At 33.6% G+C, this 72,089-nt stretch overlaps 1 non-coding gene across 1 annotated transcript; it reads left to right on the top strand.

The window, feature by feature from the left end:
* Positions 1-38,736: 38,736 nt before the first annotated feature.
* LOC112999468 (small nucleolar RNA R71) lies at positions 38,737-38,843 on the top strand. The gene has a single exon (XR_003264655.1). It is a non-coding gene; the product is annotated as a small nucleolar RNA R71 (small nucleolar RNA).
* Positions 38,844-72,089: the final 33,246 nt, after the last annotated feature.

Below are 72,089 nucleotides of genomic sequence, written 5' to 3'. Positions count from 1 at the left end.
TCCAAGAAAACTCTTCATCAGTATCACACATCCAAGCACAGTCATGCTAATTGATAGTAAGACCTATGTTGTTCTAGAGCCAAAAATCAGAACACATTTGAGCACGACCATGCTGACCTCTGCACTGCTTTTTAATTTTCATTAGTATAAATAGAAAATGAGAGGCATTTTTAGGTTAGCTTTTACTTATTTTTGAACAACAAGGGTTTCTGAGTCTTAAAGCTGCACTAGAAATAATTGGGGTTCTAATCTGTAAGGGTTTTTGATCTCTTTCATTCTCAATATTATTTTGTATGGTGTTTGGCTATATTGTAAACATGATTGGCTAAACCTCTAGAGCTTAAATTATGATGTACCCTTGTACTCTGATTCCATATTCAATTTAGTTCTTCGATGTTATTTAGTTAATCATGTTGTTTTACTGTTACCTCTTTTACATTGGAATTGATAACTCTAATTAATATTTAATTACGTGTTAGTGATCATCTATTCATGATTAATTGACCTGCAAAGTAATAAGGTTCATAAAACTTGCATGATCAAACCGGTGGCATGAATCTCCTTTTTACAAAAGTATCTTTTAGTTATCCTTAATCCTAAATTAAATCCCAAATGGCCAATTAAGAATTAATTTAGGGGGAAGAGTATTTTTAGACCTTGACCACAAGCTGACGATTAACTAAAGAGGCAATTGGTGATTAATCATTAATATAGGGTTCTTAATTAAAATTGGAATCGGGGAAAATAGGTACATGCGAAATCATAATCCAAACTTATCTTTATTCATACATTTCTTTCTTAGAAACTATTGCTTAGTTTAATTTATATTTCTTTAACACAATTGTTGAACCAACTTCAACACAAGATAAAACACCCAAAATTATTTAGTTCATGTAATTCGAATTATTTAGGAGCACAATTGGTCTCTAGGGTATGATATCTGGACTTTCGAGTCTACAATACTATTCTGTAGGGTACACTTGTCCTTGTGAAACATTATTTTACACATCATTCGATCCGCAGAACCGCGGCGATGCCGCTACCATTGAGGACCTTGACTATAGCATATGGTAGAAGCTAGATCTACAACAATGGATGATGATGACACCAAGATAGATCACTGCATGTGTTGACAAAGTGATCGTGAGAGCACAAGCGCACCATGTAGAATTCACACACTTCTTTATCATCCCAACTCACTTCCTTGTATCGTTTTCTCTCTTCCTTCATCAAGTTGCATGCTGAAAAAATTCAGCCCGTGACAACAAAAAAAAGAATTGTCAATTAGGAGTAGTGGATTTCGTGAATTGAGAATGCAAAAAAGTGTAATGCATACTTACACCCATGAGTTCATAGACTCTGAGCATCCATGATGAAATGAAGAGAAGTGGTGGATTTGAAGGGGTGCGATGGGAACTTCCTTTCTTTTCTCAAGCTTCTTTTGTTTTATTTATTTTTTCTCATTTTCATATTTTTTCTTGTATTCTATTGTATTGCTACAATATTCTATCTTATGGATTAGGCTTTTTGCTTAATTTGCACACTTCTAGACTGTGAAGGATTTATCTTGTGCATTCATTAATCCCGAAGTTTGGAGGCATAAATTTCCTTGAAATTTTAATTTATTTTGTTTTAGCTTTTAATTTGAGATTAGATGTAGATCACCCATTCCTTAATTTGTAAACTCATAGATTATGAATTGTTCATCTTGGTTAGTTTTCATATCCAAGTTTGGAGGCACAAATTTCCTTTTCGTAATTTTTATAATGTTTTGTTGGAGAGTACTTGTTGGAAAGAGAATGTTGACGAAGAGGGTGAAGAGAGTTAGTTGTGACTAAATATAATGGTGGTCATGAATCAGTGTGTGGATCCTTTGGTCAGTTGGTGGGGTGGGGTGAAGAAGATGGGACCATGTTGTCATTTTTTTATTTATTTTATTTGTTAAAAAATATTTAATTTTAATCTGAATCATTGAAATTTTTTAATAATAAATCTAACGGCTGATAATTATGTTGCATTGGTGCGACACTTAATTTGATATTTCACGGTAGACGAAACCGTTTGTTATACTAATGCTCTAGATGTGAAAGGAGACAAATTGGATCATAAGCCATAAGTTGACATTTTTTGGGGGTTATAATAATATCTCCTAAGGATACAAGATATACAATTTGGAGACCAAAATAAATTTTGTTGGTAGATGTGTGAAATTTGATGAGTTTCCAAACTGGAATTGGCAAGAATGTCAAGAAATCTGATGAGTTTCCAAACTGGAATTGGCAAGGATGTCAAGCAAGAGGCTCAATTAAGATGATAATTTACAAGAGGAAATTCTAAATTAAGATGATAGAGAAAATTATGATTGTTGACATTGATTTTTTAGTGCAAACCTTGAAAGTTATTTATTCTATATTTGCAGAACATGAAGAATGACTTCTCTGTTTGTAATAGTTAATGTTGATGATGAGTTTTATATGTTTGTAATAAGCTCCATAGTGATAAACACCTATCATAACTGTCCTATTGGAGAGTTGTTTGACATACCAACAACGTTTAAAAATAGCAAGTGAAATGAATGCAACCATACTTATAGCCAGAGCCATGGAAAAGGTTTGTGCGTGTTGCAAATTAAAGTTTTGTTTTGTGCATGTATAACTTAGGTTTGTATGTAGGGTGTTTGTTTAACGCCTAACTGTACTAGAACGTGTGTGATCATGCATCATAGACTAGGAAATACATTTCAACTTGCTCATATAGTTATCATAGTATTGAGTCATGGTTATATTCTGGTAAGAAATGAAACCATTCAAAACTTTGTTAAGAAATACTTAAGGTCTCGTTTGGGGTGATTGTGAGTTTTTGATTTTTTGTTTTCGGTTTCAAAATGGAAACATGTTTAGCAAAATTTGAGCTGAGTTGGTTTTTTAATTGTTTTCAAAATAGTTTTACCCTTATCTATAAGACAATATAAATTGGTTTGTGAGGTTTTGTTGTTAGTTTTACCCACACCCCTTCGTGTTGCGCTATCTCTCTCGATTCTGGACAGCTTTCTATCTCTCTACGACCTCTCTCTCTCTGATGCTTGTTCTCATTTGATCTACATCAGTCATCGTTGCACACCCGCTAGTCGTTGCTGGCCTTCGCCACTTGCTCTCATTGGATTTGAGGATTTTAAATTCACCAGCGAGGTCCCAATTTTAGCTTGATAAGTTTTGTGAAATTTGTTGAATTTGAGTGTGGAAGAAAATAAAACATGTGTGTTGTTGAAATGGTAAAGGAAATAGAATAGAAAATTTGGGGCTATTTTTAACAAAAAAAGTTTTGGAACAAGGCTTGGTTTTGTCTATGTGTGGGGATAAGAAGGGGGCAATGAAGATGAATTTTCTGCTTTTTACATAAAAAACATGGAGTTGAGTAGATCATGTGATTTTTTTTGAAAATCCCTACAGTTGGTGTGCCACAATGATTTTGATTTTTGCAACAACTTTTTCCAATTTGAAACTAAAAAAACAAAACTGAAAATTCAAAATTAGTTGTGTTATTCAGGAAACTTATATGCTGTGATTATTTGGTTGATATAATCAATTATGTTGAGGCTTCTATTTCTCAGATTTGAGAATGACTCTCACTCAATTGATTATTGCAAGTAAATAATCAATTATATTGGTCTGAAGTTAATTCAATGACAATATAATTAGTTGTGTTCAAAACTTTCATACACTTTTCACTTCATTTTTCTCTGAGAGGAAGCTAGAAACCCAGAGTGTCAACACCCTTTTAATCCATTGATGCAAAATCTTTCTTACCCAAAGAATCATTGGATCTTTGTCATGGAATCATGAAGACAAACTGATTTAATATAGGAAGTGCTTTAACTTTCTCTCACTAATCTAATTAGGTGCATTCTTTCCATAAATTATTTTTGTAATTTTGTTTCTTGAGTGTCTTGAGTGGGTTACTCAAGTTTGCATGATGAAAAGTAGTTTTTCCTGTAGATTTTCAAGAGGTTTGCATGTGCATTTGAGTTTGCTGACACCTTCTAAAACGGTTCTAAAAAAACTGTCGTCGTATTTAAGACAGTCATATTTCAACAGATGGTTTTTAAAAACCATCTTAGAAACTACCATTTCAAGACGGTTTTGTAAAACTGTCTTTACTGATTGCGTTCAACGATGATTTTGCACTTGAACCGTCGTTGTCTATTTCTTTTTTCATGCATCGTATGGAAAAGGAATTATGTCCATCTCTCTCTCTCTCTCTCTTCATCGGCTCGAAAGATGTTGACGGTATGGAGGAGCATTAGTGGCGCCACCTCTAGAGGCTCCACGCAAAGGGAGTGCTCTGGAAGCCACCATCGAGGGAGGAGGAGGACTGGTCGTTGCCGCTGTTGCCTTCTGCCCTCAGGTTTGTTGTCTTGCGGCTCTATCACAGCAGTGAAGTCTCCATCGATAGAAACTACATGTTCACAGCGTCGTTGAAGGCAATGGGCGACGAGGGCATTGACACGGACGAGCTGCAGCGAAGGACAATGGCACGTAGAATGGAAAAGATAGACTCTATCTCCGGCCACAGCTCCAAAAGGCACAACATGCATACCGAGCATGCAGAACGGCTTCTCTGGCGAAGATTTCTTCATTTTGGCAACGAGTTCAGGGAATCCAAAAAGGACAAAGACTCTCTCTTGAAATCTCGATGAAGCACGATTCTCTTCATTCTTTCTCTCTCGCGGTTCCCCCCAAAATTGAGGCTATTTTTTAATTCTATTTTTCAAATGTCATTCTTGATTGGAACTCTTATTTTTCATGGATTTCTCGCAAGACTCAAGAGCTATACGTGATTGTGTTTGGGGCTTGTTATTTGGACCTATTCACGAACTTCATTTTTGTTTACAACACAATGTGGTGTTCATTGCAATCTCCTTAGCCATTGTTTGGTGCATAGGTTTTAATCTTGTCTAAAGATAATGTCCTCTATTTGTATATCTCAATGATTAAATGTAACTGCAATCTCTTCATCTTGTTCTTCTTCTTTGCTTTACTTCAATTTGTTCTTGTTCCTTTTTTAAGGTTCCTTGAAGCAAAATGTAATTGTGGTTTCAGGTTAACATCCCCATTTGCTTTTCAATCAATGCCTAAATCCTTAAAAAGTATTCTGAATGTTCCCCACCGTGTTCTCAGTGATGAAATCTCGTTAATCTATATGTCAGATTCCCAGTGGGGTCCAACAACCTCAACTTTGACCTTTTTGTTCTGTTGATGAGCATTCTTCTTAGTGCTTCTAAATTGTACCAAATGCAAATTTAGTTGATGGGTTTCCGTTAGTTAGTTGTGTTGGATTGCCCTCCATAGCTATACATTCAGAACTGAATTTTGATTAATCTTAGATTTGAGTGTACTAATTAATTGTGCCATGTAAATGAATGTTGCCAATTTGCTTCTACTGTGTTGTTTCTAGGAGTTATTTTGGCCTCTATGGATAGCATATGGAGGGTAAAGTAGAGAAAGAGGTGGTTTTGGATCTAAGATTTGCCATGGTTGAATGCTCGCCTTCTTGGGGAGAGTGTCTCTACTCTTGTTCAAGTCATGACTATAGCATAAATTCTCTAATATTCTGAGTTTCTCTTGAATATTTAAAACCAAGTTCTTTTTGTTTAATGACTGACTTGTTCTTTTGTTACTTATAACAATACATCCAAAAGTGGTTCATAAATTATTTGAAATGTAAATTAAAAAAATGAGTATACCTTCTTCCACCTTTCTTGTGTTTGAATGATATGTCGGATTTTGGTATCTCTGCCCGGAGTTATATTGATGTTTTCACATATGCATCTTTGATCACTATGTAAACCTCCAGAGCTCGTTCCAAGTACATATTTTTCTTTTTCATGTTCCTTTTTGTTACCCTTTAGACCAAAATTTAAGATCAATATCAATTCCTTTGTATACCAAGACTTTCTTGGAAGAAACCTTTGTTCCCTTACATGGGATTAAGAATGATATCAAAGCAAGAATTTCGTGCTACAAACAAGATTGGACCATTGGATTTGAAGCTGAAATCAGGTTTGTGCTATAGATTTGCTGATATTAATATCACAATTATAATCAAGTTTTAAATTGTGATCACAGTTCCCTGATCACTGATATGGCTGGAAATTGAAAATAAATGCAATCGATGGAGAAATAAAAAACCTTCATGTTGCAACTGAAATTATGGTGGTGGACCTTTTTTCAAAACCTTGGTTATAATACGAGTTGTTCTAATTAGTTTTGAACCAAAAAGTCTCCTCAAACTTAATAATACATTTTGTGCGCAAAGTTAAAGTTTTCCTTTTGGAATAGCAGCAAGAAAGTCTGCCTCTGAATTTATTATTATTATTATTATTATTATTATGTTGTCTTATATAGAATCATTGCCCCAACTACATACATATTTTTTGCTTCTGCAATTGTTCTTATCTAGTTCTTTCGGAGATTTGAGAAAAATACTGAGTGATGTTTGTTTCCTCATATTAAAAAGATGGAAGTCTCACTGTTGTGCATACTCTTGCATCAACTACTCCACTCAATCTTTAGAGGGCAGCCTCTCCTCATACTAGGTGTAGCTGAGCCAACAGTTTGTGAATTGTGCTCTGAAAATTCAGTCCAAATCCATGGTATCATGGTGAATACTCAAAATGGGTTGTTGCTAAGGGATTTGATTTTTGTTATATAAATTATTATAGTTTCCATCCATACTATATAAATTATAGTTTTATTATATATTGAATTTATTATTTTCTTGATATAGCAAATTTAATTATATTATACAATACAAAATCTAGTTGCAAAATAGAGAGTTGCCTTAAGCGCGGTGTAATAAAGCTACACACAAACAGTGATACACACCAAATGGCTGCTACTATCCTTTAATTTGTTTTTGAGTAAAAATTGCATCTCATCTTTAAATACATAAACTATGTGCTATGTTAAAATTATAATAAAAAACTATATAACATAAACTTTATTAGACGCATTACATATGCGCATTGTGTTGTTATGATTTTAACTAACAACTAATAGTCTTGGCTAGATAATATCTATGACAATTCATTGCATAAATAATTTATAACCATTTCATTTATTATTTTTATTGTTATTATTATTACTATTATTTGGGACTTTGTATCATCGCATGTAAGTACAAATTATTTGGTTTTGATTTCAAGCATATTGGTGCTCCTCATTAAGTAGGTCTAGGGATCCCTAGAATCTATAAGTATTATAGGAAATGAGGTAAACTACGATCTAGTTTGTTTTTGTCCGGTCTTGTAAAGTATTCTTTTTTCTTTTTTTTTAATAAGACATTTGAAGATGGTTACTTGAAAAACCGTCTTAAATGTGTATATTAGAATGGTATCCTTCTAAGATGATTCTTATCTAAAAACCGTCTTGAAATGATACCCTATTCTAAGATAGTTTTTTATGAAACTGTTGTCGAAAGTCTTGACTCTCGACGATGTTGACTTCAAAGACAATTTAGAATCGTCGTCGTTGTAGGGTTTTTCTTTGCAGTAGAGTATCTTTTCTCTAACCCTCATCTCCTTGATTGTGATATTTGCTTTGTATCTTAATGGAACCTAAAATTGTGTTTAGAAGTATAAGGGTAATTGAAGAAGCATCTCATCTTTTGATTCAACTTAATATTAAGGATGTAGTTATCAGCTCGATGAAATCTGGTTGGGCTCCTCAATACCAAAGAAACAAACTTGGATTAAGAAAACATACAAAGTGCAAAAAAGTGTACATATTCAATTCAGTCCCTCTTGATTAAGTTTTCTCTAGTCATTACATCTAACAATACTCGGTATAACTAACTTACAAAGTCTACATAGGTGTATGCTAAGCGGCTGAAGTTGAAAGTTAGAGAGCTATTCTTTATCCATTAAAGATGGTATAGAAAAAATAAATCTTGACCACTCGTTAGACAAGTATCAAGAGGAGGTAATGAGTGTTAAGTGGTTATACAAAACTAAAGTCAATCCTAACAATATTATAAACAAACTTAACTGAAGCAAAATAGTGTCAAAGAGTTATTCTTAACAACATGGTGTTGATTTTTGAGATATTGTTTCGCTTATTGCAAGGCATGATGCAATGTTGGTTTGTTTAAACTACAAAAATAATTTTTTAAGAATGTATTATTTTTTAAAAAATATTCTCAATAAAGATGAAAAATGCTTTTAAGAAGGAAAAAAAGCAATTTAGAAAAATCATATCAATGTAATAGAAAACTGTTTATTTTATTAAAAAATGTTTTTTTTTTCTATTTTTTCGCAGCAAAATTTGTTTGTTTAATTAGAACATATATGTTAATAAACTTAAGTTCTTTAAGTTTTAGGAAATGACGATAAAATTTGGAAGCTATGATGAATTGTGTAAATTAAAATGTACAAGTAATTTTAGATTATGTTGAAACTAAACAAATTTTATCTTCTTATTTTTTATAAATATTATAGAAAAAATTTATTCAAGCAGGATTTCAATTAAAGTATGAAATATATGTTAAAGTGTTTTTTTACTATGCCCAACGTCGAAGGTGATCCAAAGCTACCAATCAACGTTGATCCAACAAATAAATATGCTCAATGGCCTCTAATCCTATGTCCACATGTATAGTGTGTTGGGAAATGTATAGCGTGTGTACCTCAACAAAATCATGTTAGATTGAGATAGAAAGTTAGAAACACAAAAGTTATTGTGATTAGATCATGCAAAGCTTCACCTCTTGGATTGTTTAATTAAAAATTAAATTTCTTCTAGATGATCCCACCAGCTGACTATCGGAAACTTTATGAAGAACCACGATAGCATTGGAGAATACGATTCTCACCCCTTTGAACTCGTACGTAAACAAGTAAAGATGAGTTAATAATCATTAATAAAAAAAAAATTAATGATCAATATTATGATAACAAAAATAATTAAATTTTTATGATCAATAATAACAAAAATATTATGAAAAAAATTAATAACTGAAGTATATGATTTTAAAACTTATTGTCCTTGACTTTTAAATCCTTGATCAATCATAAATTATTCACAAATCACGAACCAATTATTCACAAACACATTTTACAAACAAATAGGATGACGAACATATTAAGCCTAAGACATCTTTTAGACACACTATCCTTAAAGATTTATTCGCCTAATGCACAAGTCCTCCAAAATTTAACAAACTCCTCCCCAATAATCAAGACATGAGAACTCAAATAGTAAAATATGCGAATAGATAACCCAGGAAGAGATAAGAGAATAGATGATACATCTCACTTGGGGAAGGAGAGGGAGCATCCATTTATAGAGAAAAAAAATCATATAATAGTAATGTGTAAAAAAATTAAATAAAAATAATGAGTAATTATTATGTTTAAATGAGATATTAAAATTAATTTAAAATAGGAATTATGACCAATTAAAATAATAATAAGGTGTGACATAAAATGTCATTATATTGAAAAATATTCCAACTTAAAATAATAAATAGTAACCTTTTATTAAAATCTACAAAATATATATACAACATTATACACATTCAGTTAATAACACTTTATTTTTAATTTAAAGTACATGCCACAGTTTAAAGCGGGGAAATGGAGCTATCTGAAGATTAATTATAGTCTAATAAATTGAAGCTTAACGCTTTATTTTTGGAAAACATGTGAAATTCTATCCACTAGCTTCGTGTGTACTAGACATTCCATGTGAATCCACGAGAAGGTCGTGTTCCTACTCTAATAAAACCATCCGAGTCATATATGTCAAATAATAAGCAATTAATAGATATATTCCTAAATTTCCTTTCCGCATTTCTGGTATTTATAGTTGTGCATCGCTAGATCATGAACAGGGAAGGGATGCCCCAGAAATGAGTGCCTATACGTTTCATAGGCACATGAAGCGTTAAATGTTAGGCCTAATACGGACGGTGGAGTACAAATGGAAATAATTGTGTCAATAGCTAGCAACTTAGAATATTTGAAAAACTAGCGTGACTTTTAAGGAGTTAAGCCTCTTTAGACGGGGTGAACTCACATCGTTCTTGTTCTAGATTTCATGTTTATTTTTGTTTAGGAGCACCTCCATGGGGAAGCTGCTAGTAACACAACAATTCATGAGAGGTGAGGTTATGTACAATAATAGACTAAATTCAAATAAGTAATAAGAATCTACGATACATGCATTAAAAACTTTTTAAAGGACAGATGGGTAAGAAAAACCCGGAAGAATAAGTCAATACAAGATGTATCAGGGTTGTTTTGGTATAACATTGTTAAACTTATATTAAAATTTTAAAAATATTATTTAATTATTAACAATTTAACGATAATTTAACTATTATACCTAACCAGTTCAATGGTCAATCCAATCTTCAAAACACTGGGGAAACCATTATAATTGTATTGAAATTTGTGTTTATATTTTGTAAAAACAAATTGTCATATACTAAAATAATTAAACATAAATTTCAAAATATGAATATTTTGGATGTTTCACCGTTGTTTTGCATTCAAATAGGCTTCAATCCCTTTATTTCCTTCTCCAATAATGTTGACAAACATCGTATATTTAAGTCCTTAATTTGTTTTGAAAATTTAGTATCAATTTTTTCCTTCTCACATATGCACCAATCACATTTAACTTTTCATCAATTCAACAAAAAGATTGACTCGTAAAACATTTTGCCAGATAATTCCTCCAGAGATAGAAAAGAACTGCCATCCAAAAACCACCTTCATTGATATCATTAATCGATGAAATATCTTCTGTATGATACACCAAGAATTAAAGTTGAAAATATCTTCCACGATTTTTCCTTGTTGATTATAATGGAATAGACAAAACGATTTATCTTAATTGTGATTTCTTTTGAGATGACTTGGGATTGGAAAGTCAATGATAACCCTCCCCACAACCTTTTACTTTTCATCATACAAGAGCATGAACCCGTTTGATGCATGAGAAAACTCTGAGTTAAGGTAGAGTATATTAAATACTTTATATATGCTGGAAAATATTTGGAAAATATTTGTTATAACTTGTATATTTTAAAATATGATCTCAATTTAGCAAATTAACTCTAAAAAGGTATATTAATTTTTTTATATTATAATGTTGTTAATCGTGAAAATTATATTTACTCCTAGAAATGAATATATTTCCATAATAAATTGAGTAATTTTTATTAAATTATTCTATTAACAAATAAATGTTTAAAAATGAGACATATAATTCATTCTCGATTATAAGTTCTTTTTAGTCAAATAAAAAAGTTCATAATTTTTAACTTATTAGTGAATTGTCTAATACTTAATACATAAAATAATAATAATTTTGACAAAGATATCCATTTTTAATTATAGTAATATTGTATAATGGTCTATAAGATGATTTGTAAGAAAATTTTATAATAGTATTTTCGATTTAAAAAGTTAATTTGGAAAATGGTTACTTTGATAGTAATTTCAATAGTAACCAAAAGTAGAGATTGGAAAAGTAAAGGTTTCAATAAGAAATGGAGATTAAAAATATAAAGGGTTTAGAAAGATGCATTAAAGTAAAAAAAAAAAAAGAATTCGTAAAAGGTGAGAATAAATACATACACAATGACCTTCTGAACCAGTAGCTAATTTCGATGTGAGGCGTTGTCGGTGTTTGGAGAGTTAAGTGATACAATTTAATCCACTGAAAATTGACAGTCAGAGGTCTTAATTATAGATTTCTAATTCTAATGGTCGAATTCTACGATTTCAACACGTGTACAATAATATTCTCAAATACACAGATCTAATGTTATATGTCTTTGTGTAATTTCTTTGTAACTGCTTCAACTAATATTTTGACATTCAAAATAACCTTTCTCTTGAGCTCCTTTAAGTTCCACGTGTGCTTTGATAAAGTTGTTGAAATGTTAATAGCTTTTGAATGTATTCTTCTATCTTTCTCGAAAAGAGTTCATTGAAACCATATATAAGTTCCATAACTTAGACAAATTTTACATAATAGAAATAATAAATGCCGCCCCAAAATAGTGTGTTCGCGTATTACTTTTCGAGAACATATTTTTTTTGTATCAAATATTTAGATGTTACTATAATATCTTACCTAATTGAAATGCTAGACATCATTAAATGTCCTTGAGAACAAATTGGACTTTAACTTTCTACTTGGTAGGAATGTTTATTTCAGTTATTGTTGATCTGCATGTTTTTAAATACTTTCCATTTATTGAACCAATATAACTATTAGCATTTATTTCTCGAATCACATAAGCATTTCTCGAAAAAAAACCTTTTCAATAACATATGGTCCATCCAAGTTAGGTGACCGTTTACTAAGCACTTTGGATTTCTTATCCATTGGTAATATAACTTTCCATACTAAGTCTCCAATTTGAAAAGATTCTTTCCTGACCTTTTTATTATAATGTTTAGCAACTTTTTCTTTTTGATGAATAATGTTATCTAGAGCAATTAAACATTCTTCATCCAAAGTATTCAACTCATCATGTGGCGTCCCTAAATTAATGACTGGTTTAATAGTAATAATTTAAATAACAAAAACCATGGTAAAATTTTTTTTTTCTTCTTTTTCTTTTTCATTTATTTCTCTTTTTACCATAACTAGGTTTAGAAGGAAAATCCTCACTACAGAGTCCTGAATGGCCAGTTCACAACTCTATTCGGAGTCATTTCTTTCTTACCGCTCATAATCTCTAAACTATTTTGCTGTTTCAAAAGGAAGAATGTACCAGCCATTACTTTAGGTCGTCACATGAAAATAAAAGAATAAAATACGGTCGATAAACTCTTTTACAAATAAAGTTGCTAATGCTTTCTTTTCAAATAACAAGATTGATCATAAATACCTTCATCATTTAAAGTTGTCCAAAATATGGGAGTTTTACAAAATACCTAGTGTCATCCAGAGCAAAGGTGTCCATAGTGGTGGCTTCAGCCACATGTATACAATCATCAAATTCCTATTCATCAGGTCTACCCATACAAAAACAAAAGAGTAAACCTAACAGTCAGTCCTAGATACACCCACCCTCAAAAAGTATATAAAACTAATCCAAAAAGCTGTCCACTAGGATGAAGAGCCTCCGCTGATCGCCATCTCCCTCGGGCCACTATCCTCCGTAGAGTCTGCCTCAGATGCCGACATGACTTCCTCGGGAGAATCCACCTCAAGAAGTGGATCCTCATCACCCTCTAGAAAGTCAAGGGCATCCACAGCGGGCTCAGGAGGTAGCTCCTCCAGATCCTCCTCGGGGTCTTCCTCGGATGACGTTACCTCGATCACTTGGACGGGCTCCACTAGACGATATGGTGTAGGCGTGGGTAGTATCCACTCCACCGTGCGCTGAAGCGTCCGTGCAGGTTCATCTGGATGCACCAAAGAAGTAGCCGTGAATCGAATGGTGCCCCGAAATCGGCACCTCGTGTTGCCTTCGAGGGTCTCCCAAGCTCCCTCTAGGCACTCCATCTCTACTCGATCACGGATTAGCTGTACCGCCATCCCGATCTACGAGGAAGGAAAGAAAGGGGTAGACTCTTTCACAAGAATCTAACTGCGCTGCACTCAATTTGTCTCATAACCACTACATGCAAGTAAAAGGAGTATCTTAAGACTTTTCATCTCTGGTAATCGATTACACAGCCTTGGTAATCGATTACCAGAGGCTAAACTTGAATTACACAGCCTCAGGACATGAAATATGCAAAAATGCACTGTGTAATCGATTACACATACCTGGTAATCGATTACCAGTGACCCATTCCTCTGTGTAATCGATTACATAGGCTGGTAATCGATTACCAGAGGCCTCTACCATCTCCCAGTTCCCTTTTTAAGCCTGGTAATCGATTACACCCCTTGGTAATCGATTACCAGAAGCCCTCATGGCTTCCTGACCTCGTTTTCAAGCCTGGTAATCGATTACACCCCGTGGTAATCGATTACCAGAGACCATCTTAGCCTCCTGTCTTCATTTTTAAGCCTTGTAATCGATTACCCACCCTTGGTAATCGATTACCAGAGACCATATCTCACATATCAATCAAGTTTCACAGCTGGCCAGCCACCACAAGCCTCATTGCTTTGTGGTCTTTGTTCCTTTTATCTGTTGACTGCCAGGAGCTCGCCTGTTTAGGTACATCACAGGTTCTCACTGACCGACTATGCCCGGGTTGGGTCGGGATTGGTCAAGCTTGGTTTTGGGAAATAGCACCCCACCTGACGTCCCCAAGGTCTCCTAACCCCCGCGACATATCTCCAGGTACCACTCTGTGGTCAACAATAAAAGCAGAAAGTTTCACCCTTCAACACTTCCTCATCTCAAGCTTGTAGGATTATGGGGTACCCATCACATGTGGTACTAGGTGGCGGTCGGGCGATGGTGCACAACAAGTTTTTCACATCCACAATGCGCGCATAAACCCACCATCCCCTGTTGCCCACCTCCAACTGAGCTCACGTACTCCCACGTAGCCCATATCCTCGTTTCTCTCAACACCGGGTCCCCATCAATCCTCCTAAGCTTCCACAACATCCAAGCAAAACAACATTCAAACAGCACAAGCTATCACAGCCAAGCAAAACAGAGCAAAGGCAGAAAACTCTGCCAAAACACCAACCAAATCACAGCTTTTCTCACTTAAAGACCCCAGTAACAATTCCTTCGATCCAATTCGTTAACCGTTGGATCGACTCCAAAATTTTACTGGAAGTTTATAGTACATAAGCCTACATTGTGACCGTTGGGATCTACTAGCAAACATCCAGAACTCATTCTGTACTACTCTTTCCACAGCCAACCACACACAAGCATTTTTCTGCACAAAGCTAAAATCCTGCTGCACCTATTTTGACAGCAAAATTCTGCATAAGTGCAGATTTCGAAAATCACACTTCCCCTCATCCAATCTTGCCCAAAACAATTCCTACAAGTCCCAAATCATGTATCAATCATGTCTAAACCAAAACCAAGCTCCAAAACACAGCAACATAGAATCTAGGTGTCCAACACCCCTCAATTCAATGGATTTTCTAGGCTTGAGAAGTGAAATTGAGAATGAGGTAAATTTGAAGCAAACTCTCACCTCACACAAGTCCATAACATCAATCTAAACTTGCTCAAACTAGATTTACACCTAAAATCTCACCGAATCAAAATTTGACTCTTCAACACCCAATTTTGCCCTAGAAATGGCTCTTTATTCACTTTGATCATTTGTTTTTCTCTCTAGCACAGTCCAAGCTTTCTCCCAAGTCCTAAATGACATTTCAAGCTAGTATTAACTCACTTTAACCTCCATTTATCACAGAATTCAGACTTAACCTTCCAACTCTCAAAGCCTCACTCTTTTTCCACTCATAACATCACATTCTCACTTTCTAACCCTAGGTTAGTTCTACCATTCATCTCTAACAGTTTTCCATCAGCAATTTCAGCATATACACATCACAAACATCATCACAAAAACCCTAAAATAGAATGGGTATGTTTAACTCATCCAAACATAGCAATTTCAACAAGCTTTCAACAAGAGTCTTCACAAATAACCATCATGAAGCAGAAAACTAACAAAACTACCCATCATATCTCCCAAAACCCCATACCCACGAAAATCAAAGGAGAAAGAAGTCCACCCAAACCTGAAATTTCGAAGTCCCACTCGTAGCCACGCACTTCACGACTCCGAAAATGCTCCCCTTTTACGATTTGGAGCAGAAATGATGGCCAAAGGTTGGAGCTTTGTTTAGAGCTTCAATGGTGAATGGAGGAGAAGGAAAAAGCAACGTGAGGAAGAGGGAGAGCTTCTGAATTTCTTTCTTTTGGCTGAGTGAGGAGAAAGAAAAGCTTTTTGGTTTTTAAATAAAAAGGGTTTTCTCTTTTTCTATTATTTTATTATAAACTATGCCACGTGTCTCCATTTGAGTGGAGCAAGAAGGGCCCACTTTCTCTTTTGATAGCGACCTATACTCAGCCACAAAAGTGAGAAAAATCTGACCTTTGAAATGCTAAAATCCTGCCTCGGTTTGCATGCCATTTCTCTGGTTCCAGTTCCTCGCGTTTCTCTGCGTCCGTCGGGGCCAGTTTTCGAAAGCAAGCAATATATATATCAAAACGCTCAGAATAAAACCCCGAGCATGGTTCAGAGGTTGCTTTCGTTAAATTCTAAGTCGCACGCAAAACGATGATTTTTAACTAATTAATTAGGAATTAACCCATAACCTCCCAGTTATGGATTTCTCTTCCTTAATTAGCCTAACCCGCATATCTTGCCCCCACTATTTCTACTTCTACCAAGAACATATAGGCATATACACTGAATAATACATATATATATAATCACTCAAAATACATCGTTTCCAAAAAATCTGGGTAGAAATTTCCAGGATGTTACACATCATACATCATATCCCAATAATCTTGGACAGGGATTTCATTCTATCTTTGAATTCGAATAGAATTCAGATTTATCTCGATAGGAAAAATCGCTTCATGCCCATAAACCAAAAGGTGAGTTTCAATAAGCCCAAAGAACATGATCTAAACTTTCATGCCAACTCGTGGGTTTTTGGCCAATGTGTTTCTTAGTTAAGTTTATCAAAATATTATTTATGGCTTTGACTTGGCCATTTACTTGTGCATAATAAGGAGTAGAAGTAAATAACTTAAAACTTCAAGAATTGACATATTAAACTGCTTTTCTACTAGTAAAAATGGTGCCTTGATATGTTGTAAGTGTTTTAGGAATACCAAATCCCAAAATAATATTTTTTTCTATGAAATTTATAATGTCCTCTTGATCAACATTTCTCAAAGGAATTGTTTTTACTCACTTGATAAAATAATCCACTGCAACCTAGATATACCTATGTCCTTTCAAGGAAGATGGATGAAGGCCAAGGTTTTGTTATCGAATGTAACTCACTTTCTGGAACTTGTTGTACGAGACCATGTTTCTGTAATTCTTCACATGATTTTGCATAGTTTATACAATCCTTCAAAATAGTTGGCAAATAATAGCCTTGTCAAAATAATATTCACTTCATTTTTTCACTAGCTTTGTGAGAATCATAAATTCCTTCATGAGTTTCAGGCAAAGCTATATAAGCTTATGATTCTCCATCTATACCCTCCTTATACAACTTATCTCCAATAATGACATAATTTATAGCTATAACTTTATCTTTCGATCCACAAATACATTAGGATTTTGAAGATAATAGACTAAAGGCTTTCTCCAATCATGAGTTGCCAACACATCTATATTCAAAATTTCTATTTCATCATGTAATTGTTCTTTGGTAGTTATCAAAGTTTCGAAACTTTGTTTACTCAATTTATAACTAGATGCAATTTGAGCCAAATCATTAGCTTCTTTGTTTTGCTCTCGAAACACATGTTCAAATTCAACTTCGTTAAATCTAGTTAACAACTTGGGTACATATGAAAAGTAGTTCAGTAAATTACTTTTTATGCACTTAAATTCATGAGTTAACTGATTGATAACTAATTCAGAATCTCCTTTAATCTATACATGTTTTGCACCTAGATTCAATAATGTTTCTAAACCCATTATTAAAGCCTCATATTCTACTTCATTATTGGAACATAAAGGTTGAATTTCAAAAAAGATCTTCACAGGTGTATTATTTGGAGAAATTAAAATGACATCAATCCCAACACCATTTGCATGTTTTGATCCATCAAAATACAATACTCAATGTTTAATTCCTATATAACATTCCAATATCTCTATCTTTGAATGATCAACTAGAAAATCTGCTACAATTTGACCTTTAATAACTTTCAATGGTACAAAGATTAGTGAGAATTTTGTTAGTTCAAGGGTCCATTTTCCTATTCGATTATGCAAAATAGACTTAGATAACATAAATTTGATAACATTATTGTTAGACAACACTTGAACATTGAATGGCTTGATATAACATTTGAGTTTAATACAAGAGTAATATAAACACAAACAAAAATTTTCTATAGCATTGTATCTAATCTCAACATCGCTAAGAATTCGAATAAGATAATAGATAGCACATTCTATGTCATTATCATCTTCTTGCACCAACATGCTTGCAATAGTCAAATCTGATGCTGAAATATACAACTTCAAGTCTCTTCCTTTCAAAGGAGGTGCTAGAACTAGTGGATTAGCAAGATATCTCTTGATGTCATCAAAGGCTTCTTGGTGTTCCTTTTACCATCAAAATTCAACTTCATCTTTTAATTTAAGTAAAGGCGAAAACATTTTAGTTTTTCTTGACAGATTAGAAATGAATCCTTTGAGAAAATTCATTTTACCTAATAATGATTGAAGTTGTTTCTTATTCTTTGGAGGGGAAGTCTCCAAAATGGCTTTCACCTTATTTTTATCTACTTCAATTCCCTTTTGATGGATAAAAAAAACCCAAGAATTCACATGCAGAGACACCAAAAGCACATTTCAATGGATTCATTTTCAATCCATGCTTTCTCATTCTTTAGAATGATAATCTTGAATGTGATAGATGATTGTCTTTCAATTCAAATTTCACAACAACATCATCTATATAGACTTGCATGAATTTCTCAACCAAATCATGAAAAATAAGATTCATTGCTCTTTGATATGTTGTACCATCATTGTTTAAACCAAGTGACATTACTATCCATTCATGTGTGTCCCTAATGTCCTCGAGCAACGAAAAGCAATTTTAGATACATCATTTTCAACAATATATATTTGATTATATTCTAAGTACCAGTCTAATAAACTTAAAATCTCATTTTCTGTTGCTGAATCAACTAGCATATCAACATCTGGCATAGGATATTCATCTTTAGGTGTTGTTGCATTTAAATCTCTAAAAACTATATACACACACGCACACATTTTCTCATTCTTTTTAATTACAAGAACTATATTAGAAATTCAATCAACATACCTTGTATTCTGAATGAAATTGGCCTTTAGTAGCCTCTCTATCTTTGCTTTGATGGCCTCCATGACATTGGGAACAAATCTTCTTGGTGCCTACTTCACTAGTTTTTTCCCTCCATAGATAGGTAATCTATGCTTCACAAATTCTCTACTGAGTCCTACATATCTTCATAATCCCTGCAAAACAATCTTTGAACTCATGTACCGAGAAATTATGTTTTCTCGAAGCCTAATGTCTAACAATTTACTATCATATGTAGGCTTTCAATTTTCTTAAGTCCCTAAGTTAACTTCTTTCAAAGGATCTTGAGATTCCATCTTTTTTAATCCTGAGGACAACGATTTATCAAATCCTAAAGGTGAATTTTCATAAATACAGTCTAACTTTAACTCCTCACCTTTTCACTCAAAAACATCTTTTGATTTTTCTTTATCGTCCAACATTTTCTTCTTTTCTTTGATGGCATCAATATCCATCTTTTCCTTCTTTTCTTCGATGACATTAGTATCCATCTTTTTCTTTATTTCGAAGATGTCATCAATATCCATCTTTTTCTTCATTTTGACAATCTTAGTAGTTATTTTTCCAATTTTGAAGACTGCAGTAGCCGCTTGTTTCTTATTATCGGCTATGTAAGATGATAGGCAGCCATAAAGCGTATGCTTTTGATGAAGTCATGACTCTTTAACTTTGGCCGTTTTTTCGACGTCCTTGCTAATTAAAAGGCAACCTCAAGTTGCATCATAACAATAGAACTTATCATGTTCATCACGTGATTTATTGTTCACATAAAACAAATGTTAGACTTTGAATGGAGCAATTCTTGCCATTGCTTAGTCACCTTCACTTGCAAAAGCAGCATAGATTCCATAAGATGATTGATTAGCTTCCACCATTTCATGTTTTCCATCTTCATTCCAAAAGTAAACCTTTTAGTGAACTATTGATGGAACTGCTCCTACTCCATGTACCCACTATCTTCCCAATAACATGCTGAAGTTAGTTTGTGAGGAAATCACTAGAAACATTGTAGGTCTTCTCCTGCAAACCACTAAAACATTCAAATAGATTACCCCTTCAGAATATGAGGGTTTCCCACAAAAATCTGACACTAATATGTTATGAGGTATCAAATCCTCTACATTTCTACCAAACCTCCATAACATAGATCTTGGTATGATGTTGAATGCAACCCCTCCATCCACCAAAATCTTATTAATAATTTGGTCTTCTACCATAGTCGCAAAGCGAAGTGGCTTCATGTGACATCTCATGTCATCAGTAGGAGGATAAAAAATCACAATATTTTGATGAGGAGTAAAATAGGAAACTTGAGTAACCAAAACTGCCTTTAGACTTAGACAAGGATCATCAAAATAATCTTCCCTAGCATAATCGCTCAGTATGTTCCTATTTTGATAATCTTCAGCATACTTTGTGGGTAATATCAAAATTACTCCCCAGATAGCTTCCAAGGAATCATCAAAACCAGACTCAAAGGAGTTAGTTATCATTTCCTTATCTTCCTATTCCTTGCTTGATATTTTCTTTATGAAACCAGGGGGTGGACCTGTGATTATTCTATAAAAATATTGAAGGTCTAACACCATTCTTTTGTTGCATCACCAATATTGCATCCCTTTTCATTCTCTGAATCCTCCATGGGTGAATAGAAACATGTAAAAGACCCAGTGGATCCAGTGGAGGATCTACTAGGTCTTTGGCATATTCCTATTCACCCATGGAGGATTTTGGAATTCAAAGTACCCTTTCTTGGAACCTTCTGTAGTTCCTCCTCTTCGAGGTGTTAAATTATTAACTTTGAATTCTTTAAAACATGAATTGGATCCTTTGTTCCCTGATTGAAATCATTTGTTCGGAAAAAAACATTTACATGAGGAACACAAGACTTCTTCTGAGAAAAAATATAAGGACTCTAAACTTGACGCACAGTCATATTTATGTTCTATTTCTTTTTTCCTTTAGCATTTACTTCCTAAATCTTTTGAATTTTTTTTGAATCTCCGAAGCCTCAAAAGCTTTAGTAGCCAACTTGTCAAACACGACATTGTGATGAGGACACAACATTACCTCTTTTTTAGCCTTCTGTTTCTTTAACATAAATTCGACCAATGATTCCCTTGCAGGTGGGAAAATTAATTCCTCTTCCTTTTCGAATTCTTCCAAGGCTTGATTTTCCTCCTCTTTAGATAAAGGAGTATTCACCCTTGGTGTTCTTATCAAAGCTCCCATCATCATGATTTGCATGGGTTCGATATGATTAACCTACATATGGAATGGATCAGTGTCCATCTTCATTGGTTTCTCTTTAAATTTCAACCTTCTTTTGTCAATTGCTTTCTCGGTCATATCTTTGAAACATAAACAACTATGAGTCCAAAGTCCAAAGACATTATGGAATTTGCAATATCTTTTTCCTTTTTTAGTTCAAAAGAAGGAATTTTATGATCATCACTAAGGGCAATTTGTTTATCTTTCAATAGTACATCAAATATTTTATTTGCCTTAGTAACATCGAAACTATATTTCGAATTAGGAAATTTTTCTTTTTCCTCCAATTTTAACATTTGGCAAGTATAAGGAGGTTCAAGTTGTAATTTTTCCATGCATTTCATCTTCTTCTTCATTAAAATCTAAATCTTGAATTATCATTATCTCTATATGCTTTCTCATATGTTATTTTCACCTTTCTACTTTTATGAAATTTTTTGTTATTTTCCTTCTCATATTTTATTTTCTCCATTCTTCTTACTCTATCTGTTAGTTGTGCCTTATCTCTAACTTCTTCATTAAACCTACAACATGCATTTTAACTAATTCATGTTCATGAATTTGAATATAACATTGAGACTTCATTTGTCGAAATCTATTTAAATAATCTTCAATTGTTTCACTATTGAAATGTTTAGTAGTTGTCAAATCTATGACACTAACCTTAGTTTCTTTTCTAATGAAATGTTCATGGAACACCCTTTTGACTTGTGCCCAAGATATATCAAATTTGGTGGTAATGTGGTGAACCAAGTAAAAACATTTTTTCATTTTAAGAATTCTTCAATCGCTAAATAACCACGTTCTATTTGAAAATAGGCTACATGTTTTACAGTAGACTCTTCTAATTCACCCTAAATTTTGAAAATTTGGGTACTTTATAACTTCTTGGCAACTCAGATTATAAAATATAATTAGGGAAGGTAGAAACAAAATAAGGTGGTTGTGCATTTCCTATTTCAAAGCCATGCCTATTCAAGGCATGTTCAATCATTTGATTAATCTAAGGATTTTGAATTGCTTCAAGGCCTAAGTCTCTGTTTGGGCCATTTTATCCTCGAAGTATCTGATTTTGCTGCATGTTAACTAGAACTTCATCTACATTATGGTTTCTATTCACCAAAACAGGGTTTGGTTGTTCTCTATCATTCACTAACCATGCCGGGACATTAACTTCATTTTTAGGATTATTATTATTATTATTATTATTATTATTATTATTATTAGGTCTTTCTTGTACTGGTATTTCCTGAATTATATGTCTATTCCTAGGTTGGTTTCTAGGAATGACTAAAGCATCTCCTATTTGAGTTAGGATACCATTTATCTGTTAATAACTTTCATTGGTAGTTTTCAACATAGGATTTAAAATTGAGGCCATGTGATTTGTCAAACTATTAGCCATCTCATGATTACTATGGTCTATTTGTTGTCTAAAGACTGTTAATGTTTCACTAGAAACACCTATGGAGACCATGCTGCTATCTCATGTTATCCTATCTTCGATAGAAACTCTCATATTTCTTAATTGGTCAACATCATAAGAATGGTTGTTGCCCCCAAGTTCTAGAAGCCTATTTATTTGCCTACTAACTACAATAGGTGGTATAGTATTTTGATTTTGAGGTATGGGTAAACCCAATTGTGGTATATTCATTTCATTAGACGATGAAACCATCTTAGAAGATGGGCTCTTCTAAGACAGTTTTGAATTAAAAACCGTCTTAGAAGAACCCTTTTTTAATATGGTATTTTTGTCAAAACCATCTTAGAAGGGGATTTTTCTAAGATGATTTTTAATTCAAAATTGATGTTTTTTATGATATTTTATATGGCACCTAAATAATTTGAATCCACAATAGCACACAACCAGTATGGCAAATATTATTGAAAATAAATAAAATAAAAATATAGTAATTATACCTTTATTTGGCAAAAAAAAAAACTCTAACTAGGTTCATTAAAAAATTATCAATATTTATATAACACATTAATTAGGATCGTAGCTAGGAGGGAGACTAAATTTGCTTGTTGGTGAACATTGATTCACAAATATTGTCACCCCAGAATGGTATGGAATACAAGTCAAGGGGCAACCCAAGGAATTGATTTGACAGCTAACATACCTTGGTTTAGGACATCTCGACATTTTGGAAATGACAACATCAACCGTTTCTTCCACCCAAGAAGGTTCAAGACAAGTGATTGGATCATCATCATGTTCATACTTGGGCCTTTTACCTTTACCATTCTCCACAACATCTAAATATTGGCTAGCAACATAGCTGGGAAATGCATTAATACCCTCTTCTTCCTTCACCATATCTTCATTATAAGTTTCCTCCAAGTTGATCTGGCTTAATTGTGGAGGTTCATTGCTAAAATCCTCAACTTTCACTTCGGTTGTACCATATAAATTCATTTTTGGTTCTTCTTTGATCTCCACAAAATAAGTAAAAGTGGTGGGAAACTAGACAAACAAGAAATTTCATCACTCATTAAACACTTGATTGATTAGTGAGTACTAAAAAACGACTTGGAATAATAAGATTTTATCCAGAACAAGTCAAACACAACCGTAACTTTATTTAATAGGTTTCTTAGCACTTTTGTTGATTCCATGCATGTCATACAAGATTTAAAAAATATAATATACAAAGAAAGCAGATTCATTTATGAGAAGTTTTGACATTATATAGTTAAATTATAAATTATTTTCTATGTTTTTGTTTTTTCTGGTACAATTCTTATTCTAGTTATCACCCGATAACTCTGTTCCATGGTTGACTAGTTGTAAGAGAACAAGAGTATGGAAAATGTTTAATTTTGGACATGCATTATAAAAAATGTACACTATAATCAAGTACACGTAAAATGATTAACATAAGCAGTGAACTAATAATTGAACCTTGTTAAAGTAAATATACCATGTTTCATTCATTCTTTAACCCCTCATTGACTATGTTCTACGTCCAATACATGACATAATAGTCACACTCATAGCCTCTACTTTGAAATGGCTCTAAAATCAACATGAAAAAAATATTTAAATCTCATAATTACGAAGTTCCAAACTATCATCAATTGGAAATAAGCATTGATTAAAAGCCTTTACTTCAATCTAGTGAGGTGTCGCTTGATCAGTTTTACCATTCAAAGTAGTTTTAAAATCTTTATTGCACTAGTTACAAAAAAACATCAACGTATATACAAGGATAAAACTATTTATGTATTCCAATTTACAATAGAGTAAATGAGTTATAATTTAAAACTCAACTTGTTAATTACAGTTTTGATGTGAATATCAGACTTCCTATGCAACGAACAAAACCACACAACAATATCGGTCCTAGGACAAACAACAACAAGCTGCCAATGGGCCCTGAATACGATAATAATTAGCTTCCTATAATGCAAACATAAAGTTTAATGCATTTCATAAATTTGACTAACTGATTTATGTAAGCTCCTAGGTAGACCTCTGGTTGTGGTTCCTTCACCCATGTTTCAATGTAATGTTGACATTCAACACATCTATCCTTTGCATTGTGTGCAGAGTAAGGCTCAAGGAATCCATACACCAAATCATGACCCAACCTTGTACTCCGTCATCCATAAACCTACTTTGAACATTTGAATTGCAAATTTTTAATGATGTCTATCATAACGAATATTAATTATTAGTTAATGAAATGACACCTTCAAATAAAATTTACTTACATCATCCACAACTATAATATAGATATGTTCACACATTTCTAAGTTGATATTATTTCATTTAGATCGAAAAATGTTAAGAAGAAGGATGTTTCTACATCTGGAATCCCAATTTTACTCCCATCCCAAATTTATGTACATATCACAATAACCAACATCAATGACTGGCATGGTTATCAAACTCTCAAGTTAACTCGCTAACTCTTACGAGTTTACAAGTTCACTTGTCCTCTGCGAGTTGACTCTTGAGTAAACTCTTTTTTTAGTAGACTCTGGGTAAACTCTATAAACTAAGTAAACTCGGTAAACTCTCGAGTTTACTACCGAGTCAACGAGTTAGCTAGTTAAAAAAATTAGATCAAAATGTAAGTAATTTTTTATTGTTTTCTATTTAGCATTCAACATATCTTCATTTAGCGTGTTATTTTCAAATACAAAATTCTTACCTTTAATAATATCAAACCCTTGTTCCCTAATAACATCAAACCCTCGATGATAATGATCTACCACTACTATAACCTCTACAAGTTATTGTCTAGTAGTGATGTATTATTACTAGACTTGATTATTGTTGACAATGAAGTGCCTACATTGCTGAGAAATTTGAGTTACACAATACAATAGAGAAGTGCTGAGTTATATTTTTTATTTCTCAACCACTGCTTGTATATTTATATATAAAACAGAAAGAGAGAGAGGGGAGATAAGCTGCCTTTGGATAAGGATTAGATACTCAGCTTCCCTCACACTCAACATGACAACACATAAAACTTAATACACACTCAACCTCACACACACACTCAAAACAACCTTGTACCTACACAGCTGTCTACACAATACAACTCTCTACAATATATATATTTAACACTCCCCCTCAAATTGGAGCATATAAATTAAATGCTCCAAGCTTGGAACATGAGCTGAAGCATCTCAAGCTGCACCACCAAACTAGAAAGGGCTGCCTCCTGATGGAGTTGATGCTCCCAAATACAAAATTTGATTGAACTGGGGCAGTTTGCTGACTTGTGTGGAGGTAGAGGCTGCTGCTGCCGGAGTAAATGAAAATTGAGGAGTTGATGCACTGGAGAACTGGCAGAAGTAACAAACACAGTGGATGACGATGATGTACTAAATGTGGAACCAAATGCAGACTTAGTGGGCTGCCAACTAAAGTAGAACTTGGACCACATTGGAGCTAACAGAGTAGACCACCAAAGAGGAAGCAAGGGTGCCAAGTTCAAAAGATGTGGTAGGTCTTGAAGAAGGAAACAACAAATTCCCAGAAACAAAAGTTGTACTTGCTGCAGGGCTGGACTTCAAAGTGATTAGTACTGATTAGGAGACAACACACTCCCCCTCACGAGATGGAAGATGGAGTCAACACTTCCAGCCTTGGATGAACAATACAAGTAGAAAAATAGACAATGAAACATGCCGAAAACACATTGGCAGCAGATTAAAAATGACTGAAAAACATTCAAAGACAATTGGAATATGTTGAACCATTAAGCAGAAGCCATAACACAAAGCTTAACCACTTAATAGAAGCAAACACACTTAACCACCTAAAAGGTAGAAGCAAACCAAAGCTTAACCATCAAGAGAAGAAGCTAAACATGGTGCTTAACCACTCAAGACAAACGCAAAACACAATTTTTGAATGCTTAACCACTATAAAGGCAGAAGCAACACAACAATGTTTAACCATCCATGGTAGAAGCTTGACATCAATGCTTAACCACCATGGATAGAAACTTGATGACCTTGTTTTTTAATAGTAGAGGTTCTTGACCAGATTGAACCCCAGGGACAACAATTGCTTCAAGGACAGAGACAAGGAAGAAATTGCTGGACAACAGGATCAACAAATGACCTAAAGTAGGGTTCGTGACCAGATTGAACCCCAAGGATAGCAATTACTTCAAGGACAAAGACAAGCAAGAAGTTGCTGGACAACAGGATCAACAAATGACCTAAAGTAGGATTCTTGACCAGATTGAACCCTGGGGACTGCTATATTAACCAATAGATCACACAACAGATAAATAGAAGGACATGTGACAATGGAGCTGCACAACAAAGGGTTAAGAGAGACAAACTAAAAGAAGCCTTAAACAGGACCAGAACATGCCACAGTTTTGAAGACAAAGAGGATGGGCCAAAAGAGGAGGTTTGAGTAGACAACGATGGTGACTGACAATGGTAGACGACGAGAAGCAACAAAAACAGCGGAAGAGGATCACACTTGCCCAGTAGAGACAGTGGCTAACAGCAGAGAAGGAAAACACAGGACCGGAAGTAGCCATTTCTGGTCAAAAGATGAAGCCCTAACGGAGAAGGAGAAGGGATCGCAAGGGATGGAACTATCAAGCTGTCAATACCGAAAATAGGGACTGAAATGTGCCCAGAAAGAGACTACAAAGCTGTTAAAACTGGGTACACAGGGCTGGAAGAAGTCATTTTAGACCAAAGAGACGAAACCCTAATAGAGAAAAAGGAGGGAACACGAGGCTGACACGTTCCAGGTTGTCAAAATTAAAAAACAAGGGCTGGACCGTACCCAGGATTTCCCGACAAAGTGACTGGAGGTGGTTCGGCGATGTTTCGATGGCTAGAAGGCAGCGCGTGGCCTTCACGCGCCGAAAATGATGCGCTGCTGTGGTGGCGTGTGGCGACGCTGCTGCTCACGCGACTTGCAGGGGTGGGTCGTGCTCCTCGAGGCGCACACAACCCTGGTTTCGTCGGAAAATTTGACGGCGGCAGACGGCGGCAGCGACAGACAGTGGACAGCGGACGACGGTCGGCGGCCGGAATAGGTCAGAATGGGATCATTCCCGCTCTGATACCATGTTGAAAATGAAGTGACTACATTGTTGAGAAATTTGAGTTACACAATACAATAGAGAAGTGCTGAGCTATATTTTTTATTTCTCAGCCACTGCTTGTATATTTATATATAAAACAAAAAGAGAGAGAGGAGATAAGCTGCCTTTGGATAAGGATTAGATACTCAGCTTCCCTCACACTCAACATGACAACACATAAAACTTTATACACACTCAACCTCACACACACACACTCAAAACAACCTTTTACCTACATAGCTGTCTACACAACACAGCTCTCTACAATATATATATTTAACAATTATTTAAATATTTTTTACTTTATGATTTACTGTTTTGCTTTATTATATTGTTGAAATATTTAATTAGTATGTAATTTATAGATATTTTGTTTTTGTTTTTATATGAAGTAGACTCTTACGAGTCTACGAGTTGAGTCTACTAGTCGAGTCTATAAAACTTTCATGACTTTACGTAAACTCTCGAGTTTGATAATCTTGATGACTAGGGATCTATCTTCATGTGCCCTAATATCTAATAGAAAAAAAAAGTACACTTAAATATATTAAGAGCATGTAATCGTAACAAAATTTAACAAAATGTTTTCCATGCAGGATACTATGCTGATGATGTAATTGAATTATGAGATATTTGATAAGTGAGAATCCAATTAAGTGCACAGAAGTTAATGTAATCAACTCTTAGACAGGGATTCTTACTCAAAGTACAAGTTATAACTTGTATGGTTTCATGACTTTCATCTCTTTTTTTTTTGTTTGAATAGCAGAGATGCTTAAAGATTTGCATAACAAATTCATGATCCATATCAAACTAAGAAAACTAGGTAAATTTTGCACTTCTGCTTGGGAATTACTACATAGCAATAGGCATGCCTATCCAATGTCAATAGAAGAACATAGTTTCTTTATCCCCCATTACTTTTGTAATCACCTTATTTTAATAATTTAGACTTAGGAGTTTGTAGCATGCTATATTACAAATTTCCAAGGATCACCAAATCAGTGAATTAAACCCTCACTTCTTTGTCAAACATTTAGATTTACATAAAGAGTTCCAAACAATAAGTGGAGCAACTATGAAATGATAAATTCTATTAATAAGCTATATGGAAATTATGTACATATCATAAGACTTTTCATAAGCTTTGGCAAATATATTCCAAGAGATCTTATTAAAGTTGTCTGAAATAATTGAAGAGATGGATTGAGCTTTGATGTTGGGAGTACATTATAACATGTTGGATCAAGTGGCCTCGGAATAATTAAGAAGGGGGGGTTGAATTAATTATTACTGAAACTTTACTAATTAAAAATCTACCCTTCTTAGGCTTTTACTATGTTGTTAAGAAAGTAAAGAACGGAAATATAAACTTAACCAAAAGTAAAAGCGGTAATTAAAGTGCACAACGGAAATTAAAAGAGTAGGGAAGAAGAAGACAAACACACAAGAGTTTTATACTGGTTCGGCAACAACCCGTGCCTACATCCAGTCCCCAAGCGACCTGCGGTCCTTGAGATTTCTTTTCAACCTTGTAAAAATCCTTTTACAAGCAAAGATCTACAAGGGATGTACCCTCCCTTGTTCTCTTTGAACAACCTAGTGAATGTACCCTCCACTAGAACTGATCCACAAGAGATGTACCCTCTCTTGTTCTCAGTCACAACAACCCAAGTAGATGTACCCTCTACTTGTACCACAAAGGATGTACCCTCCAATGTGTTAAGACAAAGTTCTCAGGCGGTTAGTCCTTTGAAACTTTGTGAATGGGGAAACAAAAGAATTCTCAGGTGGTTAGTCCTTTGAAATCTTTTGTTTATGGGAAAGGGAAGAATCAAAAGAATTCTCAAACTGTGTCGTTTTGAATTCTTTGACAAGGGAGAAGGGAGACACAAAAGAATTCAGGCGGTTAGTCCTTCGTTCTTTTGGAAAAGGGAGAAGAGAGACACAAAAAGAATTCAGGTGGTTAGTCCTTGGCGAATTCTTTTTGGCAAAGGGAGAAGAGAATAAAAAAGATGAATAGCACAAGTTTTGTTTTCAAGGTTTGGAAAACCAGAAAACTTAAGAAAGCTTTTTCAAAGGAAGAAGAAGAAGAAGAAGTTTAAGAAGATGTTCAAAGAGATTCAAAGGTTGTAAAAGAATATGTGGAAAAGTTGTTTGTAAAGGTTATAAGTGTTATTGAAATGCAAATCAAGGTCTTGCTTTTATAGACTCTTCATGTCTGGTCGAGAAAACCATTAGAAGAGTTATACCCTTTAGAAAAGCTTGAAAACCATTGGAAGAGTTACATCTTTTGATTTCTATTCAAAACTTATCACTGGTAATCGATTACCAAATCATTGCAATCGATTACACCAAGCATTTTTGTGAAAGAATGTGATTCTTCACATTTGAATTTGAATTTCAACGTTCAAACACACTGGTAATCGATTACCAAATCATTGTAATCGATTACACCATTTTGAAATCAATTGGAACGTTGTAAATTCAGTTGAAAGCTTTTTGAAAACACTCTTTGCTACTGGTAATCGATTACAATAAACTGGTAATCGATTACCAGAGAGTAAAAAACTCTTTGGTAAAAGGTTTTGTGAAAAATTCATGTGCTACTCAATGTTTTGAAAAACTTTTTAGTACTTATCTTGATTGAGTCTTTTCTTGATTCTTGAATCTTGAGTCTTGAATCTTGATCTTGATTATTCTTGATTCTTGAAAACTTGAAACTTGAAACTTCTCTTGAAACTTTCTCTTGATTCTTGAATTGTTCTTGACTCAATCTTGAAATCATTCTCTTGGGCTTTTTGTCATCATCTTTGTTATCATCAAAACACCTTGAATCAATCTTGATTCATCATCATGAAACAATGAAACTTGCTTCTACATAGCATGTTACCTATAAGTTGTTTTTGAGAAGGAACAAGAAGTATGAGATCCAAGAATTAGTCTAATTAATTTTATCAATTTTGTTATTTAAATGAAATTTGTATGGTAGATGTTTATAGTATTATACTGGGAATGTTTTGTTAGGTTTTGACATCATTAGGTCATTTGGAGATTTTGTGTATCTCTGTCTTCATCAACATTAACAAATTTGACAGAGCTCCATTGAGGTCATGTTAAAATTTCAAATAAGAGGATTCATTCATTCTTAAACCATTCCTCTATTGAGCTAGAGCATAAAATAACAAAACTAAAGTGTATGAGAAATTTTCATATTAAACTAAGGAATGGAATATAACAACAACACTAGTAATAATTAGCTTGTCTCTATCTCTGACTGAGTATTATTGGTATATAATAATAGCATTGCTCTGCAAACAATTGGTCATCGTAAACACTCTTAGTATGTGATCAAGGTCGTACCCGAATCAAATAAACATTAAAAATGCAGTATCTAGGAAGTGATCCTAGGTCGTCTCCCAACGAGCAATGGTCAACCAAACGTTCATAACAGATAGTAATAAAATAGTAACGAATTGGGGGGGTGTTTGTTTTTGTAAATTAAACAGCGAGTAAAATTGAATTAGAAAATATCAGAATTAAAACACGTTGTTTCCCCTTGATTCACAAGCAAGTCTCTTCTCCTAGGTTGCGAGAATTTATCCGTTATCAGTTCAACCACTTAATCCAACCCTAAATTAAATTACTAAGCGAAATTTAACATAAGGCATTCATTATATGATTAAGCAACACATACACCAATTCATCATGAACGATCATTAAGCATAAACGTAAGTTAAGCACAGAGACAATTAATCAAGCACTAAGCATGCATGGATTAATAGCAACAAATACAGAGTAATTGGTGAAGAGAAAAAACTGATCAGAATTTAATAGTAATAATAGAACCTCAAAGAGAGTTGTGCTTGATCTTCAAGAGAAAACAACATTGGAGACTTAGCTTTCCATTAATTAGTAGAAAATGAAGAAAACTAGAATTATTCTTCCAAAACGAGAAAGAGACTAAAACGAATTAAGAGTAGCACTCTAAAACTAAAACGAAAAAGAGAGAGAGCCCTAAAACTAGAACCTTGGTGTTGTTATATAGTTCTCAGCCCCAAAGCTTACAAATCTGTTTTAAGTCCAAGCCCATAAATAAAATAAAATCTTGATAAGATAAGATAAGACAAAATATAGATGAAATAAAATCTAGATAAAATAAGATAAGATCTAGATGAAATAATATCTAGATGAGATAAAATCTAGATATGATAAGATAAAATCTAGATGAAATAATATCTAGATGAGATAAAATCTAGATAAGATAAGATTTGGTAGAATAAAATAGTCTGCTCTCTTTAAGTTCAAGCCCAATTCTGGATTCAAGCCCAATTGCTTATAATTCTCTTGAAATTAAATTAAAAACACAAATTAGTCCAATAGGCCCAAATGATAAAACTGCATAATTAATTTGACAATCAAGGCTAATCAGTAATTAAAATGGTGACAAAAAGGGTTAAAAAATAGGAGAAAATGATGACACATCAAATCCCCTCACACTTAGCTTTTTGCACTCCTTGGCAAAATAAAAAAAAACAAAGTAAGGGACAAATCCAGAGACATTAAAGAGAAACAAACAGACACAACAACAATTATATATTTCTCAATGAATCTCAAGGAATGAAAAGAATGGGTAACATCCAACACGTAAAGAGTTAAAGAATCAAGACCGTCATGAAAATCATCCAAGCATCTCAAACATGGCAAGATAGTCAATCAGCTCAAGAATGAAAAGTGATAAAGCCTTACAAGATATACACTCTATCTCTCAAGTGTCTAGGCTACTGTTTACTCTTAAAGCACCCATGAAAACAAACACCACATAGACTTGGCAAGACTCTAAAATTGACAACCACATCACAAACACATGCACATGAGGATCAAAAGGTCTTTTAAGGTTGTAATGGGGCCAAGGACAAGGTAGATGAAAGTATGAGATAGTAGCTAAAACCCAAAGGAATAGAGGAGCAATAGGGAATAAGTGGGAAGTAAGAAAAAATAGTAAACCCCAAAACCAAAATTAAAAAGTAAATCCAAAACAAAATCAACCAAGTCCTTAAACCAATCCAAGTCTTCAAACCAAGATCTCATTTATTCAACTTCATTCTTTTTCTATTTTTTTTTATTTTTTTTCTCTTTTTTTTTCTTTTTTATTTTATTTTATTTTGAACGTGAACAATTGCAATTGAAAGCATTTGAAAAATAAAGCAACGATTAGGCAATATATGTATATACATCAAGCATGGCCAAAATACATCATCATCCAATGAAACATACCCCCCCCCCCCCCCCCCCACACACACACACACACTTATTCCCAACCAAAGCTCCAAAATTCCTTAAGGGTAGGGTAAAATCATGGTTTTTCACTTAAGGATTGTAATGAGCTCAAAACAAAGAAAGGGGAACATAGGCTCAAAGGGGCTATCAAAGGAATTAATTCAGGGTAGGCTCATTTGGCTAGAGGCTTATAAGAATAAAATGCCTAAATCATTTCCCAACATGCATGTGAAGCAAGAAGTATCAACAAGAGTCAAGCCAAGGCTATTGTGCAAGCAATCAATGGGGCAAAGCACACCGAATAAAATAGATGATGATGACTCAAATTCTCACCAAGGGTAAATCTATCACTTTCAATTCGAACCTTCAAAACTAACTTGACATGTAGAGAAAAACAAGGGTTTCAATTCACAAAATGCCAAGAAACTCCTATTTCAAAAACAATTACCCATTACCTGTACATAACCCAAAATTCAAAGAGGAACACACAATGTTGTACACAAACATAAAACCAAAATAACAAAATTAACCTAGAACCTAACAAACTTAAAATAGAAAACCTAATAAAATTAAACTAGAATACCCAACAAAATTAAAGAACAATCTTATCCCCCCCTCACACTTAAACAACACATCATTCTCAATGTAGCACAATCATAAGATCAAGAACAATCAAAGCAATCAATAAAATTTGGACAAGTGCAATAAAAGTAAAGAAGGAGACAGAAGAAAGAAAACTCCCTAAGTCATGGCGGAAAAGAAGTAGGGTGAAGTAATGAGGTCTCCTCCACCACTACATCCACTAAGGAGGGATTTGTGAGGAATGATTTCAGCCGGTGTCCATTGACCTTGAAGCTTGTATCTGTGGATTCACTTTTGATCTCAACTGTACCATAAGGAAAAACATTAGTCACCACAAAAGGACCAATCCACTTTGACCTCAACTTACCACTCATGAGTTCGAGCCTCGAGTTATACAATAAAACTTTTTGTCCAACCACAAAGTCCTTCTTAGCTATCAAGCTGTCATGGAACTTCTTGGTCTTCTCCTTGTAGAATTTGGAATTCTCATAGGCTTCTAAACGGATCTCATCTAGCTCACTTAGTTGCAACTTCCTTTCCTCTCCAGCCTGGTCCATAGAGAAGTTGCAAGTCTTTACAGCCCAGTAGGCTTTGTGCTCTATCTCTATAGGAAGATGGCATGCCTTGCCAAAGACAACCCGATAAGGAAACATTCCTATGAGTGCTTTGTAGGCAGTCCTATGCGCCCAAAGAGCATCATCTAGCCTGATGCTCCAATCCTTTCTGTTCGGCTGCACAATCTTCTCCAATATCCTTTTTATCTCCCTGTTTGAAATCTCAGCATGCCCATTAGTTTGGGGGTGGTATGGTGTGGAAATTCTGTGCACGACCCCATACTTTTTGAGCAAGGCATACATGGATCTGTTACAAAAATGGGTGCCTTGATCACTAACGATGGCTCTAGGGACTCTAAACTTGCAAAACAGATTAGATCTAACAAAATCCACAACAACCTTAGCATTGTTAGTTCTGGTGGGTTTGGCTTCCACCCATTTTGAAACATAATCAACAGAAATGAGAATATAAACAAAATCAAAAGAGACAGGGAAAGGCCCCATAAAATCTATACCCCAGACATCAAACACCTCACAGAATAACATGGGTTGTTGAGGCATTTGCTGTCTCCATCAAGGTGAGCCGCCTGCTCTCTGACAAGGCTCACAAGTGCTACAAATTCTCCATGCATCCTTGAAGATGGTGGGCCAATAGAAACCGCAGTCAAGCACCTTGCGAGCTGTCCTCTGTATGCCAAGATGGGCACCTGGTGCGGAAGAATGACAGAATTGCAGGACTAAGTCAATCTCATGGTCTGGAATGCATCTCCTAATAACCTGGTCACTGCACAACTTCCACAAATAGGGGTCATCCCAAATATAATGCTTAGCATTGCTCTTAATTTTATCATTTTGAGCTTTAGATGCTAAGGGAGGAAAAACAGAAGCAACCAAAAAATTCCCAATATTAGCAAACCAGGGAGTGGGGAAGGAATCAGAAATACTATACAGAATGTACAAATGGTCATTCAGAAAATCATCCCGAATGGGTGAGTCCTCAGATGCATGCTCAATCCTACTCAGATGGTCAGCCACGAGGTTCTGTGCACCACTCTGATCATGGATCTCCAAATCAAACTCTTGGAGCCAAAGCATCCTCCTTATCAATCTAGGCTTTGATTCAGCCTTCTTCAACAGGTACTTCAGAGCTGCATGGTCAGTATAAACAATAACACGAGTACCAAGCAAATATGAATGGAATTTCTCAATAGCAAAAACTATCGCTACTAGCTCCTTCTCTATGGTAGTGTAATTTTCTTGAGCAGCATCCAAAGTTCTGGAGGCGTAGTAGATCACTCAAGGCAGCTTATTAATCTTTTGAGCAAGGATAGCCCCTAATGCGTAATTGGATGCATCGCACATTAGCTCAAATGGGGCTGTCCAATCAGGTGCCTGAATGATAGGGGTGGTAGTCACCGCACGCTTGAGGCAATCAAAGGCCTCTTTTCACCGGTCATCAAAATCAAACTCCACCTCCTTTTGCAACAGATTGGATAGAGGAATGGCCACCTTGCTAAAATCCTTGATAAAGTGCCTATAAAACCCTACATGACCAAGAAAAGAATGAACCTCTCACATGCAAGAGGGGTAAGGCAATTGTGAAATAACATTTATTTTTGCAAGGTCTACCTCTATGCCCCTACTGGAAATGATATGCCCTAAAACTATACCTTGTTCTACCTTGAAGTGACATTTTTCAAAATTCAGCACAAGGTTAGTTTCGATGCATCTACTAAGAACTCTATCCAGACTATCCAAACATGTATCAAAAGAGGATCCATAAACAGTAAAATCATCCATAAACACCTCTATGAAAATCTCTAAAAAATCACTGAAAATGCTAAGCATACACCGCTGGAAGGCACTAGGGGCGTTGCATAGGCCAAAGGGCATCCTCCTATAGGCAAAAGTGCCAAAGGGACAGGTGAATGTGGTCTTTTCTTGATCCTCATGAGCAATATGAATTTGTAGATAACTAGAAAAACCATCAAGAAAATAGTAATGAGACTTACCTGCCAACCGCTCAAGCATTTGATCAATGAATGGCAGGGGAAAATGATATTTTCTGGTTACCTGATTCAGCCTCCTATAATCAATGCAGACTCGCCAACTGTTCTGCACTCTTGTGGGGATAAGCTCATCCTTCTCATTCTTGATCACTGTGAGGCCTGTCTTCTTAGGAACCACTTGGACTGGACTCACCCACTGGCTGTCAGAAATGGGGTAGATGATTCCAACTTGCAAGAGCTTGGTCACTTCCTTTTTCATCATATCTAGAATGACGGGGTTGAGTTGCCGCTGTGGCTGCCTCACTGGCTTAGCTCCATCCTCTAAAAGTATCCTATGCATGCATGTAGATGGGCTAATACCAAGAATATCTGCTAAAGTCCATCCAATGGCTTTCTTGTGCTTCTTGAGAACTAGCAACAACTTCTCCTCTTGCTTAGCATCAAGGGAGGCAGAGATGATCACTGGAAATTTTTCCTTATCCTCCAAGTAAGCATATTTAAGGGTTGTTGGTAAGGGCTTCAACTTTGGTGTGGGTGGCGGCTGAACAGTGGGAGGAACCATGGTAGGAGGAGAAGAAGGTTCCTTAGCTTGTACCTCATAAAGCAAGTCAGAAGTATATGTACTTCCTACAACATGGTTAGTGCATTCTGACTCTAAAAAATCAACATCAAGAGGTACAGCACCCAGAAAATCAGAACTAGATTCAAATTCATATTCATTCTCAGCATAAAAATTAGACACAAGATCAAATTCAAACTCAGATTCAGATTCAATGCATAAGGAATGACAGGTATGCAGATCAAATAAAAATGAAATTTTCCTACCATAAAGAACAGAATCAAAATCAAACATATAATTATCAATAATCTGATCAACTATCTCAGCACAAAAAAACAGAATGATCCTCAGATGGATGTTTCATGGCATCAAGAATGTTAAAATGAACAACAATATCACCAAATTCCATAGACAATGTGCCAGCATAAACATCTATCTTGGTTCGGGCTGTTTTCATAAATGGCCTGCCTAAAATAATTGGAACTGAACCATGAGAAAATCCTTCTTCCATATTAAGAATATAAAAATCAACAGGAAAAATAAGTTCACCAACCTGAACCACCACATCCTCTATGAAACCTACGGGGTAAGCAACACTTCTATTTGCCAAATGAATCACTACATCTGTAGATTGCAAAGGTCCAAGAGATAAAGAATTGAAAATGGAAAGAGGCATGACACTAACTGATGCTCCTAGATCTAGCATGACATTCTCAAATTTACTATTCCCAATAAGGCAAGGTATACAGAAAGTACCTGGGTCCTTACATTTCTCAGGAATGTGAGGAACAGATTTACCTATCAATGCTGACACATTTCTACCCATGCTAATCCTTTCATTGCCCTTGAGCTTCCTTTTGTGGGTGCACAACTCCTTTAGAAACTTGGCATATCTTGGAATCTTCTTGATGGCATCTAGCAGAGGTATGTTCACCACTACTTTTCTGAAGGTCTCCAAGATCTCCTTTTCCGCTTCTTCCATTTTTTTTTTGTTTGGAATTGCTTTAGGTGGGAATGGAAGAGGGATGGGAGGCTGCTGCAAGTCAGAATTACTAGAAGAAGGTCCACCTGCATGAAATTTTTTGTTAGGAAGCTTTCTCTTTTGTGCAACTATTTCATCCTCTTTTTTAGGTGTAGAAGGAAGCTTGACAGGTTCAGGTGCAGGTGCTGCTACTGGTGGAGGCACTTGAATTTGGTTGCCAGACCTCAAGGTGATGGCACTCACATTTTTCGAATTCTGCACAGTTTGTGAAGGCAATTTGTCAGAATTTTGGGACTGAGCTTGGTTCAACTGAGTAGCCATCTACCCCATCTGATTTGTCAGACTCTGAATGGAGGCTCTTGTCTCTTGCTGAAATTGCATATTCTGGATGGTCATTTGCCTCACTAACTCTTCTAAGGAAGTTTGATGAGGAGCCTCAGTATATGGTTGTCTTTGTTGTGACTGCTGCTGCTACTGTTGTTGTTGCTGCATTGGAGGAGAAACATATGGCTTGCTTGGACTAGCGGCATTCTGAAAAGGAGGGATAGACTGTTGTTGTTGTGGAGGGCTTGTCCATCTCAGATTTGGATGATTCCTCCAACCTGGATTGTATCTGTTGCTTGAAAGGTCATAAGTATTTTGCTATTGTTGGTTTTGCTGTTGTGGAGGTCTATTATAAATGTTTACAGCATAAGCTTCAGGTTGCTCATTGACTCCAGATTACTACAAAGAAGGACAAAGATCTAAATGGTGATCTGCAGAAGAACATAGACCACATACTCTTGCAACAGGTGTAGATTTCTGATTCATGGCAAGCTGAGTTACTAGGTTGACCAAGGCATCAAGTTTTCCTCTCCATGTTACTAAGCCCCTCATAGAAATATTGAAGAAGAAGTTGCTCTGAAATCTGGTGGTGAGGGCAGCTTGCACATAATTTCTTGAATCTTTCCCAATACTCATACAAGCTTTCTCCACTAAGTTGCCTGATGCCTGAAATGTCTTTTTTGATGGTAGTGGTCCTAGATGCAGGGAAGAATTTCTCCAAGAACACCCTCTTAAGGTCATCACAACTGAAAATAGACCTAAGATCAAGGTAGTATAGCCAATCTTTTGCCACTCCCTCCAGAGAATGAGGAAAAGTCTTTAGAAAGATATGAATGCACAAGCTTTCATAAGTGAAATCAGGTGCAGGCATCTCCCTAAGAGTCCTCTCACGAGGTGGAGGTTGAGCCATGTTCTCAGTATAAAAATTAGTAGTGGAATGTTCAAAATCAGAATCACCCTCAACAAAATGCTCAGAATGCTCACAATGCACAGAATGACCAGGATGCACACTATGTCTAACTAATCTATGAAAGGTTCTATCTATTTCAGGATCAAAGGGTTGTAAATCACATGGATTGCCCCTAGTCATGCACTATATGCAGCAAATAATGTGTTTCTCAACAAGCACCTAACAAGGGGGTAAAACTACAACTATACTCAAACGATATCAAAATGAGCTGAAATTTTGTGAGGAACACCCTAAAATCATGAAAAGATAGCACAAAATATTTCCATAAAAAATTCAAAGTCTAACTATGAAAACTACCTAAGCAAAGTTTAGAAAAATAGGACAATAATACTTAAAAAAAAAACTTAGTAAACGGCTGATTTTTGGAGTTTGGGAGTCTGCAACTGACATTGCCATGGTATGGGAAATTTTTTTCTACCCCAAATGCATATATAATAATAGTTATTTTGATACCCGGAGCAAAAGTTATGGCCGTTTGAAGTTTTGCTAAATACAAGTTCTCTAATTTTTTTGAATCTCTCAAATCCAGCCACACCAAGTGTTCCTGGTATTTTTCACAAAAAATATGAATCAAAAGAACCTACCACACAAAAATTCAGCCAAAAATAACAACCCTAACCATCAAAACAAAAATCGCCAATTAAATTGTAAACAGCCATCGCTAATTCAGTCGCTAATGTAATGCTGTGTGAACAATAACACAGAATCAGTCTCTAATTTCGTCGATAAGCACTATTCACAACAAAACATAAAATTGAAATAGGGGAAACGCTGAACAAGGGGTGCTACTAAATTGCAAAACAGGACATCAAATAAAACAGAACAACGCACTAACACAACATACTAATACCACACTAACACGACACAAACACACTAAACAAAAGAAGTAAACGTAAAACAACTAAACATAAAACATGAATCACTAGCTATTATGAACCTTTGGACCACTGCTCCTCGGCAATGGCACCAAATTTGATCGAGGTCGTACCCAAATCAAATAAACATTAAAAATGCAGTATCTAGGAAGTGATCCTAGGTCGTCTCCCAACGAGCAATGGTCAACCAAACGTTCATAACAGATAGTAATATAACAGTAACGAATTGGGGAGGGGGGGTTGTTTGTTTTTGTAAGTTAAACAACGAGTAAAATTCAATTAGAAAATATCATAATTAAAACATGTTACTTCCCCTTGATTCACAAGCAAGTCTCTTATCTTAGGTTGCGAGAATTTATCCTTTATCAGTTCAACCACTTAATCCAACCCTAAATTAAATTACTAAGCAAAATTTAACATAAGGCATTCATTATGTGATTAAGCAACACATACACCAATTAATCATGAACGATCATTAAGCATGAAAGTAAATTAAGCGCAGAGATAATTAATCAAGCACTAAGCATGCATGGATTAATAGCAACAAATACAGAGTAATTGGTGAAGAGGAAAAATTGATCAGAATTTAATAGTAATAATCGAACCTCAAAGAGAGTTGTGCTTGATCTTCAAGAGAAAACAACGCTGGAGACTTAGCCTTCCATTAATCAGTAGAAAACAAAGAAAACTAGAATTATTCTTCCAAAATGAAAAAGAGACTAAAATGAATTAAGAGTGGCACTCTAAAACTAAAACGAAAAAGAGAGAGAGCCCTAAAACTAGAACCTTGGTGTTGTTATATAGTTCTCAGCCCCAAAGCTTACAAATCTATTTTAAGTCCAATCCCATAAATAAAATAAAATCTAGATAAGATAAGATAAGACAAAATCTAGATGAAATAATATCTAGATGAAATAAAATCTAGATAAGATAAGATAAGATCTAGATGAAATAATATCTAGATGAGATAAAATCTAGATATGATATGATAAAATCTAGATGAAATAATATCTAGATGAGATAAAATCTAGATAAGATAAGATTTGGTAGAATAAAATAGTCTGCTCTCTTTAAGTTCAAGCCCAATTCTGGAGTCAAGCCCCATTGCTTATAATTCTCCTGAAATTAAATTAAAAACACAAAATTAGTCCAATAGGCCCAAATGATAAAACTGCATAATTAATTTGACAATTAAGGCTAATTAGTAATTAAAATGGTGACAAAAAGGGTTAAGAAATAGGAGAAAATGATGACACATCAGTATGCTGCTCTTAAATTGTACTTCAAGACAAATAAAGAACTGCACATCAGCTTTCTTGAGAAAGAAAGTTAAGTGAAAATAAAGGCTCTGATTTGAAGATCATTAAGGCTAGTTAACCTACATTACTCTTTCAACATTCAATGTTGGTCTCACAACTAATCCTTTTTCTATTTGTTGATTTTTTGTGTACCTTATGATTGTTTGGTAACAATATCATTAATGGGGAGAGAGAATTTTCTAGTTGTCAACATAACACTGTTGATATAAGCCTGGCTTGGTTGCCCATATTGGAAAAATGTTAACCTTGAACTTTAATTATCTATTGATGTCAGATTATGTCTACCTAGCCATCCTAAACCCTTTTATCTCATAGACACTCCCAGTTGTTATGTGGAATTTCTGCTTTTAGTTTCATTGAGGAATCCCTAAATATTTTATGCTTAAACTTGCTTTAATGGTGACATCTAGTTGTTACCGTGCTTGTCTATTTCAGGCTACTAATGGTCAGCATCTAATTCTTCATCCTTTGAACATGAAGTGTTTGCTTTACCATTATGGGAGCTATGATATGCTTCCTCACAGGTTTGGACAAAGTCAAAATTTATTTCTCCTATATGCTTAGAAAGTGGGAAAATGTGTGTTGGTTTATGGGCTTAAGGTCATATAATGTTGGCATAATGCATAACATTTTATCATTTTAAGCTATAAAATGAATTGTCAAGTCTCTATTTTGGTTAATAAACTTATATGCACCATACAACAAGGACCTTTAATCTCGTTAATATTATTTATATACAAGTCCACTGTTGCAAAAGAAGATAAATTCCACACAAACTAGTAAGATTTCACTAGTAAGCTATTAATGCCAATCCTTATAACATGTAGAATGGATTTCAAAATAGAATTGAACCTTAGCAAACTACATGACTCAATACTTCAACACTGGATTAGATATTATGAGATAAAGGTCTACACTGATTATACCATCTATTTTCATGACTAAATACTTCAACAACAAATCCCCTTAATCTAGCTACATGGATAGCTAGCTACTTTAATGTGCAGCCTAATATTCATTAATACTAATAATGAGATACAATACAACATCTCAAACCCTTACACTAATTAAGCCACACACATACGATAGGTATATGCATGACTTTTATCTTCTTATAAGGGAAAATAGAATCAGCCCCATCGCAGCTCAACTAGGGATTACAAGCACCAAAGGGCTACAATGTACCTCTAACATTAATTAGTCTGTCATTTCCATTTTATTAACAAATATAACTACATAATGGAAATCTAATGCAAATAATATGTTGTTGTAAAACAAAAAGTAGTAACAGAACTAAACCAACCTAAGAAGAATCCAACAAACATACCAGGTGTCCAAAACCTGTCGTTTCATGAACGTCAATGACAACAGCTTCAATGATTACAAAGCACAGTGACTTCAACGACAATGGCTTCAACAGAGTGAGCAAACAGCGAGAGAATGGTAGGAGGTTGTGTGAGTGAGTGGGGTAAGCCCATGGCGCGACTGAAATTTCACAACTTAAGTTGCCCTAATTCAAAGATGGTTTTCTCGAGACTGTCTTTGTATATTACAATATGATGCCATTTTTCCAACCAACATCATTGTTTTTACGGTTTCAAAGACATTTTGATGGAAATCATCTTTGAAATGGTGACAATAATTACAAAATTGACATTGTCACCCATACGATGACGGTTTTCGACAACCGTCGTTGACCTTGTGTCATAAAAAGCAATAATTTTAGTAGTGTAACATGGTTTCGATAACTTTATGGTGGTTTTACATAAAACCGTCGTTAACGTATAAAATATTTATAAAATTGTCACTGCTCACTAGAACAACGGCGATTTTGATACAACCGTTGTTGTTCTAGTGTTGTAAAATGACTTATTTCTAGTAGTGATATAATAATAATAATTTTGATAAAGATATTCATTTTTAATTATAGTAATATCGTATAATGGTCTATAAGATGACTTGTAAGTAAATTTTATAATAATGTTTTCGATTTGAAAAGTTAATTTCAATAATGGTTATACTTCAATAGTAATTTCAACAGTAATCAAAAGTAGAGATTGGAAAAATAAAGATTTTGAGAATAAATGGAGTTTGGAAAAGTAAAGAGTTTAGGAAGATGTAGTAAAATAAAGAAACATGAATTCATAAAAGGTGAGAATGAATACATACACAATGGTCTTCTAAACCAGTAGTCAATTTCAATGTGAGGCTTTGTCAGTGTTTAAAGAGTTAAGTGATACAATTCAATATGCCGAAAATTGGCAGTCAAAGGTCTTATTTATGATTAAACTTCTAATTCTAATGGTCGAATTCTAGGATTTCAACACGTGTACAACAATATTTCTAAATACACAAATCTAATGTTATTTGATGTCTCCATGTAACTTATTTGTAACCGCTTCAACTGATATTTTGAAATTCAAAATAACCTTGCTCTTGAGCGCCTTTAAGTTCCATGTGTGCTTTGATAAAGTTATCGAAACATGAATCTCTATCAAAATGAATTACTTCAATGGTTCATTCAACTTATTAAATCTTGTTTCATATATTAATTACTTTCAAATGTACTTTTCTATCTTTCTCAAAACAAGTTCATCGAAACTATATATAAGTTCCATAACTTAGAGAATACATAAGAGAGACAATATATATATATATATATATATAAATTAAGTGACAATAAATTTAATGATTTTTAAACATTTTCCATGAATATTACAAATTTACAATGAGCTTATATGACATCAAATAAGTTAAGCTAGTCACACTAATTTAAACAATTCTTAGAAGAGTAATTTGGATAAATATATAGGAAATCTAGTAGTTGCAGAATTTAGTAAATGTGTGTAGAAGCTACAAATCTAATTCTAAAATGCACTGCATTTTTGTGTAAAGTTTTTGTTATGTTTTTAATCCTTAATATTTTTAAATATGAAATATTTTTATTTGTTCAAAAGTAATGTATTTTCAAATAATTTTATTCCTATAAATTATTGATTTAAAAATAATTTAAATAAGATAATTACTATCTTCAAATTGTTACTTATAAAAAATTAAAATGATGAAGAAAAAAAACGATATAAAAGAACACCTAATATTAACAATTGACTAAACACTTTAAATAGCTGATAAATATATCAAGATGTTTCAAATTTATACTCTTTTTTTTGGTAAATATTTTTAAAAAAATATCAAAGAGATAAATATGATTGAATTTTTATAATAATTATATTTAAATTAATTTCAGATTTGAATAATTAAATATTATGTAAAATTAATTTAGCCTGGCGGTATATAAATTTAAGTCATGGTGATTGCTTTCTCTTCTTTATATATATATATATATATGACCAAAGTCACAGAACCAGAGACGCCACCCCATATGGCTATGCACTATAAACATGCATTGCACGGGGTTACTCTGTATAGTCATGTAAAATTTGTGCAGCCCGATAAATTTTAATAATAGAAGGGAGCATAAACTATTTGCTTAATTGACAGGTTTTTCTTAAAACTGTACACAAGTCAGATTACATGCTCTTGGTGCAGTAGTTTTATTCAGTAGCTTCACTCAATAGGATATAAAATACAACTTATTTGAATCGGTCTCGAAGTTGCTTCTCTCCTTGAGTTAATTTCTCCTTACTAAAATAGCAAATAATTAAATAAATGGGATGTACATAATTCTGCAATTTAATAGTGAGACAAATCTATTTGTACATTTATCCTCCCTTGATAGTATATGCATGAGTGAGGACACACACTTTATATTAGATCAAAAAGTTTTTATGGTTTGTTTTCTCCTTATGTTATTAGCATACCCCATGTACCTAAGGCTTCTCGCTACGTCCGAAAGTATGGAGAAGAGTTATTGTACTTAATCTTATTTTTTCATGTGAAAAGAGACTGATTCTGAATTTGAATTCATAATTAACCAATCTTTCTATGATTTGTTTTCTCCAATTTATTTTATTATTTTGTCTACTATTCATAATTTTAATAATCACAATATAACTACAAATTCAATTCAAAATTATGGTTAAATTTAATTTTGCCATTTTAAAATCAAACTATACGTACCAAATGTTTTGTTTCGTTTTTCATCCTGTAATGAAAAAAAAACTATGCCAAAAAGAGGTTGTAGTTATTATTCTTGTTATTTGGCTGCAAACGAATCTAAATGATTGGGGTATCCAAAATAATGAAAATATGGATCTGGGAATGTCCCATCTAGAGAACTACAAAGTACAAAACTACATGTGGGGCGATCAAAAATGAAAATCTACAGTGTGCAAATAGGTCAAGTGGAGGCATTCGTGGTGTAGTTGAGCTTTATATTTGATAGAGACGTTGCATCAGACAGTCTTTTGCTGCAGAAAACCGAAGGCCATTCACATGTCCACGTACCATGCATTTAAGGAAGCTGTCTCCTGCTTCTAAGATAAGATGCAGAAAACATAATCTTTTGGGCCTAAATTATATACGCTTCTACTAATAAAAAATTGTTATAAAAGCTGGATCAATTATTGCATGTTCCCAAGAGCATCACTAAAAAAAGCGTTTAGAAAATTGAAACTCGCGTAATTTTGTAAAACAAAATTATTTTTATTTAGACGTCGTGGAAAATTAATTAAACCTAAACTTTTTATTTTTGTTTGTATATACTCCTTTTGATTTTATATAGAGTTAAATATAATTTTAATTTCTTATTTTTTAAAATTTATAATTTTAATTTCTTAAATTTAAAATAGAGACATCTAATCCTTATTACTTTTAGTTTCATTACTTTAAAATAAAGATATTTAGTTATTTATTTTTATAAAATTTACAATTTTAATCCTTCCATCAAATTCGAAACATTGGTTGGTAAAAAATTAGCCTGATGTGTCCAAATTTAGAGACATAACATGAGATTATTTGATTAATCCACATCATAGTTAAGGTTATAATATCTTAACAATCAACGCTTTTAGTTTGATAGAAGGAAAATTGTAAATTTTATAAAATTGAGAGACTAAATGTATCTATTTTAAAATAAGAGAACTAGATTTATGGATTTTAAAAAATATGGGACTAAATGTCTATATTTTAAAATAAAAAGACTAAAATTATGAATTTTAAAAAATAGAAAGATCTTGCGGTAAAAAAAAAATAGAAGAATTAAAATTATATTTAAACCTTTTATTTACAAGAAAAAAAATTGATTTCATACTTATTAAGAAATTTAGTTAACATAATTAAATTGCCTGAATCTTAATTAAAAAATAATTTTTTTCTTCTAAATTACCATTTAATAGAAGTTAATATCAAACATAAATCTCCTATTAAATTAATAATATTTAAAAAATAATCTTATTAAATTAAAAAAAAGTAGTTGAGAATTGTTTATATTTAAAACAAAAATACAATGGATATTTTTGTTTATGAATGAGACAAAAGGGAGTACATTTTTTATAGAAGACACTACACAGATATGCGTGTCTCTCCAAATAACAATCGAACTTTAGTTAAGGTTTTTTTTAAATACAAATATTCTACTAAATTAAATTCTTGTTGGTAATTAAATTAAGTTTGTTCTTTATAATATGTTTGTGGGTTGGAATCTTCCCTATTAACAAACAATAAATGCACAATTAACAATTAATATTTGTCGATAGAAAAAATAGGTTTATCAATTTGTCCATAGTTGCAAAATTGATGAGATACAACGGTTGAAAAAAAAATTAGTCACTAAAGTTTCTATTTCTGTCCATTCTTAGGGTACTTTAAAAATGACAATAACATTGAATATAAATGGGTTGTGCATTGAAAATAAAGGTTGATGTGAAATTTAAATGGTAGAAGGTGAAAGGATAAACATTTTAATAGGATGAATTGAATTCTAATTAAACAATTGTGTAATTGAAGAGCTACAAAAGGTCACTAGAATTGAAGGGGGTTAAAGAGTCACATCTAACTGATAATGACTTTTTATGCAAAAGAGCACACAACTTTGAAGTTTCTTCTCAAGCTTTCAGCTTGGAGGATTTCCACTAACATAAGCACCAATTGTGGTATTCTTTCTTTTGAAGACTCCATGGACTTTTACAACCAGAATTCTCTAAGCCTCTATAGGTTCCCCTAAAGTATTCTTTCGAAAAGTCTTTCTAGACTTCACCTGAGTATCCTTTCTAAAAGGCTCTCTAGGCTTCAACCTAGTATTCTCTAATTCTTTGTAGGTTCTCCTCTAGTATTCTTTAAGCCTCTATAGACTCTACCTAAGGGTTGTTTCAAAAAGTCTTTCTAGGCTTTGAACCCAATGTAACAACTGCTACTTGACTTGCATATCAACTATTATGTTCTCTCTCAACCTTTAAAAGCAACAATCTTTTAATTGTTGTTCTAAGGTTTCTTGTCCAAAAAGGTTTTTTCAAGGACAAGTACCTAATACAACTTTTAGGAAGCACTCATTGGTAAGGATCCACTAGAGGTGTTTATAGACACTCTATGGCTAATTGGATTTTGCTCTAAAGTCCTAGAGTGCCAGGGTTAAGGAATACTAATATCAGAAGCTCAAGATATGTCTATGTATAGGTCGACTTCTTGATCTTACGCTTTTTATCCTAATTTCCTTCCAAGAAATGAGCTCCAACAATGATTCCTCCTTTTATAGAGCTTGTAGATGATTTTTGCTTGTTTCTTGATAGGTTTGGAGGTCAAGGAGAAACGTTGTGTGTTGTCCATGTTGAAACAATTTGCTCACAATTTAAATTTTAAAATTATGGTCATTGGTGCTTTTTGTGTTAGTGGATCATGACTACTCCTTTCTCCAGCTTAGTCACGAGTTTGCTACTTTAGAGAAGTAAGCTTTCTTAAGATAATGAGTCTTTTTTTTAGATAATTGCAACTTTCTTAAGAATACTTTTATTTTCTTTTGTTGCCGTGCTTTGATTGGGACTTGTAGTTGATGACAAGCTCTCTTCTTTCAACATCATTTGTTTCTTTTGGCGAGCTTATTGCTTTAGATGCAATGCCTCAATACACTATTGCATGATATCTTTCTTCGTAGTTTCTAATGCATGCTTCTTAACCATGCAAACATGTTTGCCTTCACTACTTTCTTCTACATTATATCTTCTGGTGATATTTTAATTGTGTAGCTACTAGTATCTACCACTTGACTAAAGCTACCTGCAGAATCATGCTTCCAGTCATATAGAACTTTTGATATTTTCACTTTGACATAGAAAACACGATTTCCCTTTGCTTTTGGTATCTTGCTTCTGGTACTAGACAAACCCCAAGCTTTAAAAACCTTCATTGTAGCCTACATGCCATTTTTTCACACCTTCTCCTTGCTTATGGATTAAATCTTGTCTTTTAAGGCACTTAAGGCAAACCATCAATAACACAAGTCTAAAGGACTTAGAATTTTCTTCTTAAAAGTTTGCTATCATTAAAATACTTTAATTTAGAAAAGGTTTTACTTCAACAAAAGGTTGTTCTCTATTATTTTAAAGAGCACAAAGGTTGTTATTTTCCTAATCATGACTAAATGTTACAAGTTGAAAATAAAGGTTGCAGTAAAGTTTAAAAGGTAGAAGTTGAAAGGATAAACACACTTTAATAGGTTGCATTGAAGTGTAAATTTAGTCCCTAAAGGCTAAAATTAGTCTTAGTCATTAAAGTTCTATTTTCATTCATTGTTAAAGTACTTTTGCAATTGCAGTAACATTGAATAAATGGGTTGCATTGAAAGTAAAGGTTGTGACGGTGAAGTTTAAAGGGCAAAAGTTGAAAGATAAACACACTTTAATAGGACGTTTTACATTATAAACAATCATGGAATTGAAGTGTTACAAAGGTTGTTTTATGTGTGATTTAAAATAGCACAAAGGCTATCATTTGCTTAATGATAACTAAGAATTACACATTGAAAATAAAGGTTGTGATGAAGTTTAAAAGATAGAAGTTAAAGGATAAATTTACTTTAATAAACCACATTAAATTGTCGACAATAGTAGAATTGAAGAGTGGCAAAGGTTGCTCTTTGTGTGATTTAAAAGAGCACAAAAGACTGTTGTTTGCCTAATTGTTATAACAAAGGGTTACAAAGGTTGCTCTTTTAAGCATTACAAAAGTTGTTCATTGTCTAAGATTTAATAGTGATATACACTGATTTTATTTTGATTTTCTAATCTCTTAAATACAGTGGAATCTTGTTTTATTTTTTAAAATACATCAATTAAAAATAGACTTTATCTCCGTGTTTGCATGGTATTGATGGTTAATCAATAACTTCTACTCTTATCAAGAGATGGAAAATAGAAATATGATAAGATACTTCTTAACTCTCTCCCTATTTGAAGATGAGAGCTTTTGCTCTTGATTTTCTATGCTCAAAAGATTCCTTTTGCACTATGTTGTCGCTCCCAATGTTTTGATACTTTCATACCTTATCATGGGTTTAATTTTCAATTTTTATATATTTTAAATTTTATTAATTGCAACTATTCTAATTGATTAGAAGTGTTCATAAACCGATCCAATCCAATGGCAATCAAAAAATTTGATCCAAAAATTGGATAAATTAAAAATGAAACGAATCAAAATTTTGAAAAACCAATTTTTTTATTGGATTGTATCGAATTTATGATTTAATTTTCAAAGTCATTCCAATCCAAACCAAACTTGTACATATGTATATATTTGTATTCATAATTTAATGATACCACTCATGTTTATATTTTTATTTCTTATATATTTGTAAAACCGTTACATAACTTATAGTTATATAATGACATATAAATAAAACATTTGATATTTTAAATTATTTGTTATTATATCTATTATATATCCTATAACTTATTTAATATTTTCTTTAAAAAATAATAGTACGATTAAAACTAAAAACTGAACAAATCCTAACAACTTTAAATTGGATCGGATCGAATTAAAGTTTTGAAAAAACTTATTGAATGAAGGATTAAAAAATCCAAAGTGATTAGATCGATTGATTTTTTTATTCAAAACTGATTCAATCCAATCTAAGAACACTCATATGATTGATAATCAACAAGATTTCTTTATTCTGTCTTTCACCTTTTTATTCATTTAGAGAACTTCCTATTCAAATTGCTTGGAAGTTTGAAGTTCTAGGTTTTGAAATTAATGTCAATTATCTTGTTGAAAGTTTCTAATTTTTTTTAAAATGATTCATCTTTATCTTAAATACTTTTTGATTATTTTTGTGGCTTTAAGATTGCTGAATTTAATTTGTTAGAGATTTTACATCTTCAAGAACTAAAGAAAATAGTTATAAAATAGATATTGTTTCTTTCCATTCCCCCAATAAGGCTAGAATTGTTTCTTAAAATTGTGATATGGGAAAATTCTTTTGAACTAATTTTGTAATATTTTAATCAACATTTTAAGAAAGTTAAGCAACACGGTAATGTTCTCTTGTTTTATTAAGATTCAATATATAAGTTTTTTTTTTATAAAAATGGTTAAAAAAATAAAATGATTATTAATAAATGGCTGATCAATAATTCATTCTCAAGTTATTACGATTTTGAATTATTTCTTAAAATGTAATGCAGGTTCTTGATTCATTAAGATTTTGATATGAGAAAATTCTTTTGCATTGATTCCATAATATTCTAATAAACATTCTTAGCAATTTAAGTAACACGGTATTTATTTGTTAATATTCAATATAAAATTTATCTTTTTGGTGTAAAATCACTTTTTTTATTTAAGACAATTTGAATTTCTCTTTTTTTTAATAAGCAAATAACCTTTATTGAAAATAATCGTCCTAGCAACACAAGATGGGTTGCATGTTGAACTACAAAAGGTAAATGAAAAACTAAAGCCAACTACAAAATGCGCATGGTTTGGATACATATTTTTCTCATGATACAATATGCAAATTGTATCAATTGTTATTCTAAATATGCGGATGATGTGCACTTGAATTTCTAAAACTCCAACTTTTTCTAATGCCACCTTGAACCAAAACAAAGTAATCTTCTTACGTCCTCATTTTATTATTATTAAATTAATGTAGAATATCATAAACAATTAATGAAATGAAATTAAAATTGTATAATAAAAATTATCATATTATAAATTTATGGGCTTCGTGTGAATTTGTGACAATTCATTATTTTGATTTTTTAATTTTTTTAAGGAAGATGGGTGTGATATCAATTTTCATTTTATGTACATGTATCATTTAAAATATAAAATAGACAATTAGTTGATAATTTATTTACATTATTTAGGTCAAAATATATTTTTCATTCTCATAAATTTTAAAATATTTTAATTTAGTCCTTCCAAGATTTTCATGTAGTTTTAAATTGACATATGTCACTCTTGGACGTACATCTGGATAAATTTGAACCTACAAATTTTAATTCAAAATTGAAATTCAAAATTGAAAAAATGATTTTTGGGGTCAAAAATCATTATAAAATGAAAAAAAATATATATACAAATTGTTAAGCCCATATTTCCTAACTTTCTTCATCTTCTTCGAAACTTTCAATCATCCTTAGACATTAAGAGCATGGTGTTCAGAAATAAAATAAGATTAAATAAACTACATGTACTATAATGGTAACCAACCTTCCAAAAAAAAATCTCTAACCAACCTAGAAAGAAATTAAATAAGTTATCAACAATAAAAATGATAGGTTGTGGATATACTCCTATTTAGAAGAAACATATGATATATTAAAACTACCAAACAAGTCACCTCACCCAAAGGTATCCAAAGAACTCCCACTCAATTAGTCGAATCCATCTCAATGGCATTTAGAAACAATGAAAAATGAACCAAGAAACAAATGATGAACAATATAATCTACTTAATAAACATCTATATCTACCTATATTATAGAGGTAGATAAACATAGATAGATATTCGATTAATTAGCGCATATTAATATATAGTATATATTTGATACTAAAAGAAATTTAGAGTCATAATTCAAATTATGCATTAAATAATAAGTAAATCTAATGAATTTATTTAGATTGATTTTATTCCACATAGGATAATAATAGGAGATGGCGAGGGTCCTACTCCTATATTGAGGATCAGTGCTAGCGTCATCATCAAGGATCAACCAATCTATTATTTTGTTGTCTTAATGTGGAGAAGTTGATGATGTTCACTGGAATCATGATTAATCATTTTTTGATGACCAGGTTATGAGGGAAGAGAATTCGAGATCATGGTGAAGGAAAGGTTGAAGAAGAAGGAGAGTGAGAGTGTGAAAGAGGAGTGAACGAGTTATGACTTTGGTGATTTAACTTGTGTAGGAAAAAATAGGATAAGAATAGAACCAAGGAATGACTTGGGGTGCCACCATACATAAGAAACCAACCAAACCATGGAAAGAAAAGTGTTTTCTGCAGAGGCCAAAACTAGAGATCGATAGTGTTTCTAGGCTCGTGGAATGTAATGTGCAAATTAGTTTAGCTCTTATATGGATTGACAAGTTTTTTTTGTCCTATGTGATTATTTTTTGCTCTAAAATTTGCTGTTTCTTAGGATTATTTTTGTTTGTTATTTGTGCAATTATTTCTGAAGTTTATTGGGGCTTTAAGATTGCTTCACCCCAAAGATATTTTGGTGTCATACTTTGATGCTTTGCAAAATGACAAACTTCACAAGAAAACAAATTTGGATTTTTAATTTTAAAAATGTTAATAGATAAATGTTTAAGTACAGAAGGATTGGGTGACGTAGCCGCATAGCATAACTTTTTCATCCTGGTGAAAAGAAACTAAATTGGGACAATTACTTTGAGTTTTATTTTTTCCTTAAACACTAATTCATCCTCAGAGCGACACTCCCTAGTGCTGCCAATCATCCTCCCCAAATTCCACTCTTGGAATTTGCAAGTGGAGAAGTTAAAAATAGCCAAAGACTTTAAATCATGTGTCAATTTACTAATGGACAGAAAAATTACATGAAGAACATTACGAAGAGTTAGAGATTTAGATAAAGGAACGGAACCAACACCACCTATGGTAGACAATGTACCATGTGCAATTTTGATCTTTTTATTGTTGGTAAATATTTGTGTTTTAATTTAAAATTTATAAATATATATTAATTCTATTTTATAAAATAATATTTATTTTAGATTCTCTTAAGATTTTGTTTTAATGAGTCAAACTAGTTTGTTATATTTGTCGTGACAACTGTATGTTGGTTTTCCAACGGTCATATTTCTAACGGTCATATTTTGTTGTTGCAAAATGCCTATATATATCTATTTCCTCTTTTTTAGAAATGACAAACATGAGAGCTTTGGTTTCTTTCTGCCAAAAATTTATCTCTTTCTTTTCCTATACAAAACTTAATTTTTGTGAGAGCAAGAGCATTGGTGTTCATAAGGTTCGGGGATCCTTTCGCTGCACACGATCGGAACCAACGGGTTGTCGTATCTTGGGAGAGGAGTGCAATCAAATTTTCTTACCCGTGCAGTGGGGGCGTTTTCTCTCTAAGGATAGCGTTTATGCGCTTCAACCCAGGCTATTTAATTCTTTCCCTTGATTTAATTTTTCCTTGTGCTCATTGTATGATATAATGCATTATTTATGTGTTGTCAATTAAATTTATTTTGCTACGGTTATTTTGTTATTTAATTCAAGACTGTGCATCTTCTTCGTATATTATTTTCCTTCATTTTTTGTTTTATTTTCCAACAGTCTTAGAGAGAAAAATCGTTATCACTTTCTTCTTGCATAGTCTTTTCTATAGTAGCATTCTATTTTACCAAAATATCTGTCATGAATATGATTGACTCCCTTTTTAGTAAGTCTCGAAAATTAATGGATGAAGACACAATGTATTATGTTTTATTAAAAATGTTTTATTATATTATTTCATTTCCTTAAATTTTTACATTAGTGAGAAATTGTTGAAAAATATTTTCTTATAATTTGAGATTTACAATATATTTTCTTCACTAATGGTGGTTTTGAAGAGAAAATGCTTTTAGAATTAGTTTATGTGAAAAACTAAAAGCATACTTCTAATTTCATTCCTATATGATTAGAAAACTATCTTTTACTTGGTCAAATTATCCTGTGAACACAAGTCTTTAAAATCAGGACATTTGTTGTTTGGTTTTTAATTTTTATTGTTTAACGTTATTATTACTACTGCAAGTATTTTGTTGTTACATGTTGACTGATTGTCTCTTTATTTATAACTCATTGATAAAATATAAGCCTGTGAAAATATAACACACAAAAATAATAAAATAAATACTTTGGTGAAACTTTATATTTTGCATGTCGTATTCTTAAAAGAGTACCTTATAAACAAAAAAAAATCTTTATGAGCTATGGAGAAAAAGAGAACCAAATTTGAAATATCTTAAAGTGTGGGGGTGTCTAGTAAAGGTTAATATCCCTATTAATAAGAAAAGGAAAATTAAAAAAAATATTAATTATATTTTTTTGGATATTTTTTACATAATACTACTTATAGATTTTTAGTTATTAATTCAGAGGTATCTAAAATTTCTAATGGTACTATTATGGAGTCTAGAGATGTGACTTTCTTTGAAAATATTTTTTCTTCAAAAATAAATTGTTAAATCTTTGTATGGTTTGAAATAAGCTCCAAAGCATTGACACAAAAGTTTGATTAAGTCATTCTTTTGTATGATTTTCAAATTAATGATAGTGATAAATGTGTGTATGTGAAACAATTTGATGATAATGGATGCGTCATTTTATGTTTGTATCTGGATGACATATTGATATTTTGTATGATGTGAAGTTTTTCTTGTCTAGAAATTTTGATATGAAAGACCTTGGTTGTGTATATGTGATTTTGGGTATTAAGCTTATAAAGAAAAATGATGGCATGATTTTAACCCAATCACACTATGTTGAAAAGTTGTTGAAGAAGTTTAATTATTTTGATGTGAAACCTGTTTCTACTCCTTATGACTCATCCATCAAGCTAAAGAAAAATTTGGGTAAAGGAATTTCTTCACATAAATATTCTCAAATTATCGGTTCTTTGTTGCATTTGACAAACTTCTCTAGGCCTGACATTACATATGCAGTTGGTAGATTAGGAAGGTATACTAATAATCCTGATCATTCTCATTGGATTGCATTAGAAAGAGTTTTTAGATACTTAAAAGGAATCATCAATTATGGCATTCATTATACATGTTTTCCTGCAGTAATTGAGGGGTTTAGTGATGCAAATTGGATTTCTGATTCTGATGAAACAAAATCAACAAGTGGTTATGTTTTTAGTTTAGCTAGTGGTGCAGTATCATGGAAATCTGCTAAACAAACTATTATTTCACGTTCTACCATGAAAGCAAAAATTATTGCTTTAAATACTGCTACTAGTGAGGCTGAATTTCTTAAAAATGTATTATGCGATTTGTCATTGTTAAATAAGCCTATACCTCCAATTTCAATGCATTGTGATAGTCAAATTGCTATATCTAAAGTGACAAGCAAAATTTTAATGAAAAAAGAAGACACTTAAGAGTGAGACATAAGTCTATAAGAAATTTGATTTCTCATGATGCCATTTCTCTTGACTTTGTCAGGTCAAAAAATAATATTGCGGATCCGCTTACAAAAAGGTTGACATGTCAACAAGTATTTGAGTCGTCGAGGGGAATGAGATTAAAGCCCATTATTTAGTTACAACAATGGACATCTGTCTCCGTGTGATTGGTGATCCCATGAATGGAGTTCAACGGGTAACAACGAAATTGTTTGTTGACTAAAGTACACCAAAATGAAATTTGACGGAGCTGTTCCGTTTCTCATTCCTATGACGAGGTGTATTATAAATTGTGGCAATATTAAGGTTGAGGTATTTATATATGTGTATTTTTGGTTAAAAAAAATACCTCTTAATGAATCCGATGACAATTATTGTAGGGGTGGGGGTCACAACCCACTCTTTGAGGATTCACCTAGTGAGTGTGGTGGTGGGGCCGCCACTGTGAGATATGGGCTAATCTCTAAGTGACACTCACGAAACAAGATACAAGCGCAAGGCCGTGTAACGCGCTACCACTGATTAGAACCTAATTGAACACCAATATTGTAGGGGTTGTGTACTAAAGTCCGGTTAAAGAATATGTAGTTCAAGACAATCAAGTCACTACATTTTTCTCGGATGGAAGTTCATAAACACTAGGTATAAGGCTCAAACCCGGAAGGTTCCTTATACCGAAATACAATATCACATGCTCTTTCTCTTATGTTTTTATACAAATTATCTTTTAGAAAATATACTTTAAAATTTTAAATTATGTGGGGGAATGTTGGTAAATATTTGTGTTTTAATTTAAAATTTATAAATATATATTAATTCTATTTTATAAAATAATATTTATTTTAGATTCTCTTAAGATTTTATTTTAATGAGTCAAACTAGTTTGTTATATTTGTTGTGACAACTGTATGTTGGTTTTCCAACGGTCATATTTCTAATGGTCATATTTTGTTGTTGCAAAATGCCTATATATATCTATTTCCTCTTTTCTAGAAATGACAGACATGAGAGCTCTGGTTTCTTTCTGCCAAAAATTTATCTCTTTCTTTTCCTATACAAAACTTAATTTTTGTGAGAGCAAGAGCATTGGTGTTCATAAGGTTCGGGGATCCTTTCGCTGCACACGATCGGAACCAACAGGTTGTCGTATCTTGGGAGAGGAGCGCAATCAAATTTTCTTACCCGTGCAGTGGGGGCATTTTCTCTCTAAGGATAGCGTTTACGCGCTTCAACCCAGGCTATTTAATTCTTTCCCTTGATTTAATTTTTCCTTGTGCTCATTGTATGATATAATGCATTATTTATGTGTTGTCAATTAAATTTATTTTGCTACGGTTATTTTGTTATTTAATTCAAGACTGTGCATTTTCTTCGTATATTATTTTCCTTCATTTTTTGTTTTATTTTCCAACATTTATGACTTTACAAGAAACGTATGTAGGGAAGGAAATACCTGTTTGAGCCAGAGAAGAGAGGTTGGATTAACTTAGATTTGTCCTCATGCCTCATTTTCTCCATTTAAGGCAACAAATGATGGCAACGCATCCTCACATTACAAAACAAAGGATAGGAAAGTAAAGGAGAATCATATCAGATATCCATGATATTGTACTAACTTCTAATATTTAAAGATGTGTTCTTGAGTTTAAATTGTTTCATTCATTCACTTAATATTTTATTTTCAATATTTTTTTGTACGATTTTAAGTTAATGAAATTCATAAAATGATTTCAAGGGATAACTTGTGAGTTGTTTTTGTTAAAATTAATTTTCTTATTATTTATATTTGATTTTCGTTATGTGGTTTAATTTGTCTACGTAGAATCCTTTGACTTCAAGAAAACAAAACAACATTGCCAAGTTGTATTGAAAAATAAGCACATTCAATTATCTTATATTATTTGTTATTAATGGACAACTTCTATATGGTAGAAAATTTGAATTGATTTTAGATATTTATTTGAATAATATAAGAATTTATCAAAATTTTCAACATAATTTCTTATAAATACAAAAAAAAAACTCCCCCTAAAATTATTGTGCATCATTGCATAGTTGAACAATCTAGTTGGGCTCTACGGTAAACTTCTCACAGGGCATTTTTCTTGTGGTGGTTCCATTACTATCAATCTTGTTTGGATTTTTTTTCTCTAGTAACAAGTTTGCTCAGAGCGTTGCCACCCACCATTAGGAAGTTCACCGGCCAACATGCAAAGGCTTCTTCTTGATGACAATCAAGAGGATATTTTTCTATAGATTCTAATCCGTTTGTAATTTATACTTACCGACTGGTATTTTCCCACATATACAAACATCTCGGTAGCTCAGAATTATTGATGGATTACTGAAGGATTTATCCATCGATAATACAATCCGTAGTAACACAAAAAATTCGTAGATAATTATTAAAGTAAAATAGCAATATAGAAAAACATTTTCAAATTACCTACGGGTTCATCCATTGGTAAAAATATATGTAGATAACTAAGCAAAATTCGTAGGTAGCTTCTAAAATTTTCATTTTTTCTCATATATCATTTCTTTTCTTTTTTGTTTTCTGTAACGACCTGCCTTGTTACAATGATATCACAACGTAAATTTTAATTTTTAAATGAAAACTCCATTAATTTGCTTATGAAAAATGAGAGTAAATTTTTTTCGCGATGTAGATTCATGAAACAACACACAATTTCTTAAATGAATATATATATATATATATATATATATATATATATATATATATATATATATATATATATATATTAACTCGATACACATCATTCACATAATGAAAAGTAAATTAGTTCATACATATAATTAAATCTATAATTTACATCCTCAATTAAAAAAGAATTATAGAACCAGCTATAGTTGATTAACAAACCACAACTCTTCCAAAATAATCTCAATGTTATCACATCGACTTGACAACTCCACAAAAGAATCTCACTTTGTGTACTCTATTGTTGTCTGTCCACTCCCACGAACGAAAATTCGTGATCATCACACAGTACAAAAATTGCAAGGGTGAGTTTATTATAAAAGAAATTAACACAAAAATCAAATAACCATGATTAGTAGGAAAACATTAACAAATACCATAATCATACACAAACATCCATTAGTCCAACATACACTCAACAAGTAGTCATCATCCTTCCATAATTTCAATCAATCATGTTCTGTATGATGCATGCACCTAACTTCAACTCTCAAATGCAATGTGGTACCATTCATTAGGAAATAGCCTAAGTGTTTTCACACGACACTCTCACTTAGGAAAACTAGGCAGCAAGTGTCGAGGTCACCTTGTCGTGCATAGGCAACTCCCCCCATGGTGATCAGCCTGAGTCTTAAGGGAGTTCCAAACCGAGTGACATGCCCCCAAGTACAAGTATTCCCCCTCATGAGAAACTACAAGTACTTACTGACAAAGTTTATACTATTTTTATGCAATATGAAGTATAAAACATGAGCACCATCAATGCACTGACCGTGGATAATTAAAGATTCTAAGTCATCCCCCTCTAGAGATGCTTAAAACTCTTTAACCACTCTATTTCCCCCACCAGGGATATCCATCATGGTCACTGCGCCCCCATGTACATACACATCACAATGACATTTTCAACATCAACAACCAATGTCATTCTCAACATCAACATCATCTTATCTCAATGTCATTCTCAACATCAATATCATTTCATCTCAATGTCATCCTCAACATCAACATCATCTCATCTCATCTCAATGACATTATCAACAACAACAACAACATAATCTCATATCAACATAAATCATCAATAAAAACTGTAGCATCCAATTTTTCGTAAAATAAATTAAAAAGGTTTTTTATTTAAAAATAAATAGAGCTTTAGAAAAATGATGAGGTTTTTATAATTCAATAAATAAGGAGAAATAACTTTATTAATTAAAATAATGGTTTGAAGGAAAATAAAAAAGATATTTTATTTATTCATTTGACATGGAGTAAAATAGATTTTCTTTGTATAAAATGATAAAATAAATAAAGAAAAATAGAGTAAATAATAGGATGAGAGTGCCCTAGTTATAAATAGAGACATATTAGGTCAGTTTTTAGACTGACGATATCTTTACACTTTCTCTTCCTCTCAAATTCATTTTTCCTTCTCCCCTCCCAAAACCCTTTCTTTTTCTCGCATACACTCAAACATGTCTTAGTAAAACGCTGATCCTGGATTTGTTAACCTTTGGATAGTCATGAAATTTGAACAAAAGGTTTGAAACTTATTTCTGCACACACCCACCATTGGGATTTTAAGGATAATGTCCATGGTGGAAGAAATGTCCCTCGCACTGAGCTTTCTCTTTTCCCACATACACCCAAACCTGTCATAATAAAACTATGATCGCGGACTTGGTAACTGTTGGATCATCATAAAATGTGAGCACCACCATTGGAACTCATTCTCGCACAGATTCACCATTGGGATTTGCAAAATAATATTTTTATAGAGAGAAATTAGTCTTGCATGTTGATAGTGAATTGGAGGCTATAATCTCTTCTCCTTCTTTGTGATGCTTGGAAATCCTAGCAAAACAATCAGAGAAAAAACTTGAGGAGTCTCACAGAACTGCTAGAGATGCTGTTATTACTATCTGACTATACCCATGAGCCCGCTTAGAGGTAAGGGAAGAGGTAAGGGATGTGTTTATTGCAATTGGGGTTAGAATGAACATGTGTAGGGATCCTTAGAGGATTAAATTGGGGTTTATTTTGGGATGTTTATTGAATTATATTTTTTCTTTACAATTATAAATACGATATTGTTGTATTTGACGAACCAATTGATGTCCTGATGCAAATTGGTTGATAAACTTGAGTGCTATTGGTGTTTTCATGTTTTTGACCTATGATTTCGAGTCATTGATTTTAATATGATTGTGTCGAATTGTTTGAGGGATTTTACTCCCCATGTTGTGAGAAATATTTTTGTATAAATTGTTATATATAGATTATGAAATGGTGATTCAAATTGTGAGTAAGTGACAAATTGAACATGTGATGGATCGTGAGATACATGTGTATTGAGATGTTGGATGTATTGAGTTGTGAGCTATGAACTGTGCAATCACACAATTGTAAGACCCTTTAAGGGCGACGTGTATTATGATGGGATCCACTGTGGGAACTCGAGGAGTTGAATCACTTTGAGGCGCAATGAGTTAAAATGATTTTGAAAATAATTGAGTAGTTGTGTGTATTGCATAGTCCATAGGTAAAGTGTATATGATTTATGAGGTGTGATAACAAGTTAAATTGAGAGTATACCATTGTGATTGAGACCCAGTGTATGTGATAAATTGAGTATGTATTCACTTGTAATATATATGTGCATTGAGATATTGTGTGCACTGAGTTGTGAGCTATGAATCGTACAATCATAGGACTAAAGACCCTTTAAAGGCGACGAGTATTGTGATGGGAACCACTGTAGGGACCTGACGAGTTTAATCACAAGCACGACGAGATAAAATTATTTTGAGAATAATTGAGGAGTCTTGTGTTTTGTACAGTTCATAGATAGAGTCTGTGTGCTAAAATGTTTTCAGGATTGGACCTGAATCAAGAGGGAGAGGCCCTGACGGACTCTTCGGAGTCTAGACCTTAGGGGTAAATACAACCAGTTTGAATGCTCCTTTAAGTTTGTGCCAATCCCATATGGTTGGAGCATTCTTGCAAAACAACGTGACCCTGACTGGTCTCCCTATGATTTTACCTAGTGAGAGTGAACTGACTTATTAGTGTGTGGTTTGTCTTGTCATGTACTCCTAGGCGCCCGACGAGGTTTTTCACTGACATGATACCACATTGCATATAGGATTGAATCTTAGTTTATATGTTGCATAATGCTTGTGTATTGATCGATATTGATTGATTTAGTGATATTGTGTTTTGATCCTTGAGTACGTGAATGCTGTGAAAATGAATGAGACGTGTTGTGTTGTGATGTAATGTTACGCGACAAAGTGGTGGAATGACGTGAGCTATGTTTAAGTAAGTTATATTTCATTTATATGATATGTATATCTACATGTTGTCTTATTTATCTCTATTAGTTACGAATGTGATAACTCACTCCCCGTGTATTGTTTGTGTTTGGATCCTGTGATGATCTCAAAATTTGTGTTCGTGAGAGCAGATGACTAGGTGAATTGCTTTAAGGAACCTTGTACTGAAGGGCGTCGAGACACAATGCTCTGATAAGATGTGATATTGGGACATGAGTTTTGTTTAATTACATGACGTTTTGGGCCAAAAATGTTTCTGACAAGTTTTATTTGGTAATAGTGAAGTGAATGTGAGCCTTTTACCCTTTTGAAATGCTTTTATTTAAATGTGTTTTAAAAAATTTTAATTAATTATGATTTATTATTTCTTTTAATATTAGTACATATATGTGTGTGGTAGAGGGTGTCACATTTAGTGGTATAAAAACAGGTTGAACCTTTCAGCCAGTATGTTATGTGCTTACCATATTTGGGTGTGCGCTCTATGTGATTACTTATAAATGCTTTTGTTGAGCATGCTTGAATTATTAATTGTGTTTTCCTTTGCATGATTAATTGAGATTGAATGATGCTTGTGATATGCGTTGCAACCTTAATGTCTGTTGTACCATAAATCCATTGTTGAGTCATGAGTTATGAGATTGGCCATCTCTATAATTCGTGAAGTGCGGTCGGATGTCATGGCAAGTCGTTAGGTGATACAAGTGGTCTTGAAAACTTGATGTGTCTATTAATGTCGTCAAGAACTTTGAACCTACATGTGTGTTGTGAATGAGTGTGTTTAATTGATGTGTTTACATGTGTTGGCTAATCCTTCTTTTCTTTGTGTGTGATCATAAATGTGATTGCTAAAACTTGTGATTCTTTAATCCTTAGTGACTGTTTAATTCTTATTTCTTATATGTATGTTATATAATTGTTATAGGAACCTTATAATTCTATGTATGCTTGTAGTATGGTGTTTTGTCTTAATTGCATAGATAGTGTGGTTGTTTGTGATTTCTTGTTCTTAGCGATGCTAATACCCTATAGTTCGATGACCCATATCGAGATATATTTCATAAGGAATACTCTTTTGACCGTACCTTCAAATTCTAGTACAACCCATTTTCTTGTGTTGCGTGCTAAAGTCAAGTAACTCAATTATACTTGCAAGCCCGAGTATAATTCACTCTTTGTGTTGTGAACCTACGTCAAACATTTTGATTACTGATGTTTATGTCATGATCAAGCGATTGTTGACTTCTCCATATGCCTATACATTGTGGTCATGTTTTCGTTCTAGAATTCATTTGGAATATTTGTTGTTGATTTTCAATAAGTGATAATTCTTGATTTAAAATTATTGTCTCCTAGTCAATCGACTGTTAATCTTGTTATAGGCTGATTATCTTCCAATCATGCCTTGTTAAACTGCTTGATAATTATTCATGTTGTTACTTTCATTATGAATGGAGAGAGACTTTCGCCCTTGCGAATCACATTAAGGTGTTTCGAGAGAAAACACCTGAGTATGCATGACCCTGGTTAACCATAGACAGAAGTCAAGCTTAGTGAGTGTCGTACTTGTGTTCCTCCAGGATGTGTTTAGTTTACCACCTAAGTGCAAAGTTGAGAATGTTGTAGGTGTAGTACCTATAGAAACGTGTAACCGTAGTTCTTGGGAGGTGCCTGGTATAGAGTTGTTTAAAAGTATAGAGTAGTTGGGAAAGTTACGAGGAGAAGTTAGGAGGCTTAGTGTGAAACCTTAAGGGAGTGTAAAGTCATTAGTAGGGCGGTGTTTTGCTGAACATAGAGGGATTCAAGAGTGAGTGTTCTTGCGCGAGGTAGATGACCTAAAGTATTAGTGATGATAGTTGTATGATTAGTGAGATAGATCTTACTTCTCTTTACCTTTTGATCCAGGAAAAGTCTGAGGATGCTCCAAGGACTACCTAGGACTCGTTGTGGTCTCTATGTGTACATGATTATGTCTTGATATGATTGATGCCCTTGTGTGTTCATGGGATGCATGGAATGGATCTTCTTACCTTGGGTTAGCTCTTGTAGTGATTTCGATTATTGACACTTTAGTGTGTTTCGAGTTAGGTTGGAGTATGTGAAGTATCTTAAGGTTGTTATAGACCCTTGGGAATCACCTTTTGTGTTAAGTGTTTTGTTATGCATTTTAGTTAGATGAGGATGACCCTTAGAGTATGCTACGTCTAGGTGAGAGATAACTATAAATCCTTCTCAGGAAGAAGTTGTTTTGAGATGAGAGGAAACCTAAAATTAAGATGAGACACCCTTAACTAGTAGCCAAACTAGGAATTGTTCTAGGATTCCTTGAATTAACCTTAACCCTTGTTAGAGATGACTTGATGGAAGCTTGCTTGTAGAGCTTCTATGGAGGCTGGATCTTTGAGCTTCAATGAGGTCCTTTAATGGTGATTCTCCACCATGGAGATGCAGTGGAAGACAAAGGAGAAGAGGTGAGAGGAGGCGCCATCCACTAGGGAATAAGCCATGGAAGAAGGAGCTTCACCACCAAGATGAGCCTTGGATAAGAAGCTTGGAGAGGATGCTTCAATGGAAGAAAAGAAAGAGAGAGAGAAAGAGAGAGGGGGGAGCACGAAATTGAAGGAAGAAAAAAGGGAGAGAAGTTGAACTTTGAGTTGTGTCTCACAAGACTTACATTCATCAAAGTTACAACAAGTGTTACACATGCTTCTATTTATAGACTAGGTAGCTTCCTTGAGAAGCTTTCTTAAGAAAACTTCCTTGAGAAGCTTCTTTGAGAAAACTTCCTTGAGAAGCTAGAGCTTAGCTACACACACCCCTCTCATAACTAAGCTCACCTCCTTGAGAAGCTTCCTTAAGAAGATTCCTAAAGAAGCTAGAGCTTAGCTACACATACCTCTATAATAGCTAAGCTCACCTCCTTGAGATGAGAAGCTAGAGCTTAGCTACACACCCCCTATAATAGCTAAGCTCACCCCTATGCCAAAAAACATGAAAATACAAAAAAATTCCTTACTACAAAGACTACTCAAAATACCTCGAAATACAAGGCTAAAACCCTATACTACTAGAATGGCCAAAATACAAGGCCCAAACGAAGGAAAAATCTATTCTAATATTTACAAAGATAAGTGGGCTCATACTTAGCCCATGGGCTCGAAATCTACCCTAAGGCTCATGAGAACCCTAGGGCCTTCCCTTGGATCTCTGGCCCAATCTACTTGGAGTCTTTTATCCAATGCCCTTGCGGGGTAGGATTGCATCATTCCCTTCACCTTGGAAAGGATTTGACCTCAAATCCTGAGGTTCTTCATACTCTGGGCTCCTTCCCTGAACACCTGTAAAAAGAACAAAAACATATGTATTAGTGGTGTTTGGTATGTTGAAGTAAGGTAAGGTCTGAAAATCCATTTCCTGGGCATCTTCCCATGATGGAACACGGTTCCTCACCAACTCAATGAGTGGTGCTACAAGTATAGAAAAATATGAGACAAATCTTTTTGTAAAAGTTTGTTAAGTCATGGAAGCCCCAAATTTTTCTTATACTTGGTGGAGTGGGCCACTCAGGAATGACCTTTATTCTCTTAGGGTTCATGGGAACCCCTTGATCACTATTTGAAAAATTAAGAAAAGTAACACAATAAAACATACATTTTTTTGTATTTTCATATTGATTATTCCTACCAAAAAGTATAACAAACCTAAGGTGTCCTATATGAGTACCTAAGTTTGTATTGAAACTAAAAATAAGAACAAACCTACCTAATGGGTCCCTATGTACACACACCATGAAGATGTTAGGTGCACGAGTGATTTTACAAAAAAGGGTTGCACCACTCAAAACATTCATCATACCACCTATTTTAGGGACTTGGTGCCTAATAATACCTATTTTGGGCACCAACAAAGCACAAATATTTAAGCTCTTGTGAACCAAACCCTCATCTAACAACTTATTTACTTGAGGAATAAACTCAAACCCAAGAGGTGTGGCAATGCTAGGAAGTGTCTTTTTACAAAAGAGAAAATGTGGAGGTTGTCTAAGAGGGAAAGTTTCTTTAATGTTTGTCTTTATTATAAAATGAGTTTCCTTCTTAGCTAACCTCTTGGAGGAAACACTTACCTCCTTACACTTCTCTTTAACCACTAATGGTTGTCCTTCTTCTAGGGGGTAGATTTCTTCACTAGATTCTTTCGCTTTTGCTTCTTCACTTTCACTAGAGGAAGGTGAAGTAGTAGCCTTATCTTGGCTACTATAAATGTCTTGGCCCCTCATAATCATGGTTTTTGTGGTGGGGCATTGAGAAGTAATGTGTCCTCTTCCAAGACATTTATAGCACTTTATAGAGCTAGTTTTCTCTTGCATACTAGCCTTAGGGGCTTGCTTTTCTATTGTCTTCCCCTTATCATCTTTGGGCTTAGAAGGTGTCACCCCTAAGATGCCTTGACCTTGGTCTTTCTTTGGATAAGAGTGAGAGCCATACGATTTTGACGTAGACTTCTTTTTAAGTTGTTGCTCTACCCTTATTTCCCAATCTAAGTTAGCCTCTACATTGTCCTTCCTATGGAAGTATGGGAGGTTAATGTTAGCCTCTTGAGGCTTTCTTTCCTTTTCTCTCCTATGGGAGTGAGGTCTAAGATGTGACCTATGCCTTCCTTCGTAATAGTCACGAAGTTCTTCACTTAGGCTCTTGCAAGAGTTATGACTACTATAGGAGGCATATTTTTCTCTTTTCATTTCTTTCATTATTTTTCTTCTTTCTTCTTCTCTTATTTTCTTTCTTTCATCTTGACTTTTTTCTTTCACTCTTTTTTTTCCTTTTTCTTTTCTCTCTTGTTTTTCTTTCCATAACTTGAGGGAACTCAACTCATCTAAGATTCTAGATAAAGGGTCTTTATGACTAGTACCCTTGCCATTAACACTAGATGAATGATGACTCATATGGTTCCTAAGTTGTGGTTCTTTCTTGTTGGAGGATTGAAAACAAAAGGTAAAAGAAACTATGGTTGAAACTAGCCAGAATAAACACTAAAAGAGGTGTGAAAGATAAGGTAAAAAACTAATTGGTAAAAGGAAAGCTATCTAGGCGGTTTGACAATGGAAGGTAAAGGAAATAATCTATGAAAGTAAGCAAGAAATGTAAACTAGGTGAATCCTAAAAGTGTTTGGATGACCACATTCAAGGTTCCCAACAAAACACTCACTATCCTAAGGAAAAATTGTCTAAAATTATTACACACAAATGGAAGTTTGGTAACCTATTGGAGGCTCCCAACACACTTCCAATGAAAGGCCTTTTTGTTACAAAACTTGAAAGCAATGAAGGTAAGTAAATTGCAAATTACAAAATTACAAAACGGTCCTCAATTTTGGTGGTTGTTCTCTCTTTGGTGATTCACTCAATTTGGAATGCTTCTTAGTCCAATAGCTCTTAAGGTGGTTGGCCCCTTTCTTCTTGACTCAAATTCTTCAAGGGATGACACCAATCCTCCTTCCAATTCCCTATATGGCAACCCACAAACAAGGAAACAAAGAGACAAGCAATAACCAAAGACCAAAAAAATGAAATGAAAGCTAAACCAATGGATTTTTAACAAGACAATTTTTCAAGGATTATTCAACAATTAAAGCAATGAAAAGGACATAGAAGCAAGCTAGGACTCAAAGAGAAACTTAGAATGACTCGAGAATAGAATAAAAAAACTAAAAAAAAGACTCAACAAACCTCTAGATTTGCCACTTGTTTTCAGAGTAATTTTCAATTGAAATTTCGGAACTAAGATTGGTATAACATAGGCACCAATTATAGAATAAATTTAAAGCCAAAACAACAAGCACACTTCCCTTTCACTTTTTTTTTCTGGATACTTATTTTTCTGCCAACTTGTATGATTTTTCGTATTTTTTCCTTTTATCCAAATAACTTTTTTATTTTTTTCTAACTTTTTTACAGATGTCTATAAAATTCAGTAAAAATTTCAGCTCAAAATTCGAAGTAACCAATTCTCAGTAATTTTTACAAGTTTGTATGTCCAAGCTGCCAGCACCAGCGATTTTTTTTAAAGCATGGTATATTGATTGCCTTGGGCTTACTTTCAACCTTCCTATGTATGTTGAACTCACTAGGATTGTTTACCACAGTTTTAGGAGTTCAATATTCACTTAGGATCAACATTTCAGCCAGCAATTCAATCACCAAAACTCAAATTCACAATAGACACAATCATAAGGAAACCTAAAAGTTCAAGAAAAGGTTCACAATCAAAGACTCTCTAAGAATTTTGCATGAACATGTTAAGGACTAATTAACATGAAAGATTTGCCTCAAATCAAATAATAGGCTAAAAGAATTTCATACACTCATGAACAAATGAGTTAGACAAAGAAACAAGAAAATAAAATTCAGCACAACATAAGAAATCTTATGTGACAAGTTTCATGACTAGACATGACTTCTATGACAAAACTACAATAGGTGAACAAGTCACTCTAGATTTTTGAGGTTTTCTTCTACTTTAATATTTTTGTAAGAATTTTATGGTTTAGGTTTCAGCCAAAAAAAATAACAAGACAAAACTCAAAGGAACCTAAACTCAACACAATTCATGGTTCAAGAACACGAACAAGAAATTTGAACCATAGAAAATCAAATCTAGCTTATATAGCAAGTTTAATCGGTGGAAACTCTAAAGAATCATGTTAAAAACATTTAGCACAAGACATGCTGAGGAGATACATGGAGAAAAAATGAAGAAACAACAATGGAAGAGAAGGTAAAGCAAAAAAAATTAATGGAGGTTTAAGGAGCACCTACTTGAAGCTCTTGTGCTCTGATACCACTTGATGGAAGCTTGCTTGTAGAGCTTCTATGGAGGCTGGATCTTTGAGCTTCAATGAGGTCCTTTAATGGTAATTTTCCACCATGGAGATGCAGCGGAAGACAAAGGAGAAGAGGTGAAAGGAGGCGCCATCCACTTGGGAATAAGCCGTGGAAGAAGGAGCTTCACCACCAAGATGAGCCTTGGATAAGAAGCTTGGAGAGGATGCTTCAATGGATGAAACGAAAGAGGGAGAGAAAGAGAGAGGGGGGAGCACGAAATTGAAAGAAGAAAAAAGGGAGAGAAGTTGAACTTTGAGTTGTGTCTCACAAGACTTTCATTCATCAAAGTTACAACAAGTGTTACACATGTTTCTATTTATAGACTAGGTAGCTTCCTTGAGAAGCTTTCTTAAGAAAACTTCCTTGAGAAGCTTCTTTGAGAAAACTTTCTTGAGAAGCTAGAGCTTAGCTACACACACCCCTCTCATAACTAAGCTCACCTCCTTGAGAAGATTTCTAAAGAAGCTAGAGCTTAGCTACACATACCTCTCTAATAGCTAAGCTCACCTCCTTGAGATGAGAAGCTAGAGCTTAGCTACACACCCCCTATAATAGCTAAGCTCACCCCTATGCCAAAAAACATGAAAATACAAAAAAAGTCCTTACTACAAAGACTACTCAAAATGCCTCGAAATACAAGGCTAAAACCCTATACTACTAGAATGGCCAAAATACAAGGCCCAAACGAAGGAAAAACCTATTCTAATATTTACAAAGATAAGTGGGCTCATACTTAGCCCATGGGCTCGAAATCTACTCTAAGGCTCATGAGAACCCTAGGGCCTTCCCTTGGATCTCTGGCCCAATCTACTTGGAGTCTTTTATCCAATGCCCTTGTGGGGTAGGATTGCATCATGACTCAAGTAAGTTTAAGCTTTCCAGTGAGATCCCTGTAGGGAGTAAACCCTAGGTTCATAGAGAAGTCAGCCATCTTAAACCGTTGAGTGCTACCTTAGTCGAGTAGGTCCTTGTTGGAGTAGTAAAATATTCAAAGTAAGTTTTAAGTTTAGAGGAATGCTTGTAGGAGGCCAAGTAGCGACATATGTTTTCTTGACAACTCAAGACTCATGAAAAGATTTATCCTACGGATGATTTAGAGTGGGTAACCATGGTGTCCACCTTAATATTTTGGAGGCATTACCGTTAGTCTCATACGTGGTGAGAACCTTCAGAGTCGAATCTGAGGTAGAAAAGATGGGTAGAATTCTTAAGAATCTTGTTGTAAGTTTAGTTTCAACTGTTAGAGCTAGCTTAGTAGTTGGAGCTTGAGTAGGAAACCCTTGATATAACCAGTGTCCTAGTTATAGAGTTAGACATCGTAAACAGCAGCCGAACCCTCAACTTCAAGTGCGAAGTTATATAATGGTTTGAGTATAAATGTGTTAAGATTACCTTAAGTTTGAACAAGTTTACAGAAAGTGAGGAGTGATCTGCTTTGCCTATTCAGTTAACACCCAGTTAGTATCAGGTAAGAAATTGTTAGAATCCCTTGAACCTAAGTGAGAGTTATGAGTCAAGTATACCAAAGTGAGGAAGATCATGTTGAGGAAGAAAAAACCTAGATCCAAAGGTAGGTAAATCATGTATTCCCAAGAGTCATGCATGGACTAGGATTGGTTAAACGTTGAAGTCTCAAAACGTATACTTTTTTTTAATCGTCTTATGTTTGAAGCAAAAAAAAGTCAGCCATGTGGTTAATTGTGTTTCCTTGTATCTGCTTCTTCATTTTAGATTGTCATCAGTGTCTCCTATGATATTACCCAACTCCAAATAGTATGTCATTCACATTCTATTATCGTTGAGATGTGACTCTCGTGAGAAAACTTAACTTATATAATACTATCATTGAGTAAACGAGGATCACCAGATTTAGTCGCTAAGTGCAAAAGAGTATTATGGTCGAAGTCACTGAAAGGAGCTTCAACTGGGCACACAGCTTGGCATTGGGAACCAGATGAGTAAATCTCTTTCTTCTCGGTCTTTCGGCAAAGTTTCAAGGATGAAACTTCTTTTAAGGGGGGTGGAATTGTAACACCCAATTTTTTGAAATAAATTAAAAAAAATTTTATTTAAAAATAAATAGAGTTTTAGAAAAATGATGACGTTTTTATAATTAAATAAATAAGGAGAAATAACTTTGTTATTTAAAATAATGGTTTGAAGGAAAATAAAAAATATATTTTATTTATTCATTTGACATGGAGTAAAATAGATTTTCTTTGTATAAAATGATAAGATAAATAAAAAATAGAGTAAATAATAGGCTGAGAGTATCCTAGTTATAAATAGAGACATATTAGGTCATTTTTCAAACTAACATTATCTCTACACTTTCTCTTCCTCCCAAATTCATTTTTCCTTCTCCCCCTTCAAAAACCCTCTCTTTTTCTCGCATATACTCAAACCTATTTCAGTAAAATATCAATCCCACATTCTTTAACCGTTGGATCATCATGAAGTTTGAACAATTGGTTCGGAACTTATTGTCGCACAAACCCACCATTGGGATTTTAAAGATAATGTTTGTGGTGGAAGAAATGTCCCTCGAGCTGAGCTTTCTCTTTTCCCGTATACACCCAAACCTGTCCCAGTAAAACTACAACCGCAGACACGTTAACTGTTGGATTGTCGTGAAATGTGAACACCACCATTAAGTCTGTGTCAATCCCACATGATTGGAGCATTCTCGCAAAACAACGTGACCCTGACTGGTCTCCCTATGATTTTACCTAGTGAGAGTGGCTTGACTTACTAGTGTGTGATTTGTCTTGTCATGTACTACTAGGCGCCCGACAAGGTTTTTCACTGACATGGTACCGCATTGCATATAGGATTGAGTCTTAGTGTATATGTTGCATAACGCTTGTGTATTGATCGATATTGATTGATTTAGTAATATTGTGTTTTGATCCTTGAGTACGTGAATGATGTGAAAATGAATGAGACATGTTGTGTTGTGATGTGATGTGATGTTACGCGACAAAGTGGTGGAATGACGTGAGCTATATTTAAGTAAGTTATTTTTCATTTATATGATATGTATATCTACATGTTGTCTTGTTTCTTTCTATTAGTTAGGAATGTGATTACTCACTCTCAGTCTGTTGTTTGTGTTTGGATCATGTGATGATCTCAAACTTTGTGATTGTGGAAGTAGATGACTAGGTGAATTGCTTTAAGAAACCTTGTGTTGAAGGACATCGAGACACAATGCTGTGATAGGATGTGACATTGGGGCATGAGTTTTGTTTAATTACATGATGTTTTGAGCCAAAAATGTTTTTGAC

This window comes from Glycine max, chromosome 14 (genome assembly GCF_000004515.6).
Source record: "Glycine max cultivar Williams 82 chromosome 14, Glycine_max_v4.0, whole genome shotgun sequence".
NCBI classification, from domain to species: Eukaryota; Viridiplantae; Streptophyta; class Magnoliopsida; order Fabales; family Fabaceae; genus Glycine; species Glycine max.
The sequence above is the reverse complement of the archived record's forward strand: the minus strand, read 5'-3'. Positions and strand labels throughout refer to the sequence as shown.